Source organism: Haemaphysalis longicornis, unplaced genomic scaffold (assembly GCF_048455015.1).
Source record: "Haemaphysalis longicornis isolate Haplotype H1 unplaced genomic scaffold, Haemaphysalis longicornis Haplotype H1 scaffold_7, whole genome shotgun sequence".
Taxonomy (NCBI): Eukaryota; Metazoa; Arthropoda; class Arachnida; order Ixodida; family Ixodidae; genus Haemaphysalis; species Haemaphysalis longicornis.
The window spans coordinates 133424661-133479098 of NW_027526422.1; the positions used below are offsets into that span (position 1 = coordinate 133424661).

Below are 54438 nucleotides of genomic sequence, written 5' to 3' on the forward strand. Positions count from 1 at the left end.
GGTAGCTTCTACGCGCATGTCGAATTAGCAATGAAGAAGGCAACAATGCAGTTCAGAAATGGGATGGGGATCAGACGGCAGAAAGGTCAGTCAGAAACTTCCAAATTGACAGTTGCAACAGTTGGAGAGATACACTGGCGCGCTTCGCAGAAATAAATAACCTGAGTTTGATAAACACATTCTATTACAAACTAAGGAATTGGACTTAGGCATTCAAAGGTCCCGATGGGACACCCCTAATGAAATTAACATCATTCTTGTGAAAACCCAGGTAATATAAAAGGCATAGGGGTCCTACGTGAGATTCGGAGCAGCGGTTATAAGGTGGTTATATGCAAGCCAATTATAAATCTCAGAAGAGAAGGAACGAAACTCGTGAACACTAAGAAATCCCGCATGTAATCAGCAATAGTGGGGTCGCAGGAATTTAAAATAACTCTTCAAAATAACTTCCCGTATTTGAGCGAGTAGAGCGAAGTCAGTGTGGACAGGCTTAATGACAACCTAACATCCGGCTATCAGTGAATCAGCAGTAGCTGTGGAAAAACCAATATGCAAGAAATAAACTGGAAAACTGAGAAAACGAAGCAACTAAGTGCCAAACGTAAGAACATAAAATTGTCAGGTACGGTGGATGGGATTGAATAGTCGAGCTGTCAGAACCGATCACCTGAAATAAAACAAAATGCACTCGTGCGTATAACATGGCATGGATCGAGCTATATAAATAAGAGGAAGCTTGAAAGAAATTAAGAGAAAGCTAGCCTTCGGCAAAGGCAGGATGTACGCACTCAGAGATGAGCACGGAAACATTACGCACAACTTGCACAAGATAATTAGGACGGCAGAACGATCCTACACCAGGTTGCATAGCAGCGAAAAAACCCCAGGGGTAACTACAGAGAGCACGAGCTCAACTTGCGATGTCCCACTAGTAACTTAAGAAGTTGGAAAGGCTCTCAAAGCATTAAAATATAAAATGCTGCAGTTGACGATGGCATGATCGTAGATCCTTTGAAGGAGGGAGGAGAGTTTGTTCTGCAAAAGCTTAGTGTCCAACGTTTGAATTCTTCAATACTCAAAAGTGCCCATGGCCTGGAAACATCAATATTATTCTGATTCATAAGAAGGGAGATCTCAAGAACCTAAAAAAAAACAGGCCCATCAGCCTACTCTCCGTCGTTTACAAGTTGCTTACCAAAGTTATAGTTAGCCACATATCCAACCGCCGGGATTCCAAACAACACAGAGCAGCCCGCATCTTTGAAAGGGTACACACGCATATATCACATCCATTGTCGTCCACTGAATGGTAGAAAAATCCGCAGACTACAGTAAACCTTTTCACATCACTTATAAAGACTACGAGAAATCGTTTGACTCCGTGCTTACCCGCACCCCTTTTAGAAGCTGTAAAACACCATGGAATACAGGAAACCTACATAAGATTTCCAGAACAGATACGCGGGGGCAGAATATTCATCCACAAGCAAAACGATACATTTCCGACACTAAAGGAAGTAAGAAATGGACACCCTCTCCAAAAACTATTCACCGCATGTCTGGATGGGGTATTTAGAAAGATTTGCAGGGAAAACATAAGATTGAGGATAAACGGGGAACAAACACTTGAGCCATTTGAGGTTTCGGATGACAGTCTCGCTTAGTGGAACTGCAGAACACATGTAAATAATTCTTAAGAAACTACAATCAGAAAATACAACCGTGGGGCTAAAAGCAAATATGAATAAAACTAAAAAAGAGGAATAAGCCCACCAAGAACGTCTTCTTCATCTTAGGAAACAAAACATCGGAAAAACTGGGAGAATATAACTACCTCGGGCAGATAGTTAGTGCTGACCCCAACCACGAACAGAAATCCGACCGAGAATAGGTATAGGTTCAAGAGCACTGGGCAAGCGCTCCTAAGTAATGAGAAGTAAGCTACCTCTGTCACTCAAGAGAAACATCTACAGCCACTGTATACTGCCTCTGACGACAGTTCTAGCTGAAACTTCGCGCCTGACTAATTACCTTCCTACCATCTTAAGTCACCTCAATGGGCCATGGAACGAATTATTTTATGAATTACCCTCAGGGACAACAAACGAGCTACCAAGATTAGAGAACAAACTAGATATGACGATATCATAGGTCAAATAGTATAAAAGAAATACACTTGGGCTATCAATGCAGTGAAACGGACAGACAACCTGTGAACAGTTAGGGTAACAGAGTGGATACCAAGAGATGGGGATAGAAGAAGGGGCAGGCCGTTAATCCGATGGAGGGATGAAATACGAAACTTCGGTGGTAAACGTGGACCTTAGTAGCGCATGGCGGGAGTGCTTGGAGGTCAATGGGAGAGGCCTTCGTCCTGCAGTGGTCCAGTTTTTGTATCGTGTTTCTGTTGTATCGTGTTTGTTGCAAGTTCTTTTAAAAACATATTGGGTGTCATGACTTGCATGGTGACCAAATATGCGCGACTGAGTGAGCATCAATACGGGTTTATCTCCGGCGCGGGCACGCAGGTGTTATAGAAAACTTGCCTGATACCCCTCTGAACAGCATAGATCAGATAAAGGTTTCGGTTGGGTTATTTCTTGATCGAAACAAAGCGTTTTGTATACTGAAAAACAATATGCTCTGTAATAGGTAGTTGATTTGGTTAATTGATTATCAGGTTTTACGCGCCCACGCTAAATAGCTGATGAGGCCCGCCGTAATGGAGGGCTCCGGATTATTTTGAACACCTGGGTATCTTTCACGTGCATCAAAAAAACGAACACACGGGTGGTTAGCTTTCCTCCTCCGTTAGAGAAGCGTCAGCAGCGGCCAGGAATTCAACCCGAGATCTTGGGCTCACCACCACAACGCCTTAGCCACTAAGCCACCGCGGCGGGTTGTAATAAATTACACCGGTAAGGCTTTAGCGGACCATTTCTACCTCCACTTCAAAGTTACTTTCGGGATCGTTCTCAAGTGCTGTCACTTGGATCAGGGCTGAATGAAAGGATCCCCCTTAAGAAAGATGCTCGCAAGGATCCATCTTGCCACCTGTTCTTTTGAATTTAAATGTAAATGATTTCGCGTCTGTTGGCAAAAGTTTGCTAATTTATTATTACGCTGATGACACCCTGCTGGAATCTGGCTTCTCAGATAGTTCACTGGCTCTTTCAAATCTTGTGAATTATGCTACAAATGAAGCCGACTGGCTCTATTCAAACTTAATAGCAATCATTTCTGTGTTTCCGAAATCGACAGAAAACAGCGCCAAGTCTGCTGTATTACTGTGCACAAATGTAACTGTGCGTCTTGCTCCTGTACCCGCAAATGATGTGTCTCGTCTGTTAAATACCTAACTATATTTTGATGGGCATATTTCTTGGAATACACACATGAAATAACACACACACACACAAACGTAGAGTTAAGATTACTTAAAAAAAGCACAGCCAAGACTTCTCTTTATAAGTCCCTCGTGCCGGGTTCGGACAGTGTACTTAAGGCAAGCGGTGTACCGTTGTTCGGTAAGTTTTTGAGCTAATCATCATGGTAAAATATTTCTGTTGTACGGATTACATACCCCTTAGTGTTAAACCTATACCTCTGCGGAACATACCCCGCTATATAACGCCAAGGGGCACTACCCGTTACAGAATGGCTGCGACGCTCTATTATATACCTGCTGTTTTTAATGAATTGCCTGACGAAATGTTCTCATCAACTATACGAAAACATTTCAGTCCTGCCATTCTAGCTTTAAAACATTGGTGAAGTACGTATGTGCGCGGGGTGTCCGTTTCATTGGTTCTTTTATTTCTCGTTGCTCCTTGTTGATGAGAAAAATGCTGACCATGTAGTTACTCCGTATGTTTATTTGCTGTATTTTTGCTTGCGCGTGCATGTTTTTAGATTTTTTCTTTTGTATTTATTGCGTGTCTTTCTTTCTCTTTGTCGCTTTCTTCGTTTTATTTTTTTGTTTCAGTTATGGCTGTCAACGAGTACTTTGAGAGCTGTGATGGCCACTGGTGCCGGGGAACACGCCCCACAAGGTCGCCTGTGTGTTTTGGCGGGCCCATTATACATCTGTAGGAATTCCTTGATAATAACCCCCTTATTATCTTATAGCCTTTTATTTTTAGTTTCTGCATTACCCGCATCTGGGATCCGTATTTCTTGAATATGCGACTCCCAATATTCCCACGAATACGTTATCTCTGGCGAGGTCTTTCCTGAGGCAGGACAACCGATCGCAAATGTTTTGTCATGCTGCTGACTCCTGTGCCCGTTCACGCTACGCAAAAAGTTCCCGTACCTTGGTTTTACGCTGTACACAGGAGAAACGTTTCTATTAATCTTAATTCCTTAGTAGCTGTAATAACTTCGCCTTCTCTTCTCCCGCGATTAATTTGGCTTACATATTCTACCAGCGCAGCACCCGGCGAAGCGTCGCATTTGCGCTTGTGTGGAGCTACATTAACCTCATAGACTATATTAAGCATGATGCTGTCTACAAGCTAACAAACTAAAGGGGCACTCTGCCATAATAAATGTTGTCGTGGCTTAGTTTGAACGTAGGCAACGAGATGCGACGAGACACCGGTGACTGGCCGACTGACTTTGTCGGAGGGTCGGCGAGCTGTGCAGTAGCGCAGTCAAGTCAAGCCGGATGCAGTACGTGTCATACGAAACATCATAGGATATCTGCAACTACAATGCAGAGAGGAGGATAGCACCTTCGAATGGATTTCTTTTACTAATTTAAGTCGCTCAAATGCACCGACAGTGGCCGAAACATGGCCTAGGGACTCAAGAATACAATTTTTGCAAGTAGTTCGACAACGTTTCCAAATCACCCCAACGTCCTTTTTATTTTAATTGGTATCATCTTTTAGCTACCCCTATTTGTTGTCTTTCCAGTTGCACGGGTTTCTCCAGTTTGGTCTGGTTATTTTATTTTATTTTAATTAACCATAGATTGAGGCATTTTGTGGTTTTGTTGCAACCCCAGGCTGGAGGCGGTGCGTTAAAGCTCCCAACCACGATGAGTGCCTCTTGTTTTATTAAGCTCAGAGTTTTACTTCCGAGCTCTCCGAAATAGGCCACATGTTTTGCGCTACTATGTTCATTACAAATATAAATGCTGGCTTAGTTTTTCGGACTTCAAACGATTCCCATCACGACTTGATGCACGCTTGGAGTGCCAGTGTTGTGTTTGTTACCGCAAAATTTCTCTCGACAGCGTTGCAGCAGGGAGTGTCTCGTCAGAGAGATGGCAAAAAGACTTTTACCCGATGCTTTACAAGGAACGGCCGGACGAGCTAAATAATCTGTTAGTGAGAAGAAATATTTCTGCTTGGGACAAAAGGTGTTGTATACTGGGCGATATTTTAGTTTGAAGCTGTCCGCTCAGGTCAAGCAGACCGCCTGGCCCCTTCGGCCCGCATATGGTTCAGATAGTTTTTTTCGGTGGCTTAGGTGAGGTTCTCCTTTTTTGCAAAGGGTCCAGGCTCCGGCACGGTCGTGTTGTGCGCGCCGTCCGCAACTAGTTATCGTCACCCGCTCGAAATGCATTTTGCGCTTTCACGCTGTTAAACGCCCACAAGACGCCTCCTTTCCATCTCCTTTCTTTTCAGTGCGTAGTTAGTGCTATGCGACAAATACACCTTCGGCATTCATTCCGCCATCGGTAATCCTGTGTTGATTACTTATGGAGTTTGAGGACCAAAAACAAAAAAGCACGGACAACCATGGTGATATTCTTCAGCTACAGCTGCATCCCAATAATGCAGTACAAGCCCTGATTGAGAGCCAAAAGGGTTCAAGAAAATACAGAAAAAAGCCAGCCTACGAATTTTTTTCATTCGCGCGCTATTTTCTCTCTAAATTGGCATCCCGCCCTTGCGTTGTGTTTCCAGGTGAAATAAAGCCCACTCTAACAATACTCTTAAAGATGCGGACTACGCTGTACTTTTCTTCAAAAGTGGTCATTGAACACAGTAATTGTTACATGTTATGTATCATAAACGAAATAAAAAGAAAGGAAAGGCTGGGAAGATAAACTGGTCTTGATCTGCAGTAACTATCTTTTCTACTTCCAAAAATAATGGACAATTCAAAAACTTGAGTACAGCCATCGGAGTATATAATTTCCATATTTCAAACACATTTATAATAGCTGCTAGCAGATACCCGACAAGGAATGTTTTATTACAGGCTCAAGCGACGCTCACTAGTAGCGTGACGAACGGCGCATGTTGAGGTCGAAAATATATTAGTTATTACTCAACAAAACTTCTTGGCCAAGGTGTTTCACACCGAGCTTGGGAAACCACGGATTGGCCGGACTTGTGTACCCAACTTGGAACACGGTAACTTCAAAACGCAGAATTGTATTGACGGATTTTATTTTTGATCACACGCGAATATTAAACAGGATACCTATACCTTCTTCGAAGGGGATTATTTGAAAAGACATGCGTCAAAGCTTGATGCCCATGCGAGTTCCCACCATTAGCCAATATTAGGGCTAAGGTAAAAAGCTACGGCTCTGCCAGGCCCCGTAGAATAGGTTGATTGTGAAGGCCCCTGTGCCGCCCGGGTGAAGTAAATTGTTTCGTGTCAGGCCCGGGACCCGACTTAAAGGCTCAGGCCGTGCAGGTCTCTGAAGTGTGTATCGTGCTCAGAGGTGGTGGCGTATAAACAAAGCCGTGTATAAACAAGCCCGTCTGTCTGTATAACCTGTCCGCCTGTATAAACAAACCCTGTATAAACCCATGTATAAACAAACCCGTCCGCGAGCTTACTAAAGAAGGAAACTTCTCACCTGAGGACACAATCTTCTTACAGTAAAAACATAACCCGCGCTTTGATGACACTGAGGTGGTCCTAAACCATCGAGACGAAGTTTGTACCGTGTAACAAGCTTTTTGTACGTTATTTCAAGCAATGGCCTCTCTGTTTGTCATTACTCCGTTTTTTTGCGTGATAAACCGAGAGTTTAGCTTAAAAGTGTCCAATATGCATCATACTTCTCACGTCCAACATTCTTAGCTACCTGCATTTTAGTTTACGGCTCGTGTAAGCTGTCGCAATGTACAAAATGCACATGCAATAGGGTGCACAATCTACATCGCCATATTCTTATAAAAACTATATCTTGAATGCTATTGCCCATGTTGCTCATTCGTTTGTGTTCGTCTAAACGATTGCATAAGCCTTTTCTGCTCACGACGCACTTCGACTTCCCCAGTCCGATGCACTTTTTTATGCATGTCTAACTGCATTATTGTTGCAATGTGGTGCTATGTGACCTAAACGACGATGAGGCCTGTGGAATATAGTGCTATATTGTCAACGTTTGAAGAGAAAGAAGCTTCGTGTGCGCGCAGCCTGAGCGAGCTCTCTGATTGCCGCCATATACATGCTGTGAATATTCAATCGCATCTCTTTGTAACTGGGCCTCTTCACCATCAATCATGCATCACTTAATGTGACGTGCCGCAACATAAAAATATGGAGACTATATTTTAAAACAACATGTTTTCCACTGGAGAGATTGCAATAAAATTCAGAGCACTGTTTTAGTAAAGATGTTTCTTAATTTCGAAAGAGATAGAGGGCAATCCTGGAGCTGGTGGCATGTCTTTACGATCGATTTTTATTCCAAATAATTACGAGCACGGCAGCTGCTGCATGTGAACAAAGAAAATTGCCCAGGTATCAGTGCAACAAAGGTTTCGGTGGCGTCAACGTATCCGGAAGAAGAGGTTCTCGCAGACAGCCTTGAAATGGTTCGCCACCATTCCTTCAGCCAGATATGAAGTCCCGCATGTATTCGATTGCTTTTAGAATGTAAGGAAGGTCTGTAGGCTTTAGATTTTTCATGCAGCGCTGAAATGGGAATACAAAGAGTGAAAGCGCATCTAAATTTTTAAAATTAAAAATGGGAACAAATCGCGCAGTAAAACGGAATTTTAAAACGAAAGCCGTTGGTAGTTGTATGTTAGGCCCCAAAAATTATCGCCATACTACAGTGCATCCCAGTGGTAACACCTGTGAAGGTCTCAAAAAAATACCTTTCTGCATGACTGAAAGAGCGGTGCTGGAAGCAGTGATTTTTACACTTGTTTTCTAAGACTCGCTCCTGAATACTTCAGTTCTGTACTGAACCAAAAAAGCACGTGTTTATGACAGTTTAACGGTTACTGTCAGATGCACAATAAAAATTTGTAAAGAAAGAATGTGAAGTGAAGTGAAGTTTATTTTTTTTTCATAAAAAAGAGGGGACCGAGGCAAAAAGAGTTAAATCCTGATGAGGCCTCGGTACGCTAAGAAAGTACGCAGTACTGATATAAACGCTAAAACCACCTAATACACAGAAGGTGCAGCTATCAAAATACAAAACTAATACAAAAGCAATAACACTTGCAATACAAAACAGTGCGCAATAACTACTCAAGTACTTGTGTAAAAAAGATAGAAATATTTATATACATACTAGTGCATACATGCATGCAGACATACATAAATACCTATACGCATTTATCTCGAAGGGGGTAAAGTACATTTTCACATTGGAATTTCGCCTTTAGTCAGATGTTGTTTGGTCTTTCTCTTGAACATGTTTCCAGATAAAAGAAACTCATCAGCAAAGGGTTTTTGTTTACTTCGCTGGGTACTTGAAAACTCTGTTTTTGTTCAGCATAATTCATCCGCGTTCGCTGAGCTCTTAGTTTTACCACGCGATGTTTGTTAAGTATGTTGCTATCAGGAACAGAGTACAAGCGATTCCGGTGAATTTATTGAAGCAGCCGCAGATTGTACACTTGGTTGGGTTTTATTATGCAGCGTTCAACAAGCAATGTTAGCCTACGTACGTTTTCTGGTGCATCACGGTATCCCTCAATATAAGGCAAGGCTTTTTTTTTCACAGGACCAGACATTTTTGCTAATTTGAAGGCGTGGGCGTACCTCTAACAAAAGTACAATAAGAAAGGTTTGAAAAAAACCGGGCATTATACATAGACACTTTGAACCAAACAGGCAGCAGATTTTAAATCCTAAAAACGGGCCAATAATTTCCTTAGTTCACAACCAAGCTTGGAAATATGTGTTGAATCCCCCGCTGGGGTATGCTCCCTCATTATCATCATTGCGTGTATAATCCTGTCATTAAAGTGGAGAACCCCGTTCCGGTCAGCCTTGCCACCAAACCTTGTCAGCCTTGCCACATAACAAACCCCAACATTTCGTGGCGACGAACCCGGGAAGAAGACCAGACCGACATAGATAGCCGCAGGAATGCCAGTGGCTGCAGGTATGTGATACCCAGATCCGTTAACCGCCCACTCATCCTGGGCCACGTGGAACCATGGCTGATAGTGAAGGTACACCGATCAAAGACTCCCTCGAAGGCGCCGACGCCAACACAGGCGTTCCTACCGCCGGCCTCGAGGGACGGGCCACTGACCAGACTCGACCGACACCGGGCGTGGCAACCCGAGGTGCACCTACGAAAACCGACCACAAGTCTCCAAACAACGCAGACACGCCACGTCCCGTCCAGTCTGCCATGCTTGGCATAATCTGTACCACTACCGAAGAGCAAGCTGGTGAGCTGGATGCTCTGCGCTCGTTCCGGAAGCATATCCGTACCGACTTTAAGAGCATCTCGCCACGTAATAAAGCTGAAAGCTAACAGGACCTTCATCAAATCACAAATGATCTTACATAATTGGACTCTGATATTTTTTACTAAATCGGAGACGAAATTCAACAGGAAGTTGAGGAGAAGGATCGATACACGTTCTTCTATTTCCAATCGAGAGCTTGCCTCAACAATTGGATACAGTGCCTCTACCACAATAAACTCCTAAATATAAAATCTACAGCCTTTTGCGCAATGGTTATCTTTCTAGAAACGCCCAGAGACGTCTTATACTCGTTCACCTAAAGCGTACCCAAGCCTGTCAGAAAATACTGCCAGAACGTTTCATCGACCATGGATCTAGGGAAAACTCAAACAGCCTTCATCCAATCGAAAGCACAACGATCTCCTAAAGAAACACGCATTGACCCGGCATCGTAGGAGATCGAGTATATCTTTTTTCGAGACTTCTTGAAGGGCGAATCCATCCCGGAAATTGCCCAAACCCAACTAACTTCAATCGCGAAAATCTGTGACGTTGCACTCATGCGCGAATATAAGTCATTACTGGAGCTGGAAAATGTGGACAACCGCTGCTCGTCACAGCTGATCGACTTGAGGAAACAGCGAAGCCTTGTAAAGAAAAAGGAAGAACAGTTTTTTTGCGTTGAGGATCATCACGGAAGTATCGTATTCAATTTATTTATATTTACACTAACCTTATTTACGGGTAACCTATCACCAAGGTTGGTTAAATAAGCATTGACGGTATCTTGAAGCACCGATAATGAACAGGAAGAGAAGAAAAGATTTTTGTCATCAGCGTACATAACCAGATCGGAAGAGCTTTGTATTCTGTCGAAGTTATTGAAATATGTAATGAATAATAACGGGCCTAGTATTGATCTCTGCGTGACAACATGCCTGCCTAACTACCTGTGTATAGGAGGATATGTTGTATGTTCGAACATATTCGGACCTAGAACTCAACAATAGCTTCAACGCAATACCTTGAACCCGATAGTTGCAAAGCTTCTAAAGAAGGGTCTCATGATGTACGCAATTAAATGACTTCAGAAAATCTAAATATATGCCAAAGGTATATTCTTTCCCTTCAATATTATCTTATATCTTGCCATTAGCAACTAACAGTGCTTTCTCTATGAACTTAGTTTTTGTTAACCCATTTTGTGAATCAACAATGACATTGTGTTTGTGCAGTACATCGGCTATCCTACAATGGATAACACCTTCAGAAATTTTTGACAACACAGGCAGAACATAAATTGGTTGGTAATTCGGCAGTTCATTTGTGTCGCCTCCTTTATATACTGGAACGACTCGAGCAAATTTTATATTTATTCTCTGAAAAAAACTCCAGCTGGCAGTTTCTGAATATCAATGTGTTACAATGCATCGCGTATAACGGCACAGATAGTACTTTACAGAATCACTTTTGTATCTACATATCCCGCAGATGCGTAATTTTAGAAGAAGGTATCAATGTAGCTGCTTTTTGGGATTTCTGAGCGTGAGTACTATTGAATTGAGCATGGGAGTGGTGAGGCCCAACGCGTATTTGCAGGAGTATGCGGGACAGAATTTGGAGAAGCGGCAATAATAAATTATTCATTCAGGGCGTTTGACAGCTCACGATCAGTTAATTTACCATTTATGTAAATATTTCTTCAAGTTGCATGCACTTGGTTTCATCGATCAAGGTGCTGAAATCTCGCCACACTTTACGACTATAACTTTGAATGGGGGAAACATTTCCTAATCAGTAGTTACATTTGAATGTTTTAGATCTTTGTTGACATTATTTATGTATCTCTATATTCAACAAGCAGACATACATTTCTGCTGTTGAGAAACTGTTGATGCATTTATATGTCTTTTTTTTGCTTGAGCATAGTGATTGACCTATCCAAGGCTTCTTAAACTTCGTAAGAGTAAATTTTCTTTCTATTTGTCGGAAGGCGGTGTTATACTGGGTTACAAAGATATCTACAAAAGCATAACATGCTGCTTTGACTTCACAGTCTTTTATATAGGCTCCGAATTAGTATCTTTGATTCATTTATGAAAGTGCCAGAGAGCGAGGTTATTAAAATTTCGTATTATCTTTGTAACAGTGTTTGTTGTGTCATTCAATTTGAGACTTATGAAGCTAAATAGCGGCACATGGACACTCATATCAGAAGCTATTACGCCAGTCTCAGTGAGGGGAAGCTGAACATTGGAGATACAAATGTCTAATAATGTTGATGTGTTGTAAGTTACTCTAGTGGGTGATATTACTATTGCCTGAATTCGAGGAAATGACGCTCTGCAATTCCCTTGTATAACCAGCGTCCGATAATAGGTTCATGTTTAGGTCAGCCATTAAAATATAGGAAAGCTTAGTGGAGTCGAGGAAAGGGAAAAGACTTTCGAAGAAATCGAAGAACTGGGATTTCTTACCCTGGGGTGTATGTATATAGCAAAAACAATTATATTCCTGATAGGTATAGCTAAATATTCAACATTTGGATTTGTGATTGTAAATCGCTAATCACAGAAAGAAAGTAATATTTTTTACAAATAGAGCAAACTCACCCCCTTTTCCATGGAGCCGTGATAAACCATTGTAAATATAGTTATCGAAGAAACACTCATCGGTATCAGTGCCAAACCATGGTTCTGAGAAAAGCCTGCAGCCGAACTGAACCGACAGTGACCCAAGCAATCAATCAAGCTCGTCTCGCTCTTTTTTCATGCTACGAATATTGCATGGAAGGCTGAAAAAAATTTTATGTTGACACTGCTAAAGCCAGAATTAAAGTGATCAGTTTCGTATCTAATACAAGCAGGTGAAACATTCCTGGTGACAATTCAAGGGTGACGAGCATGCTGCAAACGCCCCTTCCTCATTTACTCATCTTGGTCTGATCAGACAAGTCCTGTATCCTCACAGCGTAGATGTGTTCGTCTTTCCGCGGGAAAACCTTTCCTCCGCTCTTCGGGAAAATTTCCATGCCACTTCTTTTTTTCGAGCAATAGCGGCACCCATCAGCTGTGTGTTGGCCTTAGGAAAATGCTCGTAAACATGCACTGAATTTGTCTGAGAGAAGCCGAGCTGCTTATCTGTGATATTCTGCTTCCTACTCACTTTTTTATCCTCATCGAACGGAATGGCAGCAAAATACATACTGCAGTAAGACGGAGACCCATCACAAATTGCGATGACTTGGAGTTCGGTTGTCGATACGTGCAACTCAACACATCGTATAAGGGGGTTAAGTGATGGTCATCTATGCGGTGATAAGGAGAACAGAAATGAGTGCGCTGTCCTGTTAGTTCGTTTCATCTATTCGTAGTTGCCCGACACTTGAAACCTTACGAAAGCATCATCGCCAATATTAACACTGCAGTAGCAATCAGAACCGGAAGATTTCGCTGTAATCATAGCAAGAATCGTGAAAACTTTGCTTATTGAGATCCTCCCGCATGGTAATAGCATGCTCAGCACACCGAGAGCCCCTTCGTGCAAAATCATATATACGAACTATGTCAATCCTGCTGGGCGACAGAGTTCTATGGCGTGGTATACCACAATATTCAACTCTGGGAATGTGCTGTTTTAAGCCAGGAGATTTTTTTGTGCTAAACGCGTATAATTTTAACTTGCTTCCTTTCGTTCTTCTCAGTACTGTAATCCGTAAGCGCCCTTTATCGCCGCAGTTCCTTCTCCAGACGCTTCAGCAAGCTATTCATGTCGAGTGAGCAAGCATTGTCGGAAATGACAGCACCAGAGCTTCCCATAAAAAGAGCTCCTCCCCATTCCTCTTGCTGTTCCGTACACTTCCGAGACACGTCCACATTCTTGCTGTTTATCTCGCCTATCTAGGTTCTGTTTGCATTTCTCTTGTCGTAATTGTTATTCTGCCATGAAACTTTCTGGTGGTATAAATATGTATAGTTTTCTAGAATAAATGTATTCTGTTGGCTCGTTAAATCACCGTAGCCGCTTTTTCTGTGGCCGAAAGACGTATAAGCTAAGGTATAGACATGAAAATCTCCGGTGTGGCCGCCATGGGTACCTTGACATTTAAATTGCAAACATTCCAAAGAAACTAGAGGCCGTGGCAATATTACTACGGATTCAGTAGAGTACTTTTCGGTCGAAAAAAGGAGACTGGATGGTCGGCGCACTTGCTCTTTCCCTGTGTTCGACTTGCTTGTCACATATGCTTCCGGGTAATAAAATTAGCTTCACGATTCGTCCTCTTTAGTTTTCGACAAACATTTAGGGTTTTTCAAAACGCTGGTTTGTCTTTTTTACCCTTTTTGAATACCGTTATGATACCTTAGCCGATATATGAAAAAGTAGGCAAAGTTTTGTTCAGATAGAATGCTGTTCAAATTTTTCAGGTTGTCATAAAGAATTTAATTCACTTTAGGCGACCTCAGCAGCCTGCTCCTGCCATTCTCGGGGTCACCCCTCTGCCACCTTTCTTCTCAATCATCCTCACTCTTACCCTCTCGGTCTGCAGCCTCTCCGACCTCTCTTTTCTTTGCTCCCCTTCGCCATCCTGGAGTATACAGCCTAAAGCAAGTCGTACTGAGGGAGACAGGTGAATGATGCCGACAAGAGGAAGAACCAAGTGAGGGCCCACGAATGCTGGTTGCATGATAACCTATGTTAACTTCGAGCGCACCAATGGAACAATGCAGACCACGGACAGCTTCTGTGCAGTTCTGTTTGAGGTTGGTTAGCCTTGGGGTGTTCCTTTGTTTTATATTCGGACGGACGCAATGTGCGGAGACAGTGAGCGGCAGCATGGGGTACGCTTTTCCTTTTTCATTGTTGTTGAAAGAAGGCAAGGCTGTCTCCGACGAAGCCCGAGTTTATTTTTTGGCGCCTGAGCTGCTTTTTTATTATCACGGTTGTAGAGGTCCCGAGAATTTGACTGAGCGCACTTAAAAGGTCATGCAAGCCAAGGGCTCTCGGGCGCTGTAGTTGGAAGGGGTTTGAAATTGTGCGTGAGTGGAGGGGTTGATCCCGAAGAAATATTGAACGAAGGTGACATTGCATAAGATGGTTCGGGGGAGGACTAAACAAGCTCTTGTTCTTGCTATCAAGCAAATGATTTTCTTTCAGCGGTGCACAAGCTTTATTCAAGCAGGTAGAAAACAATAGAAGGAAAGAACAGAAAGAGGAAGGAGAAACAGGACCTCAATAATACACAATAATACGTTTCTAAATATTCTACATACGCAAAGCAAATGATAACAGGCTACACATAGCAATTCTACGGGAAAAAAACCTCTTTTCAAAGACGATAGCCGTCCTGGGGTTACTTAAAGGCAGACATTCAGCCACGCGCCCAAAAGGTGAAAATAATTCTTGAGTGACGGGTTAATATTCAGCAAACCATTTGCAAAGTACAAAATGCGTTGGCAATTATGCTTATCAACATTGTTGAGCAAAAAGAAAAGTTTTGGCGCATTCGAGCTATGAAATCGATACATCTTAAATTTGCAATGTTGTATAAAATTCAAATACATGTCGGCCTGATATTTGCGATACCAGCTACAAAATGCGCCTTGAAAAAACTGTCTTGAGCAGAAAGCACAAGAACCCCTGTCCTAGCCCATTTATAGCAGTGAATCATGGTGAAAGGAACAAATGGTCTCAGTCGATGACACAAGCAGTTTAAAGCGACAAAATTAAATTGGCCTGAGCTATCTCCGCTGTTGTCATAGTGGGTGAAGCGAAACGGGAGGGGAACGCATCAGATGTGAGCGTGGAAGAAAAGGGGGACGTTTATTTTGGAGTTCTGGCAGAAATGCTCACACGGACGGTTTGTTATGCGACGGCCTTCCGTGATTATGTAGTACTTCTGGCTAGCAAGCTTCCGGGATGCTGCACACTACTTGCGACATTTAGTGTACAAATCGCCAGATGTGCTTCTTTTCGCAGGCGGCATCTGCGTCGGGGCTAGTGTTAAGTTGCCGGCAAAATCTTGCAAGTTTGTTCGGGGTGGTGCTTGTCACTACTTTTTTTTAATTGTGTACCAAACGTTTAATTCGTTAGGAATTGTCATTGCGAAATTATGCTCATCATGTCGCTCCCGACTATTCACTGGGTTGACAGCTCGTATGTCACAAAAAAATGATTCGGCTACACGCGTTATTGCTTGGCTTGGGAAGCCCGCATCAACCAATCCCAAATCCTGCGAACTGAAACTTGCGCTAACGTTATGCTTTAAGGCCGCCTGAGGCTACACTTCTTATGCCCGTCTTCACAATTTTCGAGCGAGAGTAGAGCTGGGGTACCCGTCTTCAACACTGCTGTAGGCGAATAAAATTTATCTTAAGGCCCTTTTCCCAAATATTTGCATACCTGGTGTGTTGTCAGAGTAATTGTAACAGAAAGCCATACTTGGTACTATAAAACATCTAGGATATTCGTCAAGCACACCAATTTTCTCTGTCTCAATGACCATTTTCTTATCAATGGCTCAATGGTTTTGGTCAGCTTAAGAACACTGCGAACACCAGCCAGTGTACGGCACAGATCCCTATGATTGTTAATTTATTTTAAAGTACACAATACCTCAGTAGACTTCCATGGATTTCACCATCACTTTCAAGCCGCCTTCCTCAAGCTGATACGCGCAGTGAAAGACGCTCTCACATACCCATGGTATCAAGTACTATTCAGAAATGTACACCCACCACGTGTCCTCCTCCATATCCGCCAACACATTTGTCAGCTTCAATGGCGATTACAACAATGTTCGAGCAAAGCAAGGCTCACTGTGGTTACTAAGAAGCATGCTCTGGAATGGACGATCCGCTCGCTTTACGGACGCGGACCGCTACGCAGGCCATCACGAACACGCAGTCACGGTGATGGGCCAGTAGGGCACCCAGCTCACAGCACCCGCAATACAAGCACTGCCTCCACAAACGCCGCCGAGAAAATTACAATCCCTCACCGCCCGGGCACGTACGCTGTGGCCGTGGTCGCGGCGACCTCAGGGGAGCTGTACACGGCGGGCAGCGTACGGGCTCGGGACTCCAACCAAGCAGAAGAGCTGGCCATCACACTAGCCCTAACTAACCCAAAGTGTACAACAGTGTTAAGCGACTCGCGTAGTGCGGTTATGAACTTCGCTACAAACAAAGTGTCCTCGTGCGCGTCTAGGGTGTGCGGGGCCCTACCACAACGACTAGTGCCAGTGACCATCAGGTGGTTCCCAGCGCATATGGGCCCGGTGAGCACGGGTGCGAACCGTAACGAGGAAGCAGACCGAGCAGCGCATGTGCTCACCGGCCACGGCACTGCCCTGAGCCCTCGACCTACGGAAGGCGACAATGACGGGATGATACCGGTTGGCACATATAAAGGGGTGCTGACCTGGTATCGAGAAAACAGAAGGACTTATCCGCCACCACACCGGAATCTCACCCGACGGGAGGCAGTACTGCTACGACAGCTGCAGGCAGGCGCAATATGGACGCCAGTACTCGCAAAGCATGTATGCCCGGAGGTATACCAAAGGGATGTGTGTGCGGTGTGCGGCAGGGATCGAGCCACCATGGTGCACGTGTTATGGGAGTGCCAAGAGACAGACCCACTCACGGACACGCTGCCACCACGCCTTGCCAGTGCGGTGGCCAGCACAGACTGCAACCTACAGCGGGAGGCCGTTCAGCTTGCGCTGGCGGCCCTTGAACGCCAGCGGCCGAACACGCTGCCTCCCACCCCAGGAGGCCGGCGACGTAGGTAACCTCTCGCAGGCAATAAAGATGTTGTTTCTCTGTCTCTCAACAAGCATCAACAAATACCAGTGATGCCAGGACTTCATGCTCGCAATTCCAACCCCGCAACCACCAGCACGGCCCGATATCCCTCTCCCTTCCCGAGATCCATAAGAACGTCTGTTAGCTTTGCGGCATATAATAGTTCGGGCCCCTGGACACCAGTCCCTCGACGGGAATGGGGTGGCACAAGCCGCTGCTGGAGTACATACCCTCCGCGGCACTTCCTTAGAGGGTAAACATCAGGAAAATAACCCCAACGTATTCAATGGCTACGGGAACACCCTCCCCTATAAGAGATACGGGCGTCGACGTTTCCCGCAACCCGTCTCCCACACTTCCCAAGCCGAGGCTTGCACACTTAGGCTGCTTTAGGAAAACTCCTTCACCACTCAAGCCTTGACCACTTCGTCTACCCTACCGAATTCTGTACCACCCGTACAGTTTGCCCCCAGCCCGGCCCCCAATGCCTACTCTCTCTATCCCTCACATCCAATTCCTGTTCCACGTACGAGCAGCGGATGACACAGATCCCAGCTAGTACGTCTTGACTCAGAGAGGACAGAAAAAGTGTGCCACGTTACCATTTGTTTCCTGTTGCCCTTCCTGTGACTGAACCACTAAAGTCGGTCGCACTTGTGCCGATTTCACTAACGTCGGTTCTGTTATAACAATATAGCGAAAGTGTTTTATCGGGTACAATACCGACACATGCATACCCAAACTGTCAATAGCGTTGCGGTATACGACGTAGTATTTCTAGATAAAGCGCGCTGATGCCAGCTTGACTGTTATTTTGATACAAATGTTTACTTGTTATTTACACTTTTCGTAGTTATTTTTAGGTATTTATTTATATTAATCTGTAGGACTATATTCCTTTACGCTATATTAATCAGTAAGCGCACATCGTTGACCCATGCGAGCCCTTTCTATTTAAATAAAATATTTCGTTGTAGCCAGAACTCGTTCTCTGTAGTTCTCCTCGCTCTCATCAGGCTGCCACGTTTCATACATCATTCGCAACCAAACTGCCCAGATTCCCATCTTAAATGAGCAAATTTTTCTGAACACAGGATTCATAATATGCACTTAGGAATAAAAGTAGTGGCTTTACCGTGACGATACTTTTACAAGTGAAGGTTGCACATCGTGGTTCGGGTTTGTCAAATAAGTCACCCCATCGTGAGATCTCTAGCGTTGGAATAACTATCAGTTTGGAGGCATATTCTTCGTTCAATATAAAAAAAATGGCGCAAGGAGCCAGAACCGCCCTTGTGTCCTCGGAGCTCTTTTCGGTTTTTTAAAGTTTGTTGTTCTCTTTTTATGCGAAAGTTAGGCTGACATAGGAAAAGTTTATCATTTTTTGATAATACCTTGAAAAGTTACAACGTTTACAATAATGGTCGTTTCGGCATGTGTCGAATTGGTTTTTGCCCCGGGACACAGCATAATTTTCGCCTTTGCACTTAGCTGTATTTTGTACACGGGGTCTCTGAAAATTCTTCTGGCCGTATTTTGGCCCCAAGCAACATTGTCCTATCGAGACCATATTTACCGCAGCTTCCTTTAAAATTTGCGCTATTTAAATACTCGAGTTAAGCTACCAACACGGCTGACAGTCAGTACAGTTCCCAGCTTTGCGCTAATGGTTACTTTCTCATGACTCCCTAGCTGTAATTATTAACATGCGTTTAGGTAGTAAAGAAGTAAACGATAATGTATCTTCTGAAAAATATGTAGCACATAAAACCACTCATGTTAACACAGTGTTAAGCACAAAATATTGTTCTTCTACGCGAAAGTCTTGAACGTACCCGCATAGCATCTATGGTTTTCTTCACGTCGAAGTTGTGCTCCTCCGGAATATCCTTCGAGAAAAATTTTGCAAAAGAGTTAGGAATCTTCTTTTTATTTATTGCGTAGCTGTGCAAGGATGCTGAAGAGAGTGAACAGTCTTCATCTGCTTTCAAACTCCTCACAAAAATTTTTATTCTCAGCCAAATGATAAGGATAGAAGTGCTGTGATCTAAACAGCGATTGCGGTATACCTTACTGTGATTGTATGCTAAATAAGGTAGCCAACAGTTCTTTTCTATAATCAATCTCCCTGCTTTTTCTGCACCATATCTCTTCCTTGCTTGTGGTGAAAATCCAAAGCTATTAACTAATATTTACCGCAAACCGTGTCTGTGTTAACAAAAAAAGTTCAGATCGGAAGGTCAACCAAACTGCACACTTTAGAGTAAAAATCGGCGCTGAGTCAAGAATAGCTTTTCTTCGAAACCAACTTTTCGGCGGCAGATGCCACATCGAAGCATTGCTAATTCTGGGGAAATATTTGTATACAGTTAAAACCCGATCCAACCAAGTCAGCGGGAACCTCAAATGACTTCGTTATATCGCGAACTTCGTAAAACCTCTAACGTCATTTTACAAGCAATTCATTCTCTAAATAACGTGTCTAAAAGGTGACGCATTCCAACGCCAACCATGACATTGTAATTGCGCCGGCTACAGCGCTCGCCTACGATAATTTACCAATGGGCTAAAGGCCGCTTCGAAAACAATAACAATAAACAGTTGGGGGTTCTCGGGGGGTCGAATTTATTTCCTGCAAAAAAAAGCCTGTGATTGTCGCCTGCGTGCGCTTCGTTACCAATGGGCGTACAGACGTGTCGTAGTGCACAAGCGCGTTCAACGGGTCCTTGGTTCCTTAATGAGCCCCTTCAAATCGCCTGGGCAAGTCAAAGCGTCCATCACCAGGCATGGTGCACTCACAGAAGTTTCGATTTCTGAGTCGTGAGCATCCTGTGATGTGGAATGGCGCTGAATTTATTTGGTTAGTTTGAGTTCATAAAAGCATTCAGCTGTACAGGCACCTGCGGGGGAATCGGAATTTGTTCGTAAGTTTGAAAAACTTCTAAGGTAGGATTTCGTTATATCAGGTGCAGGCTATTTAAAAGCAGGTACTGCTAAATACAGCTTTTGTATAGTCGACTTGTTAAACCTTCCCTAAACCAACACCGAAATATTTGTAGAATGTGTAATTCGGAATGTTTTTAATGATTACATGTAACAATTGGCCCACTAAACTCCGCTCACACAGACGAGGTAGCGCACGCATTTGGCCACTTCTTTGGGAAGGACAGACCCGTGCTGCTTACCCTTTATTGTGCATATCTCCCGGGAGGTAGCACCTACCTAACGAATACGCCACACTGTCAGCACTGCCGTTTTAGAGACAGTATCGAAGATGTCGCCGAGATCCGCAGCCACCAGTGAGGTCGCTTATAGCAGGTAGGCCAAATTATTCTACGAAACAGATAGATACAATATTTCGTCCCGAGGTTCTTTCGGAATCCCGTATGGGAGGGGTTGAAGAATGATGACTCCTCCTCAAGGTGATGGCTAAGCCTCGTCGTCACCCTCGTCCTAGCAAGCTAGCACGTTGTGAACGAGAGCGAGATTAGTGTAAGTTTATATGGTGTTGAAGGGTGCTTCGCAAGCTTCAGAATACAATTGGGAGGGGTGCTAGCCTTGAGAAAGCAAATACCCTGATATCCACATTATGTTTGTAAATGCTAGGAGTTATGTGCTGGCGGCATCAGGATTGCATAGCATGGCCTATGCAGGACCATCTTTACCCGGAGTGCTTCCGACATTCACTTGGTCCACGGCTGCTACTAGTTCTGCCGTAGTAAAGTGATCTTCATTTCGCTATTGGTTCCATGGGTTCCATATTGTAGGTTGCCAGGGGCGGGGTCAAAGCTGACTGCTGTAAAAACACGCTCGCAGCGGCTCGTCCGTAAGCTTCATCGTTGTTTTTGTTTGTGTAGGAGAACCGTCGATACCTATGCCTGCAACTTCATCCTGCTGGTGAGTGCGTGAAAGATAACTCACAGTTGAGGGCTCCTAGGTGGTTTACGATTAAGCTCAGTAGCCTTCCGAAAGGCGGGTACTCAGTAGTCAAGTATATCGTCAGACACAAGCCACACACTGCCGTAACAGCATCAGGTCGGCGAACGAACGTCCCCTGTTAGGTTACGCTCTGCCAAGGTATACCGCATGCTCCACAGATTGATATTTCGGCATTCTGGCTCGGGAGTATTAATGATGCCCTAACGGTGCGCGTAGCCAGGCTCGCCGCTGCTAGCAAGCTGTCAGCTAATTCATGTTCACCTATAAATTTTGGTTTGGATAGTGAATTCATATTGCCGGAGGGAGTTACTAGGACGCCCTGATACCGCTACCAGTCGACATATTGTATGATCGTGGTGCACTCAGTCGTGAAGCCTTTGACATCGATACAGAGGGTTTTGTGTCAGCTTCCCATCGTGGTCAGCTGGGACGAGTAGTGGTTTACGATGTTTGCAACGGCCCAAATTACGCCCAGAATATTGTTGCCCTTGGTCAGCGCTGATACAATACAGGTTGCGAGCACCAAAGTGTCCACAAAAACAAGGTCACCATCTTCTGCCACTTGTTAAAGGCTGCGTCCTCGGACGGAGGACGGGTCGAGAGGCATTGATACCACTGCCAAATACTGCGATTTCTTTTGCATGTGGGGCTGGATCCAGTCAAGGTCCGCGCCATGGACAGCCGGGCGTAGATACGTTGTCGCTACCAGATTGTTGCTCCGGCCTATGCACACTTTGGCAGCTCCCATCTCTTGTATCTCGTTGCCATAATTCGTCGTGACACACAGGAATCTGGAATGCCTCAGAGCACACGGCTGGCTGCTGGCCGATATCACTTGATTAAACAAATGATCCACGAACAGGATTGATTGTCGGAGCACTATAATTCCTGCACACCTAACTGCCCAGTCTAGTGCCACCTGTTTCCAAGGAACTGATGTGCTCATTTGAATCAGGGCGTTAGCGGGCAATCGCATGGAAAATTGTAAAACGTAGTGGTGTAAAGTCGTCGCAGCATACCTGCATTTCAGACGGTGAGTGTAGGGTGCGGAGGAGGAACTCTAGTCGCAACCTACGGTTTTGGAAAAAAATTTCAGCCATTCGGAGCGGGATGGTAGGTTAGGTGCTTCGTGGAGCTCAGCATTGCTCGCCCTATTGTAACGCAAGGAGCGTGAGGTAACTGGTAGCAGCGTGAGGTTTCCCATTCTCTTCCTGGAAGAAGTGAACGGGTGTCCTTGTAAGTTTGATGAGGGGAATATTGTAGTTTTTCTTTAGAAGTTTGAGATATGATCGTAAGATTCCTCCTCTGAAAATTGCGGCGTTCTTGTGAGTGTGTTATAATGGTGGCGTAGAAAGAAAAACCCGCCCGCATCTTCCCACGGGGGGAACTCGAGTAAATGCGTCGCAGAGTGGTGGGGGTATCGCGTGACTGTTGCGTAATTGGGTATGGTTTGGGAATGCTTAATTGTTATTTCGTCTTTATTATTCTTATTTATTGAATGAAGGAGAAGCGAAGGCAAGGAGTGTAAAGTTAAAGTCTATCTTTATTGCTTGGTGCCGTCAAGCAAAGCGTCAAGTCAAGCGAAAGCCAAGCAAAGACGCCCTTGACTGAACTCCGAACGCGCGCTCCGCCGCTTATATACACACCACCCGCGTTCGAGGGAGAGGAGTACGGGGGAGAGACGCGCATGCGCACACTTCCGTACACAAGCGCGCGAACTTTCCACGCACCCACCACGCCGTTATCACGTGTACACGCCCTGCCGCCGTTACTGTTGAGCATGACGCAGCGCACGGGTAGCTACGACGCATGAGCGCACAGACGCGCTCCCCCCGCACCGCCGCAGCTGTTGTTGAGAGCGACGGAGCGCACGGGGTACACGCGCTCCTCCCACACCGCCGCACCTGTTGTTGAGAGCGAGGAGGGTACGGGGAGAGACGCGCACCTGCGCGTCGACGCGACGCGCATGCACAGTGAGCGTGTGGACGCCGGCGACAACATCGACGTGTGACATCGCGAGCCTAAGAAATGCTCCGCATTTAAAACTTACATCATCTTCCCGTGGGGAACCCTGATGAGGATGCGGAGCATCGTGGCGGTTCCGTGTGGTTCCATTGTGTTGCCGTTATGTTGAGTGATCTGGTTTTTACTAGCGCCAGAGGGAATTCCGCGTCCGGGTCCACACCGGTGGCAAAGGCACGCAAGTACTGTTGTGTTACGGTGAGTAGGCGGTGGTTCTCGAGGCGCCGAAACTCGTCCATCATGTTCTTGTCGATGTTGTCTCCGTGGTGGAATCAGTAGTCTCCGTCAGCGTTGGTGAGGTAAAGGTTGTTGACATTGGTGCACCGGCTGAGAGCAATGTACACGCCCTCCTTTTTGCAGCTTTGTCTTCTTTTTCTTCTTCTTCGGCGGTTCCCCTACGGGAAGATGACGACGCTGGTTGAACGCGAACCTATATCGTGATGGATTCTTTGGTTGGCCGATCCCTAGGGGCATCCTGCCACAATCAGCATCAGAGGCGCTGCGGACGGGGCTGGTTGAGCTGCAAGTTGCGTGGCGCTTACCGCCACAGCTTTCCCACGGGAAATTCAACATCCTCCTCTAAAGCTTTCAGTTCGTCGTGTCCGTTGCCGTTCAGCTTCGCGTGCTTCATTTATCAGTAGCTTCTTGACGTAGTTTGAATGAGTCAAGGACATAAGGCGCGTTCGTATCACGTGCTCCTGTCCCGGATTTGTAGCGCAGTTGGAAGAGCTGGGCGCACCTCCCCTTTCGGCCAGAGAGTCGTAGGATCGAAGCCGGGCGCCGCTAGCTTATTTCTTTTTTTTATAGTGTAGTATCGCGCAGCTGTGGGTGTAAGGAGGAGAGTTGCGCATGCGCAGTGCGAGTGCGGACGGCGACGCGGGACATGCCGAGACCATCAGATGCTCCGCATCTAAAAGAGGGTCCACATTTCTTGCCGCAATGTCTCGGTCTCTATTTGTGAAAAATAAGCACCCTCCCGGTGGCTTTATGCCCGAAAATAATATGCGCAGCCTTTTACGTGGCTAAAATAAAGTCGGAGCGCTGCTGCTTTGTGCAGCGAGTAATAGTTGCGGCGCGCTGTATATTTTAAGTAAAATTATTAACCTATTCCTTGTATAAAGAATACGTATTTCATCCTTATTTTTGCAAATTTAGGAGTACCACGATAAATATTCTCAGCGCAGTGATCGGTCCGCTAAGAGGTTTTGAAAGTATTTTTTGTTATTTTGTGTTAAATGGAAGTCCGGTCCTATTTCTTTCTGACAAATTCAAGAACATCTCCGCTACTTGCCCCTTTAAGATCATCCACCTTCTAGACATAGCGAACCTTGCTTGCTTGTAGCTTGCATTCGAAGAATGCTCGAAAAAAACGAACATTGTAGCTTCGAACGACCTTATTTCAACCCACTTTTATCCCTCCTATCTTTAGATAGAGGTGTTTTTTTGGGGGGTAGGGAATAAGAAAGAATCACACAACCAAAATAATAATGCAATATGAACAAGATTTGGATGGAAGAGACACTAAGAAAACCGCAAAACACTCATCAGCCATAGATTCGGGGAGAGGCGGGGTGTAACCAATCGTAAATCGCAAAAGATTACTTTTTAACACTGTTGTTATGTACAACCATCAACTTAGAACCGTGATTTTTGCAACATACCACTAATTCAATTAGGTCACAAAATGCCCCAACAATTTTAGTAGTTTATTAAAAAAACGGCTTCATCGACCCTTTACGCAAAGTATTAGTGTTTAACCAACACGGGAGTCGGAAAATAAATTGGTCGTTCTGCAATTGTACGTCATGCGTACTCATTTTCAATGTAGGTTTTGATGCAGACTCTACGTACCGGGAAGGCGGTGATCCATGCGTGTGATAACTTTTCTATACAGTCCAGAACCTTGTCGTGAAACGATGTGGACTTCTGTAAATTTCCAAAGCCGAACAAAACAATTTTCTCAATAGTCGATACAAGTTTCATGAATTTTGCATTTCAACAATGTATATTTAAAAGAATAATGGTGAGGATGCTTGTAGGGTTTAAGGCGCCGACGCAACGCAGGCGATGAAACGCGCTGTAGTGGAGCGCTCCTGATTTATTTCGAGCAACTATGGATATAGAGATTTCGGCATGCGCCGGAATCTCCTATACACGGGCGTTTTTGCTTTTCAGCTCCGCAGGAAAGCAGCCGCCTCGGCCAGCAATCGAACCCACGTCCTCGTGCTCAGAAGCACAACGACTTAGCCGCTCAGCCACCGGGGCTTTTAACATGACAGTTTTGTGCATGTTTTGTAGGCTGATAAAATGTTTTTGTTTTGTACGTCTCTGATTAACGTGCCTGCCTGGGATTCAGCAGAGGGAGGTACCTTTGAGGTTTTCAATCAGCTGTCGCCTAGGCCATTATAAAATCCCTCCGAATGACAGTAAGGTGATGTTGCCCATTGCCTACATTCATTACACGGGCTGTGAGCTTCCAACAAAACATTGCTTTCCCGTTGCGTAAAAAGGGTGATGAGCACACACATCGAGCGCGGTGCAGCAAATATTCTTCCTCACCGCAGTCGGAATATTTTCCTCAGCGTATATTTCAAATGACCAGTTTAAATAAACAGTTATCATGCGTCGTAGGTGGAAAACTTTCCTTCCCAGCCACGCCACATGAAACCTAGCTGAATACAATAGCACTAGCTGAGCGAGAATCGTCTGGGGCATCGATCGAGCGGAAACATCCCGAAGGTTGCGGCTCACATTTTCATAGTACAGGATCGCGCGGTACTTTTTGTTGGGAGTTTTTTTTGTAATTTGCTTCATTGTGACGTGTTGATGTAAAATCTCAAGAACCTTCACCTCCTCGCTTAATTTGAAGAGAATTTTTCACGCATTTTTAGAGCACAATTTCATTAAATAAATTTTCGGCTTCAGGTCTTGATATGGAAATAATTGTTTTTTGCGTGTGTGGGTGTATAACTACCGTGATGCTATATGAACTTCGGAACCGACGCACGCAAGCCCATAAGCTCAAGAAAAAGCAGCCTTTGTATTCGCGATAGAGCGCGTAGTAGTAATGATTGCGAAAAGCTTAACTGGTAAGATCAGGAAATCACATACATAACTACATACAGACATTGTGGCATCATGCCCACCGTAGCGCAACATAGTTGACATAAAGTTTCATCCTGTCATGGATAGAGTGCCTATTCGGTTGCAACTATCTCTGCTGTGACGCTCCGACCATTTGGTGGATTTCAGGGTTTTAAAAGATCTTATTAAACATTTTGTGTACATACATCGCACGTAGTTATTAGTCGCTCCGACCATTGGGTGCATTTCAAGGATTTCTAGGATTTTATTAAACATTTTGTGCGTATACACACCGCACGTTGTTATGAGTAATGAAGGAGGTCCCAAAGTGAAACTGTCGGGGGCACCTCCTATTAATAAATTGGAAAATATTCTTCAAAATATTTAGGTAATCGAGGTACGGGTCAAACACACCAATGGAATATGCAAACAAAACATTAAAACAAGAAATCATACAAAATTGGCTCTGAAAAAACAGGTTTAAGTACTATAAACAGGAGAAAGCAGAAAAAGCATTATTCAGAAAAAAATTGTTAAGCAAGGATGGTATTAAACTACTTTACAATGTGGAAGCAATATACTGTAGCAGTACTAAAATATCGCAGTTTATTACGGGACAGCCTAACACGCCAATAAAATATGCAAGCGCTAGAACAAGAAATTATACAATATTTGCTCTGGAAAAAGAGGTTTAACTACTCTACACAGGGCAAACAAGAATGTATTATTCAGGAAAATTGTTCAGCCACAACGATCTTAAACTACAGTAAAATGAACGCAAAGAATAAGACAAGTTATTTGTAATTGGTAATGCATTCAATACTTAAATTATTGCCAAAATGGCTGTTTCCCGTTATTTGTGTAGGCCCTATGCAGCAGTAAGGTCAAGTACTTTTTTGAAGCACGCTGTGTATATTTTCTGTAGAGGGAGTTTTGTTTTCTTGTGACTACATTATAACACATTGTTACCCTTCCCCACCGTTCACACTTACGTCATTGCTATCTTCGACGTCAGCGAAGCAGAGATGATACGCAGCGCATACTTTTGTCGTCTCCTGCGAGATTTGTGTGAATATATTCAAATTTGAGTAATGAGTGCAATGTTGGATGCATATAATATGAAATATAGAGAATACAACCTTTGTAGCAATCCTCTATATTCCCCACTAGCAATGCCGTCAAAATGTATGGAGCAGCAGCACCTAATTTGTCATCGGAAAAAGTACTACTTCGCCAGATAAAATATGGATCGTCCTCAAGGTTTGCGTGACCCTCCGTGAAGAAAGCCGCTTCACTGTGTAATTACAGTGAATGACAAAAAAGCATAAACAAAAAGGCGGAGAGAGTGTGAGGAGAGCGCTGTCTTTGATAGGCGCATACCGCGCGTAAGAGAAGTAAATACAAAGCGCCCGTTCAATTGATCTTTCCTTCTCCTTCCCTCTCGCAAGCCTCTACGCGTGGTCCCGGCTTGGCCAGTAACCGCCTGCGCTCTATACAGGGTGGAGTAGGTGTCTGTTCTGTGGTTACACTCGTGGTGTTGCTCGTGTAAGCTTCACGTCAAGAACGCAGCGCTGTCCGTTGAGCCAGTGTATAGGCGCGTCTTCACCGTTCCTTTTTTTCAATTTTCTGTAACAAGATGAGCACAAATTTAGGACAGCCAGAGGTGTGTATCCCTTGGCGTCGACGTAAAGGTAGGTTGCATCGCTGCGGATAATATTTTCACAGGGCGTTTGTAAAGGAATCAGTGCAACGTCTCAAATTTTTCGCCACCTTTTTCAGTAAGGAGCGTTTCTGTTCTTTTAAAGACCAAACCGGCAACTCTGACAAGGTGAATTTAGTTACGAAGTTACTTCGGTAGGAAGCAGTCTTTTAATCGACACACCGATATAGTAAACAAAATTGCAGATCAGAATGATTTCAAATCCACCAGAAGCAAATTAAAAATACTGCTGAAAGAATTCCTTTTGAATCAGAATGTGTGCTTGCATCGCTCGAACAGTGTACGTTGTTGTGACGTGTTGTGCAATGCGCTAGTTTTGTAGTTGTCTCTGTGCTTAGAACATAGTAATAGTTTGGCGCTTGAATCATAGCCTGTACTTTATTTCTACTACTATACCAGTTGCATATATTTTTTTATTATTCAAACACCAGCTTGTTGAGCTTGCACTCTGTTTTATACTGGTATTTTCTCTTCTGTGTAATTCAATGAGTTCACCATATCAGTGTCACACATATATTGGTGATGCCTCTACTGTATGCGGATCCATTTGTACAAAATGCTTCTATAGCAAATGATGCTTATTTTTTCTACACATGCTGACATATACCTGTACCACAGGCGCCGGGGTATCTGTGCGCCTTTGTACCTTTTGGCCCCAGCCTGCATCGCCATACTTCTGATGAGATAAAATCTTTGAAATCTTCACAGCCTACCCCCAACAACTGAAGCCCTTTGTAACGTATCCGGATGGCGTTATTGTGAACACATTGTGCGCCATAGGTCTATTTTTTTTAATAAATTTCACGAGACAAATACATTTCGATTCCCCTGTAGTGGAATCAATGCCGTAACAAATAGAACCAAAGGACATATACATCGTAGAGGTCGAGATCGAACGGCGTGCTTGTTGTCGGCGGCTTTAGCAGTAGGACAAATATTAACCGTATCTGCCTAGTGTTAAAAGTGATCCGCAGATGGCACTAGAGGTTTGTGGTAGTTGCCAGAATTGTACCTTTCTGACAGTCCTACAACAAGACTTCTAGACTTGCGGCAGCTGTTTTCATCATTTTTCAATCTCCTTCATTAGGTATGCTCGAATAGTAAGTATTGCGTTATCACGGAGTGCGCAACAGAAATGGTGTGTACAATCGCTACAGAGAATACTGGTAAATTTTCCTTTGAGTCGAATTATTTAATTAGAAAACGGCAAAGAGTTACAGTGTCCACTCCAGCTGAGAGAATAGAACTTGCATACCTTTCGAAGTTAGTAAGTTTAAGACAGCTAACATATGGAGGTGTATTATGGGGAGAATTGAGCATGCTGCAAACAACGGAGGCAGCCTGGAAGCAGCAAAGATGCGTCTAGTGATACAAAAATCACATATATGCCCCTAAAGACATGCTAGACAATGTCATCACAAATAGTGAAAAAATTACGCCCACCTCCCCTCGCGGGAACCCTGGTGGGATGCGACGCTGAAGGGGGTTCCATTGTGCATTTTCGTTGGGTCGATTACTCGAATTGCGTGAGCAATCGTCGGGTAATGCGAGAGAGAGAGAGAGAGAGAGAGAGAGAGAGAAAGAGAGAGAGAGAAAAAGAGAGAGAGCAAGCGTAGCGCGGACGACCGTCGATTGAGAGACCGGCCGGAGCGCGGCACTCCGCTTATATGTGCAGCGCGCCCGAAGGAGAGGAGACGGCGGAGCGAGAGGGCGCTGCACATGCGCACAGCGCGCTTGCGCCGCACGCAGCGCCGCCCACCGGCGGAGTGAGAGAGCGCGCCGCACTGCGCGCGCCACAGATGTTGGGGGAGAAGGCGCGCTATACTGCGAGAGGTGAGGGGGTGAGCGGAAGAGAGACGCAGCTGTGCGGACGCGGACAACAACGACGCCGGAAGGACAGGGCCGCCGGCAAGAGATGCTCCTCTCAGCGTCGCATCTAAAAGTTTTTATAATACCGAAGGAGTTCTAAAGAGATGCAAAGTAGCCGCAACATCAACGACATTACCAAAGAGAAAGCCGAGCCTGAAGCATCAGGCTCGGCCTCAGGTTGTGTGTAGATGAAGCCTGCCTTTCGGAAACAAGTCCGGACGCAAATGGCTGTCACCTGCTACCAGTCTGCCTTCACCTTCTCTACAGCTGAAAACAGCGAAACTCGAACCGGCAAGTTGGCTGACGGGCGGTTAACAGCTATGACCAAGCGCTCCACAACGCGGCGCCTATATGATGCAGTAAAGGCACGTAATATTCCCAAAGAAAGCAGCTGCACTTTTGAAGTGGAAGGAAAAGCCGGGTCACTGCAGTCGGGAAAGTTTGCACGTGGTGCAGAGCGCAGTGTTATCAATCACGAGCAGCACGGGTCTGCCTTGACTCTGCATGTTATGGTCGAACTCACTCAGCCACTCCGTGAATAAATCGCGCGTTATTCACGCCTTAGCATTCTGCCTGTAGCGCACACCAACATAACTCCTAAAGCATCGCGGTTTCTTCGATTTTGCGGAGGCGAAGGGCACCCGCCGGTCGCTGCCATCCATGTTAATGCACAGAAAAGCTGTGACGCGCACTTTGTTATGCTTTTCGCCACTGCACGTGTAACCTTTCATAACATGCGTTTTATCTGGCAACATCTGGTAAAATAACCAAGTTTCATTTGCGTTATAGACGTCCCGCTCCACATAGCTTGAAATAACGTCTCCGTTTTTTTTAAGTCACGCTGCCACATCTTGGTAACCTGCGGACGCCAGCACGCCGACAATTGACTTCAAAACAATGTCGTGCCGCACGTTCAACCGATGTAGCCAGGCATTGCATAGGGAAAAGTGGTGAAACTCCAAAACGAATGCAAAGTCTCCGGCTTTGCGCAGCATTGTTCGGTCACTTATTGGTATGTTGCGAACCCGTACGTCGTCGAACAACTTCATTAGCGCGTCCTCCTGCGCCGGCAGAGCTGGGCAGAGGCCGTCATTTCAACACACATCGCGGCGTCCGCCTTTCGCTGTAACCGATCGGCAGGGCCCAAAGGCATTCGTTGTATGTGGGATTTTATGCCATTGAAATAACGTATATTTTGACGGTCATGCGGGTTTTGTTAGTTATAAGTGAAAGTTCGTCTAGGTTGGGCCGTTATACGTGGGCTCGGCTGTATTTACTTCCAGAATTACTCAGTGCTCGACTGGTGTAGACAATAACATTTCAATTAAGAATATTCTATAGAATGAGCAAGTGCCCTATTTCAATATCGCTGGCGTCAGTATGAACTTCTGTAGGAGCCAAAAGGCCAAAGTTTTGAATTATGAGCTCCGACGTGAAAAAGTGCTTTAGCTGGTGAAACACGGCGTCACATTCAGAAGCTTCACATTCGGCGTCACATTCGGCGTCACATTCAGTCGGCAAATCGAGGTATAAAACGAGGAAAATAGCAACAGGGGCCGAAAAAACTTGTAGCTCCTTGATAGAATGAGCCTGTTTGAGATTAGTGACTGCTTAGATCTTCAGTGAATCAGGTCTGAGACCGTCCTTATCGATCAAGAGGCGCAATAAAAGCGTTTCGTGACCTCCTAATCGGCACTTAAAATTCAGGACTAAGCCAGCCCCGGCCAAGCAGTTCATGACAGTGTCCAAGCGACTGTTGTGCGACGGAAGGTTCGTCCAAAAATTACAACAACGTCTAGGTAGCGCACGCACATTTCTCACTTGACGCGGTGCAAAACGGTGTCCATAAAACCCTCGAAGGTGGCCGGAGCATTGCAACTCCCAAGAAGTATTATGTGGAATTGAAACCCGTGAGGCGTTACAAAAGCGGTTTTTTCTTATCATTGGTGTCCAAGAGAATTTGCAAATACTCTGATCTCAAGTGAACGGATGAAAAATAGGAAGCTGAATAAAGACAATCAAAGGCGTCGTCAATGCGGGGTACAACTCAAACCGGACCCCTTCCATACATGTTGAAAATCCTAAGCACCCCAGCATCGTACAGAATTCGGCCGTCTTGATATTGCAAGCACTAATAGAAAAATCGGGGAGCGGTCGTTCTTGGCACGGAGGGTGACGAGTCACGCTACAAGGACCATTCGCCGAGCAGCTCTCTTCCTGGAGGACAGCCGCAGGTATGCCATAATTCGCCGGATTCCGACAGCAATGTTACACAACCCATCTTCCGCCACCGACATTCGCCTTCACCTCGGCGCAGGTCGCCGCAGCCAGAAAACTAGATGGCGCGGCCAATGGAGGAGAGAGAGGTCGCTGGGAAAACCACGAATCATGTGCCTCTCCCTAAACTGCCTGCAACGAATATATATTCTCCTGTCCTCCTTCTCAAAAACAAATTTGAAATTGTGATAGATGGTTTCCGTGCAATGGCTCTAGTAGATACGGGTGCATCAGTGTGTGTGATGAGCATTGGTCTTAAAAACAGGCTTAGATATAAGGTGATGTATACGTGGGACAAGGTGGATACATTTCGTGGTGTGGGGGTGAGTCGCTGCACCTCTCAGAGAATCTATCTTACGGCGGTCGTTTATTCAGAGCGGCGTTTACTGTGCTCCTGTGGTCTACATATGACGTCATCTTGAAAGAAACTTTTTAAGAAGTGAGATGCTATGGTTGACTGTAGAAGTGGAGAACTTTTGATAGGCGGCTCCGGCTTGTCTGGACTTGTTGAAGACTCTGGTTCCAACTAAGCTGCAATGGACACATTTTGCGGTTTGGAGCATACCGTCACGTGTGCGCGATGGGTCCTATTCGTCTCAGTGATGCCCTCCGCAGCCCCTCTTGTTGAAAATGGCACTTTAGTGGAGCCAATTTCCCCGAACTGCGCCAAGAAAAACATCGTCAGGTCCCTTGCTTCCACTTCCATTGTCGATGGTCAGTCTACGTTGTGGACTGTAAACTACTCCAGTGAGCCCTTTGTGTTGCCACGTGGTCTCAAACTTGCCCACGGGATTGTGTATGCGTGTACTTCAATAGCAGTTCTGAAAAGAGAGATGGACCTATTCGTTAATTCTAGCCCAGTGGACTCCTCCAACTTTCCACACATGATGGGCGAGTCTCTTTAACCACATGAACACCCTTCCCTATTCGATCTTCCGCGCAAGCGTGCAAGTGTTTGCGGCTTTTGTTACAAGCAACGGCGTTTTCCAATTCCGCCAAATCGCACTTTCAATCGTTACTGGAGGAGCAGGGCGAATTCGGCAAAAAGCTTACATCGTTTCCACACCAGAGCGACGGCTGATCAACGACCAAGTCCAGGACATGCTAAGAAATGTCGTAATGCAAGAATCACGCAGTCCGTGAGCATCGTATGTTATACTCGTCAAGGAAAAGGACGGGCCATGGAGATTTTGCGTCGACTATCGACGCCTCAGTGCTATCACTAATAAAGATGCCTACCCGTTATCCCGCACCTATACCAAACTCTGACATCCGGGGAGGATTTATTCAGGAATGAGCGGAGGCTGCGAAGCTAGGGGAAAGTGAAGCACTGATGAGAATGACTCCAGCAGAACCACACCTTCTTCTTTCTCCTCTCACCCCCCGAGAGCTTAGCTGCCGCATCCTCTTCCTTTTCTTAAGCTGAGCCAAGCGAGAGAGGGTAAACTACTTAGCCACGGAAACACAGCAGAATTGGGGGATCGTAACAATATGCAGAAAACTGAAGTAATGCTCAAGAGCCTTGGGAGAGCACAGCGGTTTGAGATAGGGGGCGACGCAATGGAAGTGGTAAGCGAATATATCTACTCAGGCCAAGTAGCGACCCGGATCCCAAACATGCGGCATAGCTAATTCGCCGGATAAGAATGGGATGGAGTGCATTTGGCAAGCATCCTCAGATTATGAATGTCAGCCTGCCACTGTCCCTGAAGAGGAAACTGTATGACAGCTGCATCTTACAAGTACTCACATACGGGGAAGAAACTTGGTGGCTCATTAAAAGGGTTCAACTTAAATTGAGGACGACTTAGCAGGCAATGTATAAGAAGATGGTAGGTGTAACATTAAGAGACAAGAAGAGACCGGAGTGGGTGACGGTACAAACGCTTGTTAAACACATATTAGTAGACATTAAGAAGAAGAAATGGGCGTGGGCCGGCCGTGTGATGCGAAAGCAAGATAACAAGCTGATAATTCGGGGAACACAGTGGATCCCTACAGAAGGCAAGCGTGGCAGCGTGCGGCAGAAAGTTAGGTAGGCAGATGAGGTCAAGAATTTTCGGCGATAAACTGGCCGCAGTTAGCGCACAACCGGGTTAATTAAATATCTTTTACCGGGATATTTAAATTTAACTTTGATTTTAATTTTCAATTTACGTTTTACCGGGACATTAAACACCGGGATAAAACAAACGGAGAGGCCTTTGCCCAGCAGCAGGCGTACACAGGCTGATGATGAATTGTAAGAAGGTTGGTCTACGTGAAAGGCAAATATAAAATGAGATATTGGCCGTCGTTCTCCTACTGCTGCTCCCACCGTTACTGGCTAGTATTCCATACTGCGGCTGTTGTTACGCCCACATTCAACATCAAGGTAAATGATCTTAATGTTTGTCAGGAACCAAGTAAGCCACATCATGCTGCGTATGTTCTTAGACCCCCATTTAGCATCGAGGCTTAATGGCCTTGACGGGTTTAACGACCATTGTTAAATAGCCAAGACATTGTAAGAAGCATTAAACATTTTCAACGCTATAAAAACCGTCCAAGTGGAAATAAAAATTTTTAAAGCAAAAGGCAAAGTGTGCATTACAAGTATTGATAATAGGTCTACCGAGGTTTCCGAAATTAACAAAAGTAGTTTATGTATCAAGGTACAAGCAATCTGCAGAAATACAGAGAATGGTCTACTAATACGTAGCATTCTTACGCCACTTGACTAGAGTGTCATTTTTTACAGCTAATTTTTCACGCTTTTCAAAATTATGACCGACAAATTATCTCCATTTACGGTATTATAACGATTACAGGTATTACTTCCGCAACATCTGTATTTTTGTGTAAATGAAGGGCGTTGCATGGTTCAGCATCTGCGCTATTTTTCATATTGTTCTTATTTTCTTATTCTTATTCTTATTCTTGCAAAATTCTGTCCTACGAATTATCTCCATTTATGCTATTATAACAATTAGAAGGAAACCTTAAGCGTAATCTGCTCTTTGTAGAAGTGCAGGGCATCACGCGGTTCGTCATTTTCAGTATATTTTGTATTTTTCTAATTTCTTCATTTTCAAAATTCTGTTGGACAAATTGTCCCCATTTGCGCCAGTATAACTATTCAATTGGAACTTGAGCGAAATCAGCATTGTTGTGGATATGCAGGCCGTTACACAGTACGCCATTACCGCTATTTTTTATATTTTTTCTATTTTTTTCTTGTTGAAAATTCTGTTCGACCATATACCGTAATTACAATATTCTGACGCGCCCCCGATTCTAACCCGCACCCGATTTTCCTGGCAAAATTTTTTTTTTAAAACTTGCACCTCCGACTGTAATGCGCACGGAACTTTGTTAGCAAGAAAAACGAATGCGAGAGAAACCGGCGATTTATTTCTCGAAGTAATCTTGCTCATCTCAACCCTCGTCGCTCTCCGCTGACCACAACATCTCGTCCTTGGTGCCGTCAAGCGCGTTCGCGATGCCACACTTCTGAACGAACGTTCAACCATGGTTGATGAGATCGTGGCCCACGCCTCGCAGGCCCATCCCGCGGGCTGTTTCGGCAGTTTCGGTTTCGTATCCGATTCTAACGCGCATGCGATTTTTCGACCTTTTTTTCCGGAAAAAAGTGCGCGTTAGAATCGGGTAAGTACGGTATCTCTATTTACGCCAATATAACGATTAAATTTGGAAATTCTGCAAAGAGTGCATTTCTATGAAAATTCAGGGTGTCACATGTTTCGCTATTTTCGGTTTTTTTTTTGTTTTTCTTCTTTGCTGGTTTTCCTTAATTCTGACCGACCAATTATCGCCAATTGCGTCATTATAAAGTTAAACCGCCAAACTTCCGCGAAATATGCATTTTTGTGAAAATGAAGGGCATTACACTGATGCCTATTTTCCCACCGCGATGGCTCAGTGGTTAAGGCGTTGTGCTGCTGAGAACGAGGATGCGGGTTCGATTCCCGACCGCGGTGCCCGCTTTTCTGATGGAGGCGACAAGCAAAAATGCCCGTGCGTACAATGTTTCGGAGCACGTTGAAGGTCTCCAGGTAGTCAAAATTATTCCGGAGCCCTCTACTATACGGCGCCCCTCAACGCCTGTGTTGCGTCGGTGCGTGCAACGCTACAGTCCATCGAATGTGTGTTCGCGATTTTCGCAATTTTTTCGATGTATCTCTTTTTTTTTGTTGTTTTTCAAGGTTCTGTTGACCACATAGCACCGTTTACGCTATTATACCGATAGAGAGTGGCTCTTCCGCAAAATATGCATCATGGTGGAACTGCAGGGCGTTACACAGTCTACCCTTTTGGCTAGTTTTTTTATATTTGTCGTATACTTGGCGTTTTCCAAAATTCTGTCGGAATATTTCTTTGAATATACGCTATTACGACGAATGACGGACGAACTTACGCGAAGACTTCTTATTGCGGAAATTGAGGGCGCTACGCTGTTTGCAAGTTGTGTTATTTTTATGCTTTCCTTTTTTTGGAGTTTCCAAATTCGGTTCTAGCCGTGATATCTCTTTACGCTCTTATAAAGAATTGAAGGTCGAAATTCCATGAAATCAGCCCTATTGTGGAAATGCAGGGCCTTACACGCTCCTGGCTGTAAGGCTACTCGTCAAAGCACTTTAAATGAGCCATGAAGACAGAATACAAGTTTGGTTTATTAGAAAGACCCCTTAGTCCCGATAACAATGACACCAATATCATCGCAATCTTCAAACCAATAACGGAGATATGAAAGAAAACGTTTGAAGCAGTCGCGACCCCCTAGCCAATTTCCCGCAACTTTTCTATGACGTAACGGAACCCTGTTTGTGCGATTGGCGGCCGACTAACTGACCTGTCGCGATGACACTTGCCTGGACGTCTGTAATGGGGCCTCTAGCTCCATTTGACCGCATCACCAGAAGGCTAACGTGCAGTTAACGCACTGAAAATTATGTTTTATTGTTGGTCCGTATAACGTCATTCTTGCTCATAACACGTCACTGTGGCGCGAAATTTGAAAGTTTTAAAATACTTCTTGCTTTTTTTTGTTAAAAAACATCTTTTGGGGCTGTAATGGAGCTGAGTGCGATACTGAATCCTAGTTCTTTCAAATTACACGAAGTTATATTTTCTCTTCATGGCTCCTTTAAAGAGCATTGGAACACACCAGCACGGTATGGCGGAGCATTTATGACGTCACAACACCTGCTTTCTCGATTAGGTGCTTCGTACTGAAGCGCCACGAAACGTCAATGCGCAATTGTACTTGTGCTTCTATTTCCACTCATTTGTGTCACGTGAATATACAGTTCGAGGGGGGGGGGGGGGTTCAGGGTTGCCGCGTCCTCAGAAGTAATGTTGCCGGCGACTGGCAAAACCAGCGCAAAAATCAAAGCCATCTTGCACAACAGTGCAGGCCTGATGTCATGGGCGAGCTGCGTTCGGCGCACTACGCTAAACAAGACGAGGTATAAATGACCCCAGTTGTTTATGTAAGGCGTTCGTCAGCAGAAGCCCAAATAAAACCCAACATAAAGTGTATGAGTGCTTTACTTATACAGTGCCCTCTTCAGCCTTTGAGCACTTGATCGTCCAACGCCGCAACGTCTTCTTCAAGCGCTGCCTCGCCTCTGAAGTTGTTGTTCCACGCATACCCAATCAGAAGATCGGTCAAACATCAGTATATAAGAAAACAAATTCCTGACTAGTTAGAGTACTCAAGGAAAATTTGTTATAAAGATTTGAAACCTTTTTTGCATTTGCGAAATCAAAATTATAAAATAATAGTAATTAGAAAAAAAGACCAGAAGGAAAATATGGAGAAATGTAGACCTTTCTGGAGCTTTGTTGAGGTGCCGGACGAAAAGAATCGAAATACGTTGTGAATTCCTAGGAATTTTCTATGAAGCGCATTAAGTCAGAACAGACAACCCGGCCGAAATACCCCGTTTCTGAACCCCCCAATGATAAAAGAGCCGGAACTGATAGGCTACCCTCAGACTATGAAGCGGTACCTCTATTCCTTGCTAGTTCCTTTCGTGGGCACGTGCCGGTTACGAGGAACAACCAGAACAGCCACAACGTCGGGCGCCAACCTCTGACTGGACAAAACTTGTTGCCTAGCTAGTTGGTACATATTTTAAGGAAGAACGAAGTGGCTCACACCCACAGCGCTTGCACACCACTACAAGCGCTGTGGGTGTGAGCCACTCCCGGATTCAATTCAATTCAATTCAATTTTATTTAGCATCACACGATGTTGGGAGGTACGGGCAAAAAGCCATAACGAGGCTTGACTGGGCCCGTACCCCCTGCTTTGCAAACAGTACAAAGTTACACGCGATACATTATTAGAAAACCTTTCTAAAGAGAGCAAGAAACAAAACGGAGAGGGAGAAGATCGAGGCGGTTTTTATCAAAAGAGCCGGCGACAAGTGTGTTAGCACGCCGTCACTAGCGTTAAATGAAAAAGAAATGTCATTTTTAAACCACAGCGCGTAGTTTAGCACGCGCAGCTGTCCTTCCCTCTTTTCGGTTTGGTCTGCGCCTGGATTGCACGCACGTGCTATTGGACCATCTTGATTACTCTTGAGGCTGACGTAGATTTGTTGTCATTCTTTCAGCAGTGTTGTACTTATCTATTTTAGCCATTGTCACCACCTTTTACACTTGTTAACATGATTATACCTAGGTTGATTTTTTTGGTTTTTGTTTTGTTGTTGTTGTTTCTGCTTAGATAAGACTTGTATAAATTTCGCGTGGTTTGCTTCATCTAAACAGTTGGAAGTTGGCGCCTGTATTTGTCTTACCTGGTTTCTCTCGTCCACGTCTAGTTCGCGCCACGTTTTCCTCTGACTGGAACGTGCGCTCAGTATTTTAACAGCGGATCTATTGCGCAAGCTGTAATTTCAGCGTTACAGGACAAAATGCAAAGAAAATTCGAGCGCTAGTTGGCGCGACGCAGCGACCACTGCGCGTCCCGACCACCCGCACTGGCTTTCGCAAAGAACAGATCACCAATGCTGTCGTCAAGCTCTACCACGTTTGTAAAGATAAAGCTCCAGCACTAAAGTTAAAGCTGAAACCTACCCTCCTTGGAAGAGGACACCGCGGTGGCCGCATCTTCTAGAAGCCATTATGTGTAATTGGATACATGGCTACGAGTGTGCCATCTATCCCGATACGACTTGCAGATCCGGCCACGGCTGCCTCGAGTCGATGACGAAGAGCTGGTGGAAGTATACAATACTAAGGACGACTTTGCATCCACCTCTCACAGACAAGAAAACTACAACCTCTTTGGATTCTCGCCTCTAGGTTGCGACAAAATTGAACATACTGCGAAATAATGTCTGAGCGGTTTTTTTTTTCTTGGATGTTAGTCATGTGCTGAAAAGTGAACTGCAGTCACCTGATTCAGCGCGCCGTTCTACGTGAGACGTTTTTTGGTTTTACTGCTTGTACATAATTCAATTATTGCCATTCCCCATACGTCCCATATTCATTCCTTCCTCTTTCTGTCCCCAGTACCCTTCCACCAGAGGGAAGTAGCAGGCGCAAGATCAATTTCTCAGGCCAACGTTTTCTTCTTTTTCAATAAACATTCTCTCTCTCTCTCTCTCTCTCTCTCTCTCTGCCCTTTTAGCGTTGATGATTACGGTACGTTTTCTGAAATTCCACGGCAAACTTCAATTTTAACCAAATCTTTCTTCTAATTTCGCGCTATTACTGTACGCAAATGGGTAGGTATCTACTGATAAGTGGCGAGCGGGTGCATTAGCCCCCTTCATGCACGATTCCTGGCCAATCCCTCGCTTGGGTATGCGTCATAAGACGTGGAACAACAACAACAATAACAATGACGCCTGGCACGCTCACGATACACAGGCTTACGTTCGCTCGGCACTTTCATCGCATTTTTTCTGTTTTTCTGGAAAGCAAGAGCTTCAGCAGCTCCGCTGTAAAAAAAGTCGCCATTTTGAACTGACCATTTGAAATCTAACCAGAAAACCGTCATTTCCACCGAGTCCATGCTCATAATTACTTTTCGAAGTCGTTCGAGAAAAACAAAGAGGCAGAAATTTTGAGAAGTACCAGAGTTGGTTGCAAATTGAGTTTTATTTCTCTGGGGAAGTTTACCAACGATGTTTGCCTAGTATCTATACAGAACGCTAAAAAATGTAATTTTATGGTAATGAATAATTTTTACCGCTGTACCTGCTTCTTTACATCCCCGCGCCTATTGCTCAGTGTCAATCATGGTTCCCAAGAATCTGAAGCGCCCCTGAAGGGTCTGAACATCGCAGTTTAAACGGACGAGGTTGCCTTAGTACTGTGATGCGCTTCTTACAACAACTTGTGATGGATAACAAAAAATCAACACAAGCGTTGAGTGCTTGATTCCTTCGGCTCTATTTCTGGCATTGCCGGATCATTGCCATCTGATTAAAAGCTCCTATAGTGCGCTTTTCAGTTTTGTCTGAATGCCTGCAATGCACTAAAAGCTATACGAGGCCTTTTTTCCTGAACGTTGCAGTGCCTGAAGGGCCCGAAAATAAATTAAATCACCAGCGTTCAAAGATGCCACATTGTAGCAAATAGCCATGCTGAACTATTTGTCCCCACGAGCCTCTACAAGTTCGATGCTTGGCAATAACTTTTGAACCAGGCAAACCTGATGCTGTTTGGCGAATGCACTTATTTTGCAGTAGAATACCATGTCATTCACTGGCCGTTTTTGGAGCGAATTTCAATTATGTGAGCTTTTCTTTCATATTTTGGAGAAAACGCCTTTCGTGGTTGTACAGCCAAGCGATTTCTGAAGGACTACCTAGTTTCAACTATTGCTGGGTTATAACCCCTTTTTGCTGGAGTACCAGGCAAGACAATTAACATCAGCGCACGATGATACATCTAATGCTGGATTGCAGGTACAGAGTGAGGATATAATCCGTCTGTTACTCCCAATCCAAGTTAGCTTGAAACTCTTTATTCAGCTGTAGCTTGAAATTGGGGCAGTTATAATCACTGGCCAAAATACATGGGTGGGTATCTTTTAAGGTGTTCGCAGACTGAAACATTCCACTACAGATTTTGGGCGGCATGCAGCCAGTGAGATTTTTTATGGCAGTGGCTGCGAACACATGTCTGGAAACATCGATCTTCTGGCCGTCAAGGACTATATATGTACTGTTCGTACATATAAACTCCAAGGCTCCCAAAATTATTCCTTCTGACATGATTTTCAACTTGAAAGTATTCGTTGTCGTTTCGCATAAAAGGGACCTTACAGGTTTCTATTTTTAGATGTACAGTCAACCATTACAAAAAGGTATCTAGACACCATTTAAATTCGCGGCACAGTGGCCAACAATGCCGAAACGTTACTACATATTCGCTGGAAGACATTTGCACCGGCAATGCTTGCAAGTGTGGGCCACCTAGCGCAGAAAAAGTGTGTGGATTAGCACTACATCCGTTCCTGTGATCAAAAATATGTTTGCCGATCCAGGGACCGGGCAGACAGTTTTTGTCGTCTTTATGCACTTGTGCTTATCTGTCTGGGTCACATAATTGGCTACCCCTGGTAAAAGCTATTTATTTATTACCAGGAACACCTTGCATATGTCCTAACAGCTAATTTCATTAGAGCGTGAAGTCAAAGTATAGCGAAGCTAGAGCAATAATCTCACTGCTAAGTGTTGCCGGCATTGTTAATATTGTGCGTGGGCTCATATTGTATAATGGTAATTTGCTTCTGGTGATTCTTCGCTACATAAAAAAGGGAGGGGACTTATCACACTGGTTGACAAGCAAAATCACAATAAGAAATCGCAATGTACAAGCAATGGTTACAGCCGGTCCGAGCAAAACGAGAAAACATACCCGATGGCAGAAGATTCTTGAACTTTTGGAACACAAGAAAAAAATAGTCATGGTAGCAATTTTTTAAGTCATCGTTAAGGCTTTACCACGCTTAACGCTCCTGCCTTCTTTATTGTTAAAATTTGCAGCTGAAAACCCAGAGAAAACCCAGGATGAAAACCCAGAGAAGTATATTCCCTCCCGTGTGATGTACTTATTACTTTCAAGTTAAGAAACCCTAAACGCAGACAGTTATTGGGAGAAAATCCAGGAACCTGCTTTTGTTCCTCCGACAGTGCTTGTCTCGCTGAGGTTTAGTTTCGGGTACCACCCAAGTATAGTCTATTTCTTAGATCAGATGGCACGCTCTTAATATTTTTAAATGCAGAGCATTTCAGTAACTCACGATGTCACCCGCGTTGACGTCCGTAGTCGTAGTCCGCACGTTCCTCCTACACTATATGAAAAAAAATACTATCCGCCGCCAAGTTTCGATCCCTCGACCCTGCGCGTGGAACGCAATGTACATGGTGCTCTACCCACTGCGCCACAAAGCCGACACAGAATGGGAGGCTACGAACGCGCCTTATATCCTTGACTTATTCAAACTACGTCAAGAAGCTGCTGATACAACGCATTCACTACCACCAACTCCCCAAACACTAAACGTTAACGCAATACACCCACCCCGTATGCGACGCATTTACTCGAGTCCCCCTCGCGTGGAGATGGGCCCAATTTTATTTAAAGCAAGATACTGAATTTGAATTCGCAGTCACTTTTCGGCGCGTACTACCTGGTGTAGAGAATTCTAACGAGTGATGAGAAAGGGAGATTATAAAATTGGAAACAGCTAGTGTGAGAGATGAGCAATATCCATTATTTTATTCATTTATAAGCGCAGAACATGAGAGGGCGCTCGAAACATACCCAAAATACTCGTACATTCGCAAATTGGCGACAAGCAAGAAAGGAAGAAACAAATTTAAAAAGAAGTGCAAGAAAAAAAGACAAAATCAACCAAGGAAGTAATACAATTCAGCACAGACTGCAGCACTACAATGAGTGACACTCATAAAAGTGTGGACGGCATACAGCAATGTACAGCGCATCCGGAATACAAACAAGGCGAACGTGTAACAAAGATAACATAATAGTTATTTCGGGAAAAGTGCGTGAAAAAATTTCGCAAAGTTTGTTCGGTCTATTTCAGTGTCCATGTGTGAAGGTAGGTAGTTGCAGTCAAGTGTAGTTCGTGATATAAACCAATTCGCTTAAGAGAGTGAGTGACATAACTTGCGTTTTTTTTGTAAGTGTGAACGCGGGGCGGAAACATAACAGACTGTGAATGAGAAACAATTCTCAGGTGTTGAGTGATGGCAATGTGAAAATAGAGGCTGGCATGAATGTCTGTACCCAAGGCTCATCGGCGGTAGACCGGCACTATTACTAATTTTGATGCGCGAAACTTAGCAGAATAGTTTGAAAAAATGAAACGCGCAGCACAGTCCAGCACGGCCTCTAAGCTAGCAGCGAAGTAAGCCTGATGAGGATCCCACATGGCCACGACATATTAAATTTTCGGGCGAATTATTGTGATATACGCCTGCTTTTTGACAAGAGGTAGCGCGTGGTTTATTCTCTGTTTGATTACCCAAGAGGACGATGAGCTTACGACAAACAAAGTAATGTGCGGCTACCATGCTAGGTCAGAATGGAAATAAAAGCAAGATATATATATATCTTGGTATTTGCAGCTGCAGTAGTAAAGTCGGTCATGCTGTAAAACAGGTAAATATTTTATATTCAAGAACCACCATCGTTAAAAGTCATGCACTTAGTGTTAGAGTTATTGAGAGACTGCCATTTACAGTACCGTAAAATTATTGTCTGAAGATCATATTGTAAGCATTGATGATCGAAGTCGGAAGAAATTTTACGATAAAGTAACACATTGTTTGCAGAGAGCGGTAACACGATGATGCTCAAGACGAAGGATGACAATTATAGGTTACGAAAAGTAAAGAACGAAGCACACTGACTTGGGGGACACTATAAGTAGCGCGGGAAGACGATGAAGTTGCGCTAATGGAGAAGTCCGGTGAATTCTAGAAGAAGAAAAATGTTTCACCCACGCCAGGACGTTAGGGTGAATGTTTAAGGCTTGAAAGGCTCAGTGACAGTTTGTGGTATTGGAAGTGATTGAATGGTGTAGAAAAATTAATGAAAACTGCATCAGTGTGCAAGCCTACATGCGTTCGGTGAAGAACAAACCATGAAGTCGGTGTTTCATTGAATTTGCCCCTGCGGAAACCATGCTGATATTTGCAGATGATGTTGTGATGTTTTAAGTATTTATTGACTTGGGAGCTAACGACATGATCCACGACTTGACATGTAATACTTATTAGGAATATTGGTCTGCTTTTATTGCTGAAGTGTGGTCACCTAATTGAAATAATGGGGATACCTTTATTTTTCCTACCTATGCCTTGGTATTCGCTGTGGCAGAAAGATTACCCATAAACAATAAGTTATCCTTACCTTTATTACCGAGGGTCGAATGTTGAGGGCCATGATTTCATATTTGCATGACCATACAAGGTCGGTAGCAATTCTTGCAGCTTTTGCAGTTTCTAACGGATCTAAAACCAGGAATTAATATTTGTTAGTGCTTAGTACAAGAAGTACTCCTTGAAGGGAGACTGAAGTGAATTTGTCAAACTTCTGTTTTTGTTTGCAGTCAATCGTTTATTCGTTCGTACATCATCGTTCACGTTATTCGTTCATATTTTACCTAGTCGATAAAGCACTAGGCTCCAAAGTCGATTTTACAAAAAATCCAATTTTCCGAGAGTTCGATTTACAAAATAGAGCCCAATGCTTTAACGACCTTGAAATAACAATAGCTACATCATGATCGGTCCTAGTTTATCTACCCTTTTCTCAAAAAAGATAGCTCAGCATCCGGTGAGTTTCGGTCTGTTTTTTGCAGAACGCATCAAAATTGACTTAAGGTGCACCAAAGGTGACATCACGGAGCACCTATAAACCGCTTTTACGAAACTTTGCGACTGAAAACACAAGTTGTAATTTTGAGTTGAACTCACAAGACGTCGCCAGCGGTAAAAAAAACAGCTTCTTGCGGATGTTTATGGCGTGCGTTATGTTTTTCGTTCGCCATCGCTCTGCGGATAGTTGCCGTGCTCCCGCCCTTCTTTTACATTGTTCTCTGCTGGAACTTATGTTCTGTTTGAGAAGTTCAAGTTGCAGCGCCTACAGTCCGTCTAGCATTGCCACTCGTGTGCGCTGAGGTGGTTTGTGCAAGTAAACGCACCACTAAACCTTGTGATGAGCATGTAGGACACTGAGCTCTCTGCACCAGATTGAAGATATTTAGGAGCCCCTTAGTTGAGTAGAGGAAGTGTCCATCAGGATTAGCTTCTCTAACTACGTGAGTGCCGACGCAAATGCAGTCAGTACGGAAGTTTTGGACATCAGAGATATCTTTCGGCTTGTAGGATGCGAAGAGGAAGTGGCATCTCAAGGATGATCACGAAGGCGCTGAAGATATTGAGGCTGCCTCGTGAACCGGCTAAAGTGGTAGATGTCCTTGATCTGCTACGGATGTTATCCGGAATGCACGATGATACAGAATACACACTGAACGCAATACAAACTTTCGAGACGTCCGTGCGGCGGTTGCTTGCACCGCGCTAGCAAGCAATGGTCACCTACTTGTTTAGGGGTAAATATCTTTGTAGTCTCCCGAGGGTGGTTCATGTTGAAGTAACGTTTTTAGTGTTTTGTTTTTATGCGCGGGGGCCGGAGTTTAATTTTCGCAGTACCTATGCCTCGCAAACGCGACGGCGCATAAGCGGAGTGGATGCCGCTACACTATATAATGCAATGTACAGAATGAAGTGACAGAGCAATGCTAGCCTAATTCCCGGAAGTTCTCAATTTAACAAAATAATGCGCGACTCCCCTCAACTTTGTTAAACCGAGTTTTGCGTTTATTTGACTTTAAATATATGAGAAACAAAATGTACCATACGATATTTGGCGACGGCCGCAGCAACTAGCAGCAGCTACGTGCATTTTTTCCTGCGATGTGATTCCACGGTGTTCAAGATTAGAGTTCAAACGAGTTTCTGATTTGGATTCCTGTTTTAACACGCTTGGCATCCGACTTTATTGTTGGTTAGGCTTTCTCGACACCTCACAAACCAGCATACCGCGCCAATAGCACGTATTCGGGTGTACACAATTTGTCAGATAGGCCAGCTAGTACCGCCTTTAATCGTAACGTTCATAACCGAGGCGTAGGCAGTAGGTGAACGCTTTCCGCGTCATCTGAGAGGCTCAACTGCCAGGCGGCGCGCCCCACTTTTCGAGCTTGCCTGCCTCACCTGTGTCGTAAGAGGTGTCTGCACACCATGCCAGCACTCCTCTGATTCGCCCTTGTGTCCGATAGCCGACGGTTCCCGTATCAACACTACGCCAATAAAAACTCTCCAGAGTGTCACTGTGAATCTGTACGCAGTCTGCCGACTCGATCGTCTAGACGGGAACCTTGCAGCGCAAAAGTGTGAGCACTAAAGAAAACATGGTTGTTTTAAATTTTCATCACAGAGAGGCTTCCGACAAAGTGGACCACGCATGCCCTCCGTCAGTGTGGGATAGCTGACGAAATGGCCCAGCGGATAAAGATATGTTATACCGCCACTGCCATTAACATCACCTTTAATTCAAAGTAGGAGGAACCCCAACGGCGTAGGAAGGCCAGGCGGACAAGGCGGCCTAATGTCCCCGGTTCTTTTCGCGCTGTACGTAGAACCGCAGCGTAGGATGGCGTTTGCGTCGAAGTCAATTGGAGTCGTAGCCATCGGCGAGTTGGTGTTTTATGCGAACAATGTCGCGTTTGTATGCTCGGCAAAAGAGCAGGTGAAGAGGTCGTAGTGCTCGTGGAATGATTCTGTCGCTCCTCTGGTGCTAAGCTGAACCTATCGAAATCAGGAAGGCGTGGCTTGGAGAGTAGCTCAGCAAATCACTAAAGCTCAACTGCGTTCGATGGATGAAGGGCGTTACTTGCTACGGAGGAATAATCCAGGCAACGGCACAGCCATCGCCTCCGTTTGTAGTCAGAACTGGCAGCCACTGTAAAGATATTAGAACCATCGAGAGCGGGACACATAAACGTCTTCTCAAGTGCCCGTGTATGCAATGCAGTGATATATCGTTGCAAAATTGAGCCATGGTAAAACGGATAATGTAGTACACTCCTAAATGATTGTCACAAAGAAACTAAAACGCCTCTGGCAGAAATTGTGTAAAAAATCAGAAGCATCGAAACTCGTCCTACTGTTCTCCAAGAAAGTATGAAGAATCTGTCCGATTAGAAGGTGAACATCGATTCCGCCACTGATTTAGTTTAGAAGTAAAAGTTCACATTACAAGGTCACTGAAAAGCTCGCAGATATTCTTGATGACATCAATAACTGCATCCGCAGAAACAATCTCAGTTAGTGAGTGAACAACTTTTACTGAGCTTCAAATAAAGAATGGTGCGCGCAGGCACCAGGTGGGATGGCTCCCTATTCGCGGGACCCATATATGTCCAGTAATTCTTCTCCTCGAGCCACCAGCTGTTGCTGAATGGCGAGGTCAGAGCTGGACAGTAAAGTCTCCCATCGCTCGAGCGGGTTAGAATTGGGGGAAGGGGGAAGGGTGTAGGGGTGTGTCTTGAGATTTTTGCACTCCCCAATCATGTGCACGAGAGTGCCGTCTCCCCGGCAGAACGGAAATGTGTTGTCGTGTTCTGCAGGGTACATTTTGTGCAGAAGCGCCGGGTGTGCGAGCGACCCTGCCTGTAAGCGGCGCAATATCGTCTGCTTAGTTGCTTGTGTGGCTTCGGAAGTCTCGTTCTATTTTCTTTGTATAGGCGGACGATCTCCTTATCACTCGTGACGGGGTGCGGTTGCTCTTCCTCGGCCCGAATGGCCAGTTCTCGGGCATACTGGTCGGCGGTGACGTTGCCTTCCACGAGCGAGTGAGCCGGGACCCACACGAGCTCGGTGACTTGTCCCGGTGTTGTGGGATGCTTCTCGAGTATAGTTGCTGCCGCAGAGGAGACGATCCCCTTGAGGAGACGATCCCCGCAGAGGAGACGATCACCGCAGAGGAGACGATCCGCTCGACCACCTTCCCCACACAGGAGGTCAGCGATATCGGACGCATGTTTTCGACCTTGAGCGGTTTGCCGGGCTTCGGTATGAACCTGGCTTCGGCCGTTATCCATTCGGGCCGTAGCCGCGACTTCTCTCAGGCCTTGTTGATGTGACCCAGCAGTTCTCTGGCCGCCGCAGTGCTCACGTTACCGAGTAATTTGTAGGTAGTCGTGTCCGTACCAGGAGCACTCCTCTTGTTACCTTCGTTTATTGCGGACCAAAGTTTAGCCGTGGTGAAAGGTTCGTCGAGGTTCGGGTTCTCCGGCCCCGCATACTCGTCAGGGATCGGATACTGGCCTTTCTCTGTTTTGAAGTACGTCCGTTCCAGGTCGTTCAGCAGGCGCTGTCCGTCCCCGTTGTAGGCATTCAGTGTCTTGCTCAAATTGCAATTTCTGACCGCCTTGCTGCTCAGCGGATCGATGAGATGTCTGAGGAGACACCACGTCTTCCGCGCCGGCAGCTTGCCCTGCAGGCCATCACACACGCTGAGCAAGTTTTCGCGGCATAGCTTGCTCGCGTACTCGGCTATTTCCTTATTCAACCTCGCTACTCTTTTGACTAAATTCTTAATGTGACGCTGCCGTTTACACCTTCGCGTAAGCGAGTAGCGCGCCGCCCACATGTGCGCGAGGCGGGCGTCCACGAAGGGTGTTTGCGCAGTCGTCTCCAGAAACAATTTCATTGCAAAGTGTCTTTATGAAGTCGAACATGCGGACTACGTAGAATGGTAATGTATTGGGAGCGAGATCTTTTATAAGCATTATCAGCATTAAGTTGGCCAGAGTGAATGGGCTCATCGCGTATGTTGTAGTCAAACTAACCTTCAAAGGCCACTAAATGTAATATTTCTTGGTTTAATAAAAAAAAAGGGATTTCAGCCTTGGTTCTAAACTACAATCTAGAATCGCCCAAAGAATAGCTTCAGGCAGAGTTTTCCTAAAAGGTTCAGCTTGCTAGACTGAAACTGCGCGAATTCGGAAAAGCAAACAAAACTGGCGGTGAAAAACACTCTGTGCGTTTTAACAAGCTTCACACAAAACACAGCATATAAAGTTATGATTCATCCACCACCCAATGTCGCTCAACTTTATTATAAAAATCAGCCCTACTCTAAATGACACAGTGCTGGCCTCTCGCGCAGCTTACAAACAATAACACCAGTTTCCTTACTGCTATCGAACTACCGCAATATTTTACCCAAACTTTGCGCCCTCAAAACTGTTATTTACACGTGTTCAGCCGGTATAACTGCGGGCCGAGAAACTTGGCTTTGCGATGAAATATCAAATAAAGATTTTACACTTCCTTAATCAATTACAAGATTTTTCTTAGGGACAGTGGAGGCTCTTGCGGGGGCGGCATACTGATCGCAGGTTAAGATGATTATCACCAATGGCTAATCGAGATTGATTAACTTTTAGACGTTTTGTGCGGGAGTGCTCATATTGACTATTTCCCTTTCATCCTAGGTGCCTGTGGCTGTCCTCCCTAAAGTCGCGCCGATCTTGTTTTCATTTTAAATGACACTACAAGCACAATCTTATACAAGCTACCAATCATGGAAGTGTACTAATTATGGAAGCGGATTTCAACAACCCTGGCATAGATTTATCCACATATTCTGTCACAGCCTAGAAGAATCGTCTAGAATGCCTCGGTTTGCCTCACTGCATTGATTCCCACCAACTCACACAGAGGTTGTAGACCAACGACGGGCAGTCACTTATCAGACCTCATTCTAACGACTAAACCTGACATCACAAGCACGCTTGTCATCGGCGAAATAATTAACCATATGACTTCTTTTTCGCGGTATCCGTCATGCGTGTAATAACAACTAAAATACACAGACATCTTCAGCTACGCCCGCACGGACAAAAAAAGTGACCCATATGATACAGATTTTAACTGATGAAATTGACACTGGCGGTGAGGATTCTACGATGAATGAAAACTGGTGCACCTTTTAGAACAAAATAAGAGTAATATAGGCAACCTGTGTGGCCTAAAAAGTGATAAGCTCTGGGACGAATGACTAAAAGTTTACTTGCGATGTCAAACGGCTTTTAAACAAAAAAAAGAGCGCACAGAAAGGCCGCTCAATCTATAGTTGTGAAGACTGGCAGAAGTATAAAACGGTTAATTCTTAAACTGAGCAGGCAATTAGTGAAGCAAAACACAAGTATTTCAATTACGCTACCACCCCTAGGGAAAAGTGACTCCCAAATATTTTGAAATATTACGAACCCACTGAACAAGCCCTCTGTGCCGATCTTTATAAATGCGACAGGGGCAGTGCTATCACTTGAAAGGTGCGCGGGGGAATTTAGTCATTCCTTTGTTCAGGTTTCCACAGGCGAGCTGCTTCTGAGTGACTCTTTTAATATTCAACACGCAGCCGAACACGCTTTCTATTTTCACACCGATTGAAACTGCAGCCAATAATGTTATTGAACAAAGCTTCACACACCAGTCCTAAACCTGATAATACAACTACAGAGCTCCTAAAATTACCCATCCCCCACTCCGCTTAACTGATTTCGCTGTTATTTTAGCAATCCCTAGATTCAAGTTTATTCCCAAAGGACCAGACACCTCCCTTTTTTAAAATCTGGCGACACGACTGTTCCCATAAACTACCGGCCTATCTCACTTACCTCAATCAGCGAAAGTTACTTGAACATATTCTTTTCACTCTTGTAGTCACACAGAACAATTTCTTTGTCAACAACCAGCTTGGGTTTTAGAAAAATCTTTCTAGTCAGACTCACCATTCTGAGCTAGTTGCAGACCTCCAGGTTTTAGAGTACATGTTTTCCTTGCACCGATGCCATCTTTATTGATTTATCGAAGTCCATTTATCGCGTTCCCCATAAGAGTCCCGTGATCAAAATAAGAAAACTTAATCTTGATGCAAATACAACAATTTGGATTGAATAGTTTTAACAAACCGATGGCAATTACTAAAATTACGACTATGTATCTAGCCCGGTGAGTGATTTCCGTAGCATTCTTCAGTGGGCTCTGCTGGTTCCTCTTGTATTTTAAATTTATATCAATGATATAGTTAGTAGTATTACCTCGTAAATCCGCCTATCCACCGACGACTGCGTAATTTACAGAGAAATATTTATAATAGATAATGTTGCTGGCCTTCAGCTCAAATGATCAAGATTAACTGGATGGTGTAAACAGTGGAAAATAAAAATAAAGTCAGAAAAAACTAAACACATACGATTTTCTTCTGTAGCGAGCCCAGACAGATATGGTTATATCATAAGTAATTGAGAATTTTAGACAGCTTCCTCTTTTAAATACCTTGGAGTCACGTTCACCTCTGACTTTCACAGGGCTTCTTATATAGAGAAAACGAAGTCGAAAGTGTTTAAAACATTCCTTTGCTGAAGCGTCGCCTTCATCTTGCTATCTCTGAAACGAAGCTTCACGCCTGAAATACTCCCATTCACCCTTCTCTAGAATATGCGTAAATTATATGGCGTCCTCATCAGGTAGGTCTCGTTAAAGGGACACTGAAGTGATATGTAAACATTGCGGGATTACTAGCGCAAATTGTAGTACGGAGTCCCCAGGCCATGTTTCGACCACTCTAGGCGCGTTTACGCGATTTTATTTAGTAGAAAAACTCATTCGAAAACGCTGTCCTCCTCTCTTTACGCTCGCCCATTTTCTGTGGCGTTTTCGTGTGACGTCAGGAGGGGATGAGCTGGCAATTGGCTGCGCCACGGCTGCGCTACTGCACGGCTCCCCGGCCGACAGAGTCAGTCGGCCCAGCGTTTCGTCCGCCGGCCGCCGGCGGGTCGTCGCAATCAAGGAGGTTAAAAAAAAATTGCTTGGTCGCAATTCGTTCGCTTAGTTGAAACGAAGCCAGGACACGTTTGTGAATTGAAGAATGTGCCTTTCTTTACTTGGTTTGTTTGTACACTGTATCTAGCTCCAAGTCAAGGTCGCTTCACACAAGCGCTGCACATGCGACGCTTCGCTGACTGGTTCGCCAGTAGGACAATATAAGGCCTCTTGAAGGCGGGAGAAGAGTCAGCGAAGTCAATATAGGTACTAAGCAAATAAAATCAACTGATATTTTTACCGTACAGCGTAAAACTAGGGCGCGGGAAGCACTTTTTTGCGCTGGGCGAACAAGCACAGCAGTCAGCCGCACGACTACGCATCTGCGAACGCTTTTCCGTCTACGAAATGCAATTGCTACACGTGAGCTACTGTGGAAACTCGGGCGACGCTTACTGAACGATCGCAGTACAACAAATAGTCACCTAAGCGGCTTGAAATGCCAAAACTAAATAAAAGTGTAAACCGGTTGTACAATATATACCCTATATTAGCACGGCATTCGCGTCCCGCTCCGTGGCCTAGCGGTCTGGGGCGCTAGGAATTCACCGCAAATGTTTTGCGAGTCATGAGTTCGAATCCCCGCGGGTACGTGCTTTTTTTTGTAAGTTAACTTTTTTGTTTTCCGCCGATGTTTTCTATATTGAGTTCAGCTTTTTTGGGGCCGCAACGTTCATGGCTACACGAACTAGTTCACAAAACGCGCGCAGGCTGGCACTGGTGCGCTAGCGAGTTCTCGTTGGCGTGCTGTTGCCATAAGCACCGACGGCTTGCAGGCAGTGGGCACAGGCCAGAATGAACAGACCCTTGGCCTGGTGCGAACACGCTTTTTACGATACAGGCATGAGGGAGGCAAGCTCCGAATATGGGGGAAAAGCGCATGACATTTGGGCGTCTGCGGGTACGCGGAGGGCGTTCATGCACTGCGTAGGTCTCGGCTAGTGAATGCTACGACTACAAGCCGTCCTGGGAGGCTTATCTTGTGCATTTTACAGCCGACAACATGGCAGAAGCGCGGTACGATGATTACTGAGATATTGAGAATGCCCATCCAACAAAGCCATTGGTTATGTTTTACAGAACCGAAACCGAAACATGTGTGATTGCTAACCTTGGGCATCGTCCAATCACGGCGCCCCTCCTTCCAACGTCACAGCCTTAGTTGGTGCGGCCGCCGCAAACCGCGCATGGTAGTTTTTCTTCTTTCGCGCTTTGTAAAATAATTACCGATTTGTCAACCGGATAAACGATGAAAAGTGTGCTAATTTGAGCCAGTCTACGCAGTGCAAGCAAAAACGGGAGCTTGACAAATTCACTTCAGTGTCCCTTTAACGCGATTCAACCGGTACAAAACATAGCTGCTGGAATTATTCAGTCCTCATTCTCCCGAAACCAAAATGCATCTGCCTAAGGAATCAGTTGAATGTTCCTTCTCTCACTCTCCACCGGCAATATTTAGGGTTATCTTTTTTTCAAACAATAATCCATCGCTCCTCACTAGCAGTTTTTTATCTTTCCGGCACAATATACATCTGTACGCATCGACCATGTTTGCAAGGTTAATTCTTTCTTTGCCCGAACAAAAAAATACCAGTATTCTCCTCTTCTACTAGAAATAAACAAAGGGAATTCTTTCCTTGAGACATTGTGATACTAACAGACGCTTCAGTCTTTCGAACAGTGCTCCTTATCTTTCTAACGGCCGATAACTATTTTTATTTGCTTTGCATCGTATTTTCTTTCCTTCTTTTTGAGGCTGTAACAATCATTGTTCTTGTCTGTGCAATATTATATCCCTTGGTATTGGTCACTATGCAAGCTTGTATTTGTTTACATTGTCTTGTTTACATTGTTTGCATTCTATTTGTTTACATCACTGCTGTACGTTGCAATTACCGATGTTATTTTTGGGTAGTTGTATTTCTAATGCATGCTGTTTGTCAATGTTTGTGAATGCTGTTGCATGTTTTTGTCAATGAATTTGCATTTTTGTTATATTTTAGATATGTTCCCCCGACGCAATGTGCGCTCGTTCTGACTGCTGTGCTAGTTCGCCCAGCGGTAAAAGGGCATGGCGCATTGTTACGGTTTACAATTAATGTTTCGGTTTATTTTATTTTCCT

The 54438-nt window shown here is 44.7% G+C and overlaps 1 long non-coding RNA gene across 1 annotated transcript; it reads right to left on the reverse strand.

The window, feature by feature from the left end:
- Positions 1–19280: 19280 nt before the first annotated feature.
- Positions 19281–27548, reverse strand: LOC144146102 (uncharacterized). The gene is made up of 3 exons (XR_013317661.1): positions 27484–27548; positions 25259–25333; positions 19281–19335 (listed from the first exon to the last, which is right to left on the reverse strand). It is a non-coding gene; the product is annotated as an uncharacterized LOC144146102 (long non-coding RNA).
- Positions 27549–54438: the final 26890 nt, after the last annotated feature.